The 71,358-nt window shown below is 46.6% G+C and overlaps 1 protein-coding gene and 1 long non-coding RNA gene across 5 annotated transcripts; one reads left to right on the forward strand and one right to left on the reverse strand.

Moving 5' to 3' along the window:
* Nucleotides 1–11,319: 11,319 nt before the first annotated feature.
* On the reverse strand, nucleotides 11,320–35,049 carry BCL6 (BCL6 transcription repressor). 4 transcript variants are annotated; one of them, XM_040481069.1, is made up of 10 exons: nucleotides 34,917–35,043; nucleotides 24,198–24,236; nucleotides 23,181–23,352; nucleotides 20,743–20,964; nucleotides 18,107–19,078; nucleotides 17,389–17,573; nucleotides 15,793–15,960; nucleotides 14,762–14,892; nucleotides 14,507–14,644; nucleotides 11,320–12,540 (listed from the first exon to the last, which is right to left on the reverse strand). In XM_040481069.1, the coding sequence occupies exons 3-10, from the start codon at nucleotides 23,339–23,341 to the stop codon at nucleotides 12,397–12,399; spliced, it is 2,121 nt and encodes a 706-aa protein (XP_040337003.1). In that variant the 5' UTR covers nucleotides 23,342–23,352; nucleotides 24,198–24,236; nucleotides 34,917–35,043; the 3' UTR covers nucleotides 11,320–12,396. The 4 variants fall into 4 exon arrangements, with proteins under 4 accessions (XP_040337003.1, XP_040337005.1, XP_040337004.1 ...); XM_040481071.1 differs by lacking the exon at nucleotides 34,917–35,043 and adding an exon at nucleotides 26,900–27,577; XM_040481070.1 differs by lacking the exon at nucleotides 34,917–35,043 and adding an exon at nucleotides 25,401–26,447.
* LOC121034139 (uncharacterized) lies at nucleotides 27,434–29,586 on the forward strand. The gene is made up of 2 exons (XR_005792311.1): nucleotides 27,434–27,540; nucleotides 28,969–29,586. It is a non-coding gene; the product is annotated as an uncharacterized LOC121034139 (long non-coding RNA).
* Nucleotides 35,050–71,358: the final 36,309 nt, after the last annotated feature.

Consider the following 71,358-nt stretch of genomic DNA (forward strand, 5'->3'; position numbering starts at 1 on the left):
TAATACTCAGAATTTGAATATTAAATGTTTTTTTAATGAGTTTATATTATCAGTAAAGCTTCTATGGACCATTTTCCCCCAATGAAGTTGATATGAACAAGCAATGAATAGTCTGTATTTGTCAAATGGACACGGGACACCCTCAAGATATAACCATCAAATTGTCTTAAATGTCCTACCTAGTCTTAAAAAGATGATACAGAGGGACAGGAAACTCTTCCTGTGAATTTATGCCAGTAGATGGGAGAAAGAGGAAGTTTAAAAAGAACTTAATACATGATATACTAGAGAGTACATTCTATGATACAGTAGAAAATGCAGTTGCAAGAGACATAGCAGTTACTTAATCTGTGTTGCTCTTTGCAAAGGCAATTAAGCAAAATCCAAGAGATTCAGTCCAGAGTGGTTTCAATGTCCAAGAGGACTTACTGATGGAAACTGATCAGAGTCCAACACGAAGCTCACGGGTAGCTGCAGTTTGCACATGGGAGTGCAGGCCATTCTTCCCAGAGGCGATATGATGCAAGAAATAGCAGAAGCTACAACCCACTTCTTGAGGCCGCAGAAACGGGGCAAAGAAACAGCAGATTACTTCCTCATCCTAAAAATTAACTGGGAAGAAAATCGTAGTAAAGCTTTCTTATAATCAAAGTGAAGAGTGATAGAATGCTGCCTTTGCCTCGTAAATATTTCTAAGTACTTTACCTATATTAATGCACACAAGAACTCTATGAGGTCCATACTGTAATTCCTATCCCTTCACAGGAAACTGAGACACAAAAAGGCTAAGTCATTTACGGTGGTCACATAGTTACTAAGTGACAGTGCCTGGATTTGGACCCAAACAATGTGGCTCACTGACTACATGCATTTACCCATGAAGCTTTTCCCTATATCCAGTTTTAAAAGTAATAAAATCCCCAATTTATGGATGAGGAAACTAAGGCACAGAAGGTATATTGTTCAAAGTTACCCACTAGAGGGACTCCTGGGTGACTCAGTCGGTTAAGCATCCGACTTCAGCTCAGGTCATGATCTCAAGGTTTGTGGGTTCGAGCCCCGCATCAGGCTCTGTGCTGACAGCTCAGAGCCTGGAGCCTGCTTCGGATTCTGTGTCTCCCTCTCTTTCTGCCCCTCCCCACTCACAATCTCTCTCTCTCTCTCTCAAAAATAAACATTTTAAAAAATTTAAAGTAATAAACTCATTGTAAAATTCCAAGTGATAAAAAAATATATTAACAAACAAAAGTTCCACATTCTCTTTTCCCCACTTCTCCCTGCCTTTCATTTTTGTGTCAAGTTATTATGGATAAAAAGTTAGAATCGGTTTGATTACAGAACGTATTTCATTAAAAATGGATCATAATGTTTTGGTGTGTATCATTTTGATTTTTTTTTTTAATTTTTAACGTTTATTTGTTATTAAGAGACAGACAGAACATGAGGAGCAGGCGAGGGGCAGAGAGATAGGGAGACGCAGAATCCGAAGCAGCTCCAGGCTTTGAGCTGTTGGGCACAGAGCCTGCCCGATGCAGGGCTTGAACTCACAAACCGCGAGATCCTGACCTGAGCCCAAGTTGGTCGCTTAACCCACTGAGCCACTCAGGCACCCCTGGTGTGCATCATTTTAAGTGCTACCTCGCATCGCTATCTTTTCCAGTTCAGTACATGGTGACGAATGGGCCCCAGAGCCTTACTGCGAGCCTGTGTGAGTACTGGGCACCGAGCTGAGGCCAGCACCACACGTCACCAGCTGCCTCACATCCGGGCTCACCTGCGCTCCTGCAAGACAGTGCCTGATGACACCGCCATGATACGGCCTCTGCAGGAAAGCCATCCTTCATCAGGAGAAGGCGGAAACTGTTAAAAATGGGAAAAGCAGTTAATTTGTGATGCGAGGCCATAGCTCGGCAACCCGTCATGATCTCTCAGTGTGACTCCAGTAAAAACCAGAAAGCCTTTGTAAACATTGGCGAGTTTTTGACTTGGGATCTGGGAAAAGGGACGCAGTATCCACTATGGGGTCTATCTCTTAGTCCATTACTAAACCGTTATTGACTCTGTTAGCACAGAGTGTCAGGTGAGGCTCTGAGGCTAGTGGGATGACAGAAACACGGTGCCTGCCCTTCTGGGCTCAGTCCGGGGCAGCACAGTATCTCCTTTGTTCACAGCCCTGAGACATTTGCCCCTGCATCTCCCAACATCCTGACCGTGAACCCTTGCTCCCTTGCTAGAGTCAACTCCTGTCCTCTTCTTCCCTGACCCGCAAGTTGTTTAGAGGTAAAATCGTGTTTGTAATTTACAGACAAATCACATTTTCCAGCTCCTTTTTATTATTAATTTTTCCCTTAATTGCATTGTCTTGAGAAAATGGGGTGTATATGGTAGGAATCGTGGGACATTTTCTGAAGCTACCGTTGAATGATGGTTTTCTGCGTTTAGTTTTGAAAAAAACATATTGAACTTATTTAGAAGGATAGCATAATATTATAAATAAAGGTTCGTACTTGTGAGCAAGATACGGATTTTAATCTCAGCTCTGCCAGTTACTATCTGAATAAAATTAGGCGATTATCTCAGTCTCCACATCTGTGAAGGGGGGTAATAATAGAGATCATTGTAATGGGTTTTTGAGGGGAACCAATGAGCTCCCAGTCGTACAGAGCTAGAAATAATTCCCAACATATACTGGACACTCAATACATGTTGTTTGTTATTATTATGCCACCATATTATATTGCTATTATCATATGCCATGTATACAACTTTCTTTGAAAAAACTTTTTTAATCTTTATTTTTGAGAAAGAGAGAGACAGAGTGTGAGCAGGGGAGGAAGAGAGAGTGAGAAAGAGAGAAAGAGAGAGAGAGTCACATAATCTGAAACAGGCTCCAGGCTCCAAGCTGTCGGCACAGAGCCTGACGCGGGGCTCAAACTCACAAACCACGAGATCATGACCTGAGCTGAAGTCGGACGCTTAACTGACTGAGCCATTCAGGTGCCCCAGAACATTCTTAAATGACAAAATTATACAGATGAAGCACAGTGGTTGCCAAGGGGTAGGGGGTGCGTGGAGGGGAAGAGAACGGAGGTGAAAGGGTAGCACGGATCCATGAATGCACACACGAGATAAAATCACATAGAACTACACATATACACACGAGTCCATGTAAAACCGGTGAAATCTGATTAAGATCTGTAGATTGTACCCACTACATCACCTTGTCGGCTTTGATACTGTGTTGTGGTTATGTAAGGTGTTACCACTGGGGGAGACTGGTAGAAGGGTCCATAAGACTTCTCTGTACTACTTTTGTAACTTCTTGTGAATTTATAATGTAAAAATAAAAAAATATATTGTTTAAACATCCTGGAACATCGTGATGTTCAAGAAATGCTATTTCGTGTTATTAATTCTGTCATAGCAGTTTTTCAAGTTTTTATGCATTTAACGTACATTGATTTTGAAATTAAACGCGATTTTTACAAAGAAAACATTTTTGCCTTGGCAAAGGGATAAATTGTTAAGTCAGAGGAACTTTGAGCCCCTTGTGAAGTGTTAAGTAGGTTGGCCTTTATGACAACCCCAACCTTCAAAAGCCCCTTTTGAACTGTGAAAATGCCAGAAGGCACGTATAGGGAAGCCCCAAATCCAGGATCTGTGAATTTGGGTCTAGTGAATGCAGAAACACTGGGAACAATGGATGAGAAAGGGCTGGCCTCCGGCAACTAGAACTCTATGATCTCCATGCGTGATTTCTATTCCCAGGCCACCCCCAGCAAGAGCAATGTCTATCTCCCCGTGTACCTTAGGCTGGACAAGTCAGGGTCAGGGTTTCCAGAAGGAGCCTTGGAGATTATCCTGTGCAGTGTTTTCATTTACCGTCAGGAACCAAGGGCCAGGGAGAAGGGGCTGACTGACCAAGCAAGTGACCTTGAATCAAGGCCAGAGCTGCTTGCCTCAGATCTCACTGCTGGGGGCCCAGGCCAGCAGGGATTGGACGATGCCCTTCCCCTCTTATGTACGGAAGGTCACTGAGTATGATGGGGAGAGGAAAGCTGAAGAGGTAAGCCCCAGCCCCTCGGCACTAAAGGGCAGTGACCAGGTGCTCAGGGTATGGCCAATCCGTATCAGTATCAGGCATCCAGAGCCCAGGACACTGTCACAACACTGTGACACAGATATTGAGCTACATGACATGCCCTGGTGGCCTCCTCTCTAACATTCAGAGTTTCCAGTTCTAAGCATCTACACCCTCTCCTTAGACTATGTTGTGCAGTTGGAAAAGCCACACACTAGGGTGCATGAAGAAAGGGGCACCTTTTCATTAATTCAACAGCCGACACACTAGTTCCATCGGCGCTAGTCAGAAGGCGAATGTTCCATCCCCTGCCTTGCCACTTACTCGCCATCCTCCCTGAACCTCAGTTTCTTCATCCGCCAGATGGGGCTTTTTTTCTTCCTTAAGTGACAAGATTGTGGTAAGGGTTCAGTGAGCTCTTGGAAATGAAAGCCCCCGGGGACCTGCCAATTCAATTATATGTGTTGTTAGTGTCATCTCATGAGCCCCTGCCTCCCTCCAGGGTTCTGTAAGGGATGGCCTGCTTTTGCCTGAGGACTGAGACATGACCTCTTTCCGTCCAAGGAGAGCTGCAAACCCGAAACAAAGGAATGGCTCTCAGAGTGGAAATTCACACCCCCAAATAGGTCTCTGAAAGAGAAGTCTGGGGGCCAGAGGACCTCAAATCACATCCCCCGGGCCACGAGCCAATTCCATTGGATGGCTTTGCAGAGATGAAGAAGAGGGTTATAGGAAGGGAGCAGGTACAAAGCACAGGAAGCCAAGTAGAAAAAATAGCACTAACCCCGTTTACACGCTCCCACCTCCCTGGGAGCCAGAGAAAGTGGCACCTGTGGCCGTCACTGCTTGGCGTACTCTGCCACCTGGTGGCTGTCCGCTAGACTGCTTCAGAAATGCAGGCCCTGGAAGAGCTATAAAGCCAACGGGAACCCTTAATCACACCTCACTCTCCCACTCCATCATTTAACAAACCCGGACAGGTGCACGTGACTTTTTTTTAGGCTGAGGAAATTCATGGGTGGCTGGTCCTGAAGGAATTCCCTGGGTGGGGGGTGGGGGTGGCGAGAATAGAAGTTAGGAAAAAGACATGCTCAATGAAGGGCATGGTGCATACAAAAACCGAAGCCTGGTATGCCTGGGAAATGACACGTTTCTCCATGTGACTGAAAGAGAGGGCGGAATAGTGACAGATGAGGCACAGTTCCACTCTCAGGAAATGATGTGTGTGACACCCCAAGCCAGGGTGTGCCGAAGCCCCCCCTGGAATGTGGCTCAGTTCAGGGCTACACGAGCTGTCCCACCTACATGCACAAAGTGGTCCCAGACTTGTGTAATTATGCCCTTCTTTCTTGAGAGTCATAGCAGACCCATACTTCCAATATCTTCCCATGGTCAGAATCAGTTTAGTTTTTTAATTTAATCTAATTTTCGTAATGCTTTATTTATTTTTGAGAGACAGAGTGCAAGCTGGGGAGGGACAGAGAGAGAGAGGGGGACAGAAGATCTGCAGCGGGCTATGCACTGAGAGCAGCAAGCCTGATGTGGGTCTTGAACTCATGAGCTGCAAGAACATGACCTGAGCCAACGTTGGGTGCTCCACCAACTGAACCACCCAGGCACCCCCAAACCAGTTTCTAAACGGGATAGGACCTGAGAGAATCTCAAGCTTGAAAGGGGAGCCCTTTCCCCACATTAACATCATTGTTAACTTGCCCTGCATTTTTTTTTTTATTTCTGTGACACTCAATATTTTAGTTTTTTATTTTTATTTATTTTACTTTATTTATTTTTAAATTTTTTTTTCAACGTTTATTTATTTTTGGGACAGAGAGAGACAGAGCATGAACAGGGGAGAGGCAGATAGAGAGGGAGACACAGAATCGGAAACAGGCTCCAGGCTCTGAGCCATCAGCCCAGAGCCCGACGCGGGGCTCGAACTCCCGGACCGCGAGATCGTGACCTGGCTGAAGTCGGACGCTTAACCGACTGCGCCACCCAGGCGCCCCTATTTTTTTAATTTATAGCCAAGTTAGTTAGCATACAGTGCAACAATGATTTCAAGAGTAGATTCCTTAGTGCCCCTTACCCATTTAGTCCATCCCCCTTCCCACAATCCCTCCAGTGGCCCTCTGTTTGTTCTCCATATTTAAGAGTGTCTTATGTTTTTGTCCCTCCCTGTTTTTATATTATTTTTGCTCCCCTTCCCTTGTGCTCATCGGTTTTGTGTCTTAAAATCCTCATATGAGTGAAGTCATATGATATTTGTCTTTCTCTGACTCATTTCGCTTAGCATAATACCTTCCAGTTCCATCCACGTAGTTGCAAATAGCAAGATTTCATTCTTTTTGATTGCCGAGTAATGCTCCATTGTATATATATACCACATCTTCTTTATCCATTCATCCATCGATGGACATTTGGGCTCTTTCCGTATTTTGGCTATTCTTGATAGTGCTGCTATAAGCATGGGGGTACATGTGTCCCTTCGAAACAGCACACCTGTATCCTGCGGATAAATGCCTAGTAGTGCCATTGCTGGGTCACAGGACAGTTCTGTTTTTAGTTTTTTGAGGAACCTCCATACTGGAGGATTGGACTGGATAGGATTCGAGGTTCCCACCCCTGGCTGCATGCGAGTGTCACCTGGGGAGCAGTCAGCAGCCATTTAAATGCCCTCCATGGCGAGAGCTGCTGGGTTAGACTACCTCCGGGGTAAGCTCCAAAACTCCACGAGTTTTGAAGATACCGTTAACTAGAATAGTCTCCAGTTCTTGTTAAGAGGCTTCTATCAAACCTGTAACGGCCTGGTATCCACATTCTTGGTGATCTCTATTCCATAGGGACCTGCGTGGACCTAGATTCTTCTCCCTTCTGTTTAGCCAAAATGTGGTTGCTTTGTCCCCTCATGCTCCCCTAAGGTGAGACACGTCAATGATATGAAGGACACAGTTGGGTGGCACAGAAAGAGGAGAAGCATGGCCTGACCTCAGCCAAGTGACCTTTTCCTGCCATGGGTTCAGTGGTGTGCCCTCAAGAGAAGGGAAGGGGGAAAAAAGTTACAAACAGAGAAGGAGGGAGGCCAACCATGAGACACCCTTAAATACAGAGAGCAAACTGGGGGGTGGATGTGGGGAGTGGAGAGAGAAGGAAAATGAGCGATGGGCATTGAGGAGGGTCCTGGTTGGGATGAGCCCTGGGTGTTGTATATAAGCCAATTTGACAATAAATCGTATTAAAAGAAAAAGAATCGTGCCCCCTCAGAATTCCTATGTTGAAATTCTAACCCCCAGAGCCTCAGAATGCGACCTCAGTTGGAAATGGGGTCATTGCACATATAATTAGTGAAGATGAGGTCATTAGGGTGGGTCTTACAGCAATTTGATTGACGTCCATATAAAAACGGGAAAGTGGGACACAGGGACATGCACGCAGGGAGAAGGCCATGTGAAGGTGGTGCTTCCCCCAGCAAAGGAGTGCCAAGGAGTGCCAGCAAATGCCAGGAGCTAGGAGGAAACACTGGAGTAAGATTCCCCCACCCAGCCCTCAGAAGAAACCCATCCACACAACATCCTGATCTCAGACTTCCATCCTCCAGATCTGTGAGACAACACCCTTCTGGTGTCTGGGCCACTCGGTTTGTGGCGCTCCTTAAGAAACCAAGCCACCTCCAGAGATGGCTCCTATTGGTGACATCAGGGAGGATAGCTCTTTCCAGACAGAAGGAGGCACTGCAGTCCTACAGAAAGGAGAGAGGAAGCCCAGAAAAGGCTCCTGCTTTGGCCTCCAGCTCAGCAGGCTGCCTGCCTCCTATGACCCTGAAGGAGCAACGTGCCGTTCTGAACGTAACTCCCCTCAAGCCCCTGAGTGACAGGACTGTCACTCATTAGCCATCGTGTTCTATCTCTTTGTGTTTCTTTGTGATCTTACCTGCATATTTGTCCACGTTTTGTTTTCCCAACTCGACCGCCCACTCCTTGAAGGCTGGGATGATGTTATAAACCCAAGTGGGAGTCAGGAGCCATCTTTGATAAAAATTCTTGGTGTGACCTTAGGGGTTGTCCCTTTCCCCCTCTGCGCCTAGCTCCTTCACCTGTCAAATAGGAACGCCATCTCCAAGGCTCCATCTAGCCCCACTATTCTGCGATTCTCACTCTAAGGAAGCATCCTAGTTCTTTAACCAACCTGCTTGCTTGGGATGCAGAAGGAAGGGAGACTCAGGAAACTCATCTTGAGATGTGCTGAGAAGCCAAGCATTTGGGGGTTACATGTGTCAGATTCATTTAATGAGAGGGCTAGACCCCAAGCGCTTAGGGGGCCAATATTATAGTGCAGGGACTCCCGGCCCCACCAGGTTCCCTTCCTAGACCCCAGGGCCTCTTGCTTCGGCACCTGCCTGTCTATAAGGCCTCTTTCTTAGCGATTGCTGATGCTTCCTCCTCTTTGGGGGCTTGGAGGAACAACACTGTCTTTCCAAGCGGTTCCAGTATTTTGACTTCCTTCTGAGGGATCACAGCCTGCCTCAGCCTCCACTTGTGAGAAGCCTGCACCCCATCTACGAGTATTTAAGGATCTTCCTAATGGCAGATGCCCCAGATGCCTGGGAACCTGGGTAAATTGTCCTCTTTTGGTTCTGGGAAACAGGGATGCACACAGACCAGCCCAAGTAATGATGGGTAGTGTAGCAGTAGAAGCAGGGACCTTATTAGAAAGTGGTTATAAGAGGGATGGAGTCTTTTAGAAATCTAAGACGAGAAACGACTACTCAATGACAAGCTTCGTAGAACGAGCTACTAGAAGGTTATTTTGCTTCCAAGCTTCTTCTGGGGACCTCACTCCAAGGCTCCGCCATTAATGCGACCCCGCTACTCTCCCGGATCCGCTTCTTATAGGCATCTCTCTGCTCAGAAGGCATCGTCTCCCTCAAAAATAAATAAACAGTAAAGAGCACATAAACAATCAGGGCATGATGCTATGGCAAAAGTCATGGAGGTGGACCACAAATGACTGAAGTCTGAGAAACACTGGATTGGCTGCCTGTGTCCACATTTCACTGTAAATTCCCAGGACACAGCACTTGAGTGTCTCAACTCGTTAGCAGCCCCAATTTACATAACTAACACTTTGTAATGGGCCATGGGCCCTATGCAAGTGGGCTGCCCTTGGATCCAGTGTCCACCCTTAGACAAATCCGTGGTCAGGGAGGTAGGGTTGCATGATGTGGGATTTGGCTGCCCAAGTTCTGGCTCTTCAGCGGGGGCTGAGGATAAAGCAGTTCCTTTGGGAAAATTCTAGGGGCAGGTGCAGCCTGATGTGTTATTATGGACCTCTGGTTCAGCTGTAGCTCTGGGCGGGCACGGTCACTGTCGGGGAGTTTCCAAGGTGGGCGTGTGGTTTCCGTCTCCCTGTAAACTCTCCTCGGGGCGGTGGTTGCAGGAACTGAATGGGATCTTTGTTACGAAGGTGCCTTGAAAACCACTGTCGGCACAAAAAGAAGTGACAGTAGGCAACTTTGCTCGTCTCTCCTGCCTCTGTCCCTTCAGGAGTCGGTGACAGATTTGAGCTGGGTGATCCTTACCATCTCATCCCTTCCAGATCCTTAGTGGTTCTTGATTCTCAGTTCCCTGCCTCTCCGGATTTATCCCCCAACCACCAACCTGGTCCCCAGAAACATTGCCTCTAAAGTTCCAACAGTAGAGAAAAAGACATCGTGAGCCCCCTGTCTTGCAAGTTACGTGTTTATAAAAATTGGCATTCACGGCATACTTGTTTTTGTAATAAAAATTCTGCATTCCCTTTGTCCTGGCTTATCCGTTTAGAGATGTTTGCTTTTTACTCATTATTGATTGTCAATTGGCTCCGGTTACTCTTTGATCTTCCATGTTGTTTGAACTTGAACGCCACCCACACTGCCTGCCCTCGGCCCATGGTCTCTCTATTAAACAGTAATGACACATAAACAAACTCGGAGGCCCTCGGGGAGCAGAGGGGCCCTGGGCCAGCCTCCCTCGGGCCTGTGAATTCTCATTTCTGAAGCTGTCTGTTTTGTAAGTTCTTTTGCCAAGTTTCTATGGGAGCAGAGGGATCATTTTCTCCCTTTTCAAAGAGCAGGGTGAGCTGAGGCCTCGAGCTGGCAAGTCCTCTAAAGTCATTTTCAAAGGAAACCTGAACCAAAAGGCCATGTGGCTGGCAGAGGGTGGTGGCACTTTGTGAGGCTCTCTCTGGGGCTTTGGGTGGTCAGCCCCCACACGCTTCTCAACACGTGCCCAGGGCCTGCTGTAAGACCCTGCCAGAGGCCGCTTCTGTCCAACCCATGGCCTGAGAACCCGGGGAGGGGCTCCACTCCACAGCCCCACCCCACGGCCACCCAGGACCCGGAAGGGGGCAAGGGCGGCCTTTCTCCTCTGGGCCAGGGGCCAGGACCGCACTTGTCCTCACTGTTCTTAGACCTCATCCATCGAACTTGATCCTTGGGGTTTTTTGAGGTGAAATAAAACTAGGTGCCAAAGCAAGCCAGGGTGAACTTATGTCTGAATCATGGAATCATAAATGATCTAGTTAATCTAATCCTCGCACGGACAGGTTGGGAAAGGGAGCCAGAGGGGAAATGGTTGTCCCAGGTCACGCAGGAGGAAATGGGGGCCTTCCACCACAGTTCTCTGGACAAAGAGCCCTTCTCTAGGGTAGGAGTTTTGCTTGGCCGGAAGCCGTTCACAAACCTTCTGAGTCTGTAGATACCTGTCAATCACCCAGCAGGTACCAGAAAGACTCTAAAGGCACCAAGGCTGAGAAATGTATGATGGGGTGAGACCTGCCTTCATACTTCCCCTGGACCCCAGCAGAGAGAAATTGCTTATGAAGCCGGGAGGCAAGATGAGCCTTCACAGGATGGGCAAATTCTCCAAGACACAGGGAAGACAGGGACGCCCGTACCTTTGCGTCAGCAGGGCTAGAACTGAAGTCATTAGAACTCGGCCTAGAGTTCTCCCCTGCCTGAGCTCCTCACGGCCTGGGTCTGGAGCCTGCGGTCCTCAGTCCATCCTGGTCTGGGGGCCAACAGCGGCTCTGGGCCCAGCTTCCAGGAACCAGCCCCAGCCTTGGCCCCTCTGAGGCCCCCCGTGGCCAGCAGCCACTCCTGTCCTTGAGCATCTCCCACTAGGTTACGAGCTGAGGACACCAGACCCATTCGAGTCCTGAGTCCTGATTCCAACACAAGGAAAGACCTCCGGAACGGAGCCAACTTGACTTTTCAACGTTTTATTCTTGTATTTGTACAGCTATATTTTACAACGCGGTAATGCAGTTTAGACACAGCCAAACCCTGTCTCCGGAGTAGTTCTAACACAAGCATGACGCAGAATGTGATGAGACAAACATTCCCAAAGAGAGCTTAGTTAGCGACGACTTCAAGTCCCTGTGTCTGCCTACACTTCAGAAGGGATGGCGTGCTCGTCCATCACTGAAAACTTCCATGAAAAAAGGCACCGTAGGACACGTTGTACAGGTATATACAAACCGAGAACTAGAACAAAACTACACATTTTTCCTTCGGTAGCTTTTTTTGTTCTTTTTGTTGTTTTTTTTTTTTTTAATACACACTTTGTAAATTGTAAACCTTCACTTGCAAAAAAATACAAATACACTGAGGCATTTTAGACAAAATATTTTCTTACTTATACAGATGCAATACTTAAAATATTCTCTTAAGTGCTCTTTCTCAATAAAGATTCTCAGATCCGTGTCTGCCTGCAGATACAAAATCGAGCCTTTAACACAGTTTTATATTTTTAATATATCTTTTTTAGGTTTATATATATTTATTTTATATATATATATATTTATATATTTACAACTCTGCCATATATTCCTTCACCTTTGGTTAAAAAAATTAAAGCCCTCTCTTTGATAACATACCGAAGTCTCTTCTTTTAAAAGAATGCACATTTACATACAAAAGAAACATCTGTTCCCACAAAACATATACATTCCTCATTTTGCAGACCAAGTCAAGTCAGAACTTTTGCATACGCCCCCCGCTCTGATATATAAAATGATTTTGCCGTTTGCTGACGTGGTTTGCCTTACACATAGGAGAAGAAGCAATATTATTTTCTTAATGTTTTATGGCAGTAGGGGAAGGGGAGCTGCCTTGGCTCCCGGTCCCCCTGCCCCTCCCCCCCCACCCCAGCCCAGCTATGATTTGCACTAGTGGATGAAAGAGGCACTACGTCATGGGATGAACATCGTAAAGTGTTACAGTATCCTTTGGGTAGATTTCTGAGAAGGGACTCGAATGGAAAGCATCAACACTCCATGCTTCAGCAGGCCTTGGGGAGCTCCGGGGGCAGGTCAGTGGCGGACACACGGTACTGCACCTTGGTGTTGGTGATGGCACCATGCTTCTGGCGCAAGTGAAGACGCAGCTGGCTTTTGTGACGGAAATGCAGGTTACACTTCTCGCACTGAAGGAAAACCGGAGGCAGACTGTTAGCTGTCACCAACCCAGGGAACGTGTCATTGCTCAGAGACCCAGAGAAGGAGGGTCTCCCTCTGAGAGATCTGGGTAGCTCATCCCCCTCCAAGGCCGGGTGGAGAATTCTGGCTCCAGCTAAGGGACACACATAAGCTTTGTGCAAATGGCCCTTCCCTGTCTTCTAACGTGTTCCGATGCCGCTCGCGCTTTTCCCCGCCCAAGCACATCGTTTCTTCCGTGTGCCTTGGTTTTCCTTTCTGTAAAGGACTGAGGCAGTGCACTCTGAAGGTCACCGTTACCTCGACATCTGTGCATCTAAACTGCTAGCACATATTTATTGTATTCTTCCTGTGTGCCCAGCACCATCCCGACCCTTGAGTGGATCTGGTAACTGAGCACAACAGCCCCAGGAACACAGCTACGTCCAGGCTCATTTTGCAGATGAGGAACCAGAGGCACCGAGAGGATGAACTAATTTGCCCAAGGACAAAATGCAAGTAAGAAGATTCTCACCCTGGGACTGATAAACAGTGGGTCAAAATAACCACATGTTGCCGGCTCACATTTGCGACACGGGTTAAGCACTCATTGGTTCGTTCTTGTGCCCAGCCCTACCTACAGTGACGCCATAAAGCCACCAAAGTCAGCATCACCTATCAGAGTAGTTTCCACACTTGTAAGCCGTGGGACTCTTTTCAAATTAAATAGAAACTCAAAAGGCAAAAGGGACGGCAGGATTAAAGAACTTCAGTGTTAAAAGAGCATGGTTTGGAAACTGCTCATCTATAGCAGTTCTCAGGAAAGAAAATTGTGGTCCACAGCGAGGGTCTGGGCTTGCCTATGGCCCCAAAAAGGTTGCTGTCAAAGTCAGACTAAGAACCAGACACCCCAGCTGCCCAGCCAGTATCTCCCCCGTCAGTGGCAGAGATTGGCAAATGATTTCTAACTGGTGAAGAGCCAGATGGTAAATACATCGTGATGACAAGACTGCCCCTGTAGTAGGAAAGTACCCAAGGACAGTACGTAAACAAAGGAGCACGGCCGTGTCCCAGTAACACTTTCTTTATGGACGTTGAAAATTAAATTTTATATAATTTGCACGGGCCACAAAATATGATTTCTTAATTTTTTAGCCATTTGAAAATATTAAAACCATTTTTAGCTCACGAAATGTTCAGTAATAAGCCCGCAAGCCATGGTTGGCTGAAACCTTGCTCCGGAACACTATGATTCCAGTGGCCCATTCACGGCATCGTGTTGTGTAGCTGGCCACCTGCTGTTTCTTAAAGTGGACTTTTCTCTTTTTTTCCCTTCTGTCACCACATTTTTGTTGTTGTTGTTGTTGATTTGTTTCTTTTGAGAGAGGGACAGCGCAAACAGAGGAGGGGCAGAGAGAGAGAGAGAGAGAGAGAATCCCCAGCAGGCTCCGCACTGTCAGCACAGAGCCTGAAGCGGGGCTCAAACCCACAAACCGTGAGTGAGATCATGACCGGAGCCGAAATCAAGAGTCGGATGCGTAACCGACTGAGCCACCCAGGGGCCCCATCACCACATTTTTCTGATTCTCTTCCCACTCCTATGGCTGTTGTTTCTCAAACACCTTAGGTCCTCTTAGGTAGACAGGTAGCCAGCCCAACATAGACGCAAATTGTAAGAAGCCAGTTAGTGTGGAATGAATGAATGACTCCAAAATCAATGGATCTATAGTCTGGACCTCTGTCCTAAGGCCCAGATCACCTAGCCCCATACCCTCACTTTGAAGACGAGCAAACTGAGACATAGCCAATGTCAAGCAGGGTGTCTTTGACAGTTAGGCCCAAACCAGGTCTCGTGACCTTTAGTTCAGTGGTCATCCCACCGTGTGCCCGAGATTGACACAAACAGCTCTGCTGGCTGCACCTCTACCCTCAACCCCTCCCAGGCCAGCCCACGGGGGTGACAAGAGGCTCACATACATGGTATGGTTTCTCTCCCGTGTGGATTCGCAAGTGGCTCTTCAGAGTCTGAAGGTGCCGGAAACGGGTGCCACAGATTTCACAGGGATAGGGCTTCTCTCCAGTGTGGATGAGCACGTGGGCACGGAGGTGGGCCACCTGAATGGAAGGGCAAAGCATGAGAGGCTCCGCTGCGGCGGGCCGCGGCCCCCGCCCCCGGGAGCCCCTAGTCAGCACGCGGAGGCTGAGGGGTCCTTTCCCCATGGCCCTGCTCACTTGTACGAATCTGGCTCCACAGGTTTCGCATTTGTAGGGCTTCTCTCCAGAGTGGATTCGAGTATGGGTTTTCAGGTTGGCTGGCCGGTTGAACTGGGCTCCACAGATGTTACAGCGATAGGGTTTCTCACCTATTACCGAAAGGAAGGGGATAAAGAAAGCCATATTTGACAGAGGTCCCTGCAGACCCGCGTCCCTGGATCTCAAAGCAAACTGCCCTTCCGGGGGCCACCCTCAGCGTTATCTCACTTGGAAGATGTCTGAGAGAGGATCCAGGGGCCTGCTTCCTGGCCACCACCCCCAACACGCGCGCACACACACCGGCACAGGCTGCAGGCGGCCAGGGTCAAGAAGCAGGCGGGGACAGAGCAGAAACAACACAGGCGGTGGGAGAGGGAGGGAGGGAGGGGGTTCCTCCCGGGAGGCCTTGAAACCGGCCATGTCATCAGGATTATCTAACTGCCGACTCAGAGAAGTCACTCTCCTCCTCTGGACCTCAGTTTCCCTCTCTGGAACCTGAGGGGTGAATTTAGACGCCGTAGGAAGGCTCTTCTCGCTCTCGCCTTGGCCAAGACCGATACAGGAACCGAACCATTTGCCAGGAAGATACAATCAGACTGTTCAAGTTTCTCTTTTGGAGAAGACACGCTTTTCCACTTAGGGCAGCTACAGCGGGATTCCATGCGCGAGAGGGCCGGGGCCTGAGTCAGAGTAGATGCTCAGGTGGAGGAAGCTAACAGAAGGGCTGAGCATTGGGGATTAACTTTTCTGACTCCAGCGAAGGGAGAGACACAGGACAGAGCTTCTCAGAGAAAAGACAAACAATACAGGGAGTGGAATGAGTCACCAAGCAAAGACGTGACAGGGCTAGGCCCACATTCGGGTCAGGACGGGGCCTGCTCCCTGCCTCAGCCCGCCGGGGGCCAGGGCCCCACTCTGCTTTCTCTATGGTTCTCTCCCCACCCTGGTCCCAGTAACCCTGACCAGCCGAGGTGGGGTTGGGGGGGGGGGGCGGCGGGGCAGGGCCATACCCGTATGCACGGTCTTGTGGCTGGCGAGGTTGCCCTTGTAGCGGAAAGAGGCCTGGCAGCGGTCACACTTGTAGGGTTTGTCGCTGTGGGTCTGCAGCGTGTGTCTCTTGAGCGAGGCCTCCTCAGAGAAGCGGCAGTCACACTCGTTACAGAAGAAGGCCCCGTTCTCTGTTGGAAGGCGGGGACGGGGACACCAAAGTCACAATGAGGAAGGGAGGCAGGGCTCCGAGGCCACTTCTTCCCTCTGCGGCTGCACTCAAATTGATCCCCAACCTCCATTCACCTGACGCTCCCGAGAACCCAGAGCCAGGGGCCTGTGGCGTTTCCTTTTTCTTAGCATTTAGAGTCCCAGTCGTGGAGGACAAAGGAGACAGATTTGAGTATTAAGGTACAGGAGGGAAACAAACCAATGGGTATCTACACGGCCTGTGCCAGCTTCAGGAAAGCTCAGCCGGCTCTTCCTGTCTAGAGAGCTCTGACAACTGACTTTTCCTGTCACGGCATAGTTTTCTTGACATTCATACACGGGAGCCCTCGAGCAAAACCCTCCACCTCTCTGAGCCTGTCTGTGTCTCCATCTCCAAAGTCAGGAGAGCAACCCCCCCACAGCCTATCTCACAGGAGCATACTGTGTCACGCAAAGCATTCTAGGAATGTAAGATATAAAATCCAATGACACTTGGAGGTCATTAAATGAGGAAGTAATGGTGAACAGGGTCACCCTGTATCTCTCTCGGGATTTCATGTCCCCCAAACACTTCTGTGAGATTGGGAGAGCCAACAAGGACGGGAAGTAGAAACAGCGGCCTAGAGAGAAGGGACGGGATGCCGAGAAAAGGCAAGTGGCCAGGGGGACAGATGGGGACAGTCCCTGCTCTCCCAGCTATACACCCATGACCCTGTGCCAAATCCCTCAGTGTGAGGGACTGATTTCTTTTCCTTTTGTGCTAACGTTTTGAAAATGACGTGTCATGGCAGGCGGTTCACCCCCGAGTAGGTATTACTGGGCTATCCTACTCCAGCCAGAGCTTGAGGGAAAAGATGGGCTTTTATCTGATAAAAACTGGGGATGCCAATCACAAAGTATCCAACACTTCAATTTAATAATTCAGTTCCACTAATCTAATTCCGCTAACATTAGCCGAGTTGCCTACTCCATGCTAGAAATTCTCTGGGATCTGTGGGAGACGCAGGAATGATTACAGTCGGCTGCTTGTCCTTACGGAATGCACGGCCCAGCTGGGGGGAACTAACACAGGTCAGGCCGTTGGGTCCCCAGCAGCCGAGAAAGCTCTGGGAGTTATAGCCAGCCCCACAGGTTGCCTTAGCTGGAATGCAGCTGAAAAGGCTGTTTGGTCATTCTCTACTAGCCCAGATGAACTCAAACACCCTATCCATCGCTCCGGTCTGCCTGGTTCAAGAGGCCAAGAGTGGGGTGATGGACTGGTGATTGTCAAGTGCCAGTGACCTTCCAATCAGGGACTTCTCCCAATCGGTAACAACAGCACACGTGAAATGGAAACGCGAACCCCACGGGCAGAGGCAGGGGCCTTCCTTCTCCCCGGCAAGGGAAGGGAAGGAGGGAAGGGGACTCACCACAGCTAGAATCCGAGTACTCAGACTGGGTCTCTCCCATCTCCTCGGGGAATGTGGGGCCGGCGGTGTGGAGGCACATCTCCGCGTGCTGCGGGGACTGAGAGCCGCAGGATGTGCACTTGGGGGGGTGCAGGTAGAGAGGCGAGTGGCTCTCGCTGCTGCTGCGGGGGGAGCCGGTCAGGGACCTGTGAGCAGGAGGAAAGAGAGCCTCAGCAGCTGGGCAGCGTAAAGCACCCCACTTGGCCTGGACGCTGCCCCCTCCCGTCCTGTGCTCAGGTGAGCCCAGAGCTGGGCTGCCTCGCTCTGGATGTGGGGCCACAGAGTTATCCTCAAACCTACCTCTAAACAATGTACGCCCTGAGACCCCTGACAGGGTCACACTGGGCCAACACCCCGACCCAGGCCAGTCCCAGTCTGCAGGCTAGCTCAGTCCAAAGCGGGGGCGAGATCGCCCTGCCCTGCCAAGACCATAGAAGCTGCCCTGGGGATTCATGAAATGCTCTTCTGCTGCCGAGGGGATTTTCCCGCTCTTGCTCTGACAAAATCGATCAAAGCCTAATATGCTTCCTTACTTAGGCGAATTCAATCAGTGGGTGCTCACTGCACACCTCTAACATACTCAGTATTCAGGCAAGAAAAGAACACAGCCCCGCCTCCATCAGAAGAAGTGACCGCGTGGGAAGCCCTGACCCCAGGCCCGGACTGCCTGGGAAAGCACCTGTTGACGATGTTATTGAGCCGGCTGGCCTGTGGGATGGTGGAGTCCTCCCCGCTGGCGCTAAGCTTGGTTGGGGACTGGAGGTCAAGGCTCTCGGGCTCCATGGGCGGCTGGCAGGCCGGCGGGGCGGTGTAGGCTCGAGGGGAAAGGCGGCCCAGCTCCGCCTGCTCGGGCCCCTCTGGTTTGGCATTCTGGTTGAGGCTGTTGAGCACAATGAACTTGTACTTCTTCCAGTTGCAGGCTTTGGGGTCGGTGGGGCTCTTGGCCGGCGGTGAACCCGAGGTCTGGAGGATGCAGGCGTTCTTGCTGCTGCAGGACTCCGTGGGCGAGTTGGGCTGGCAGTCAGACTTCTGCGGGCTCTGCGGACTCACCAGACCCTTCCGGTTCAGGGGTGCACTGGGGGGCTCGAAATGCAGGGCGATCTCATCCTCGGAGGAGGGCCTCTCTTCCTCCTTGCCGGCCTTGTCACAGGGGAAGTATGGGGCATTCCGGGCCGAGGGGGCGGCCGGCTTGGGGCCCTCGGCCACGCCGTAGTGCATGTCACTGCGTGCCTCCTCCGGGGCGGCCTCCTTGGGCGAGTAGATGCTGCTGTGGCAGACACTGGGGGGCATCTCCATGGCCGGCCGGCTGTACTCGCCGGGTACGGGCCTGGCACTATCACAGGGGAGGGCCCGCTCCTTGGGGAAGGGGTTGGCCACGGGCATCCGGGCATCCCGCAGCTCCTCATCGGAGAAGAGGAAGCTGCTGACCGGGAGGTGGCTGTACACGGGGTAAGAGGCTGGCGGGGTGGACAGGCCGCTGTACAGGCTGGGGGCAAACGCCCTGCTCTCACACCCAGGGGCGTTCCTCAGCGGCAGGTTATTCTCCATCACCTCACGACCCCGATAGGCCATGATGTCTTGGGGCATCAGCATCCGGCTATTCAGAAACTCGTCACGGGGAGGCTTGATGGCAGGAACCATCTCGGCTTCACTGCAGGGGAAAACAGAGAGGGGACATGGGCCTCCAAATCAGAGCTGTTGAACAGAGGGCTTTCCCAGTGACCCCGGTGTCCGTAACCACATTTGTGCTTGGGCAGCTTAGATGTAAGGGATGTGGCTCTGGAGGGGGGGAAGGACTTCAGTTACAAGGCCTTTATGCTAGGAACCCAGCAATCTAGCCCGCAGCGGGGGCGACGAGACCCACAGAAGGGCAGCGAGTTAGCCACACAGTCTGTGCCTGCTTAGACGTGACATCTCATGTCTAGTCACACCAGTATACATGCGTGTGCATCTGTAAGTCCTCAGATATCCTAGAAGGGAAAGCAGCTTTGCCAGCCCTTATCTCGTCTCACCCAGGCAAAATCCTGCAAAGGGAGAGAGGTATTATCGTGTCCATTTTACACACACGGAAACCGAGGCTCAGGGAGGGAAGGATTCACGCAATCCTGGTGCCACGTGTTCCGAGGGTCCGGAAAAAACTGGTGCCCTGTTGAAGACAGGCCTCAGCCTCTGTGCTGGCTAGAGTCCTGGGCAAGTTGACTTTGGAGGACGGGTGGCGGACGCCCGTCCTGGAAGCCATGGCTCTGAAGCGGCCAGACCTGCTTTCCAATTCTGCCGTGCCACTCAGCAGCTCCGTGAGCTGGAGCGAGTTACTTAACCACTCGGAGCACGAGGCCTGACCCAGTGAAAGCACTGGCAAAGGACAGCAATGATGCTCCTGCGACCACGATTACCCACAGGAGACAATGAGCTCTCACTGCCCGTACTTGAAGGGACATTATGTGGGCGAAAAATAGGCCAGCTCAACATGCTCATAGTTAACAGAGCTAGAACCAATGAGCAAAGGTTAAGGGAGCCACATTCCGGCTCGCCATAAAGCAGAGCTTTCTAACCGGCCAGGGGAGACCGTGTGGCTCTGAGAACACTGGGTTCCTGGCTCCTGGAGGTGTTCAAACAGAGGCCAGCAACGCTTCTGTGCGATAAGGGGTGCAATCACCCTAGAACAGCTGAATCAAATGCTTCTAAAAAAGTCAAGCCCTGAGTCCCTGCTCCACTTAGCCAAGCCCTTCACTTGATTGGCTCTCAGGTTCCTCACCTTTAAAGGATGGTCATGTCTGACCGGCCCTCAGGTAGGGGATTAGACCCAGTGAACTCAGGGTGATTCAGTAAATGGTCCTCTCCAGTAGGAGCCCGGCAACGGCAAGGTAAAAGGTGAGTAAAGCAGCCCGCGGTCTGGTAGGGGAACCAAGGCGCCTATGTAAATCATTGTGACGGAAGTCTAAAGGAGAACTCAACTACATATGCAAATGGTTAAAACAGAAGGAAGGTCTGAAGGACAGGCCAAAGGCTTAGGGACACAGAGGAAGAGCTGGGGGAGGAAGAGGGGCCATTGCAAAAACATCCGTGGGTGGGGGCTGGCATCCAAGCTAGGCCTGACAGGACGGGCGGGAGGAGAGGACACGTCAAACGAATAGAAGGAGGCAAGAGGGAAAGCACAGAGCTTCTCTGGAGAGCACCACCTGCCTGGAGCCCAAGAATTAAGAAGGCGGAAGTGGGCCAAGAATTGTGGAAACGTAAGTCGTGCATATCACAGAGGATCCTGTATGCAAGCGTTACCAAGGCTCTCTGAAGGCCTTCAACCCCACGCCAGCTCACCTGGCCTTGATAAACTTCCGGCAAGTGTCCACAACGTGCTCCATCTGCAGGTACATAGCCGTAGCCATCACAGCCATGATGTTGCCCTCCCGCAGATTGAGCCGAGACGTGTACATGAAGTCCAGGAGGATGCAGAACCCCTCGGGGTTGATCTCAGGATCCAGGTTGATCACGCTCAGGTTACATTTCAACTGGTCTGTGAAGATGCTATAGAACAGGCCGCTATAAAACAAACAAATGTCTCACTATCACAGACAGAATTTGCCATCAGTTACAGTCAGTGTCAGGGCTCCGCTCTCTCCCCTGGGCCTTGCTCCAGAATTTCTGTGGCAATTAATAATAACTGCCATTTATGGAGAGCTAACTAAATGCCAGACAGTCATTAAGCACTTTACATACATTATCCTGTGTTCCTCACAACCTTGCAAGGTAGATATTATCATTCTCCCCTTTACGAGTGGGGGGACAAAGATCAGAAGTTAAATGATTTTCTCAAAGTCACAGAAGCTATTTTCCTTATGGTCTTAAGTGCATGGATCATCAGAGTGAAATTCGGCACTCATTTGCCGTTACCATTTTTAGTCTCTAGCTTTGAGATAAACATTTCTCTTCCTATGATCCTTATTTTTAAAATGCCATTGTATGTTTTTAGAAACAAGTTGCGTGTCGATGAGAAATAAATAGAATGATGCCTACGTGTACAGTCTACTGATCTGCTAAAAGTCTACAGACTTCCGTAAGGTCAATATTCCTCGAAGACACAGGTGAAACTTCAGGCCATGACTCCGGCTACCATGCTGTCTGGTGGAGGAAAGAGCACTCAATCACAAGTCAGGGTTCTGGGCTGTCGTCTGGATTCTGCTCTTTCTTAATGGGTTGCTGGAAGCGAGCCAGACTTTTACCAGGAAGTAGCTGTGCAACCTTGGGTGAGATACTTAACTTCTCTGCACCCTGCTTTCCTTATCTGCAAACCAGGAGCCACGGCGTCCACCCGACAGGGTTGCGGCAAGGACGGAAACATAAAGGGTACATAGAATCATGCCTGGCACACAGTAAGCACTTGGTGAGTATTTTCTATTACTTTCCTTTCTCTATAAATCTCTGTTTTTGCCACTGTTAAAAAATACGTGCTGGGGACGCCTGCGTGGCTCAGTCGGTTAAGCGTCTGCCTTCGGCTCAGGGCATGGCCTCACGGTTCGTGGGTTCGAGCCCCGCGTCGGGCTCTCTGCTTTCAGCGCGGAGCCCGCTTCAGATCCTCTGTCTCCTTCTCTCTGCCCCTCCCTCTCTCTCAAAAATTAAACATTAAAAATAACAACAACTGGGGTGCCTGGGTGGCGCAGTCGGTTAAGCGTCCGACTTCAGCCAGGTCACGATCTCGCGGTCAGTGAGTTCGAGCCCCGCGTCAGGCTCTGGGCTGATGGCTCAGAGCCTGGACCCTGTTTCCGATTCTGTGTCTCCCTCTCTCTCTCTGCCCCTCCCCCGTTCATGCTCTGTCTCTCTCTGTCCCAAAAATAAATAAACGTTCAAAAAAAAAAAAAATTAAAAAAAAAAAAAAACAACAACAACAAAAACCAAAAACAGGTGCTTGCTGTAGATGTTGAGTGAGCTCTCGGCTAGCGATAGAGATCCCTGACTTTATATCAGCTCACCTATCTGCGTCTTTGTTTCACTGTCTATAAAATGGAGGTGATGCCTCCATACCACAGAAGGCCACTGCAAAGATCCAGGGAGAAGATGTAATATAGAATCGCTCTGGGGGGCCACTGGGTGACTTGGTCAGTTAAGCGTCTGACTCTTGATTTTGGCTCAGGTCATGATTTCACGGTTTGTGAGTTCAAGCCCTGCGTCGGGCTCTGTGCTGACAGTGTGGATGGAACCTGCCTGGGATTCTCTGTCTCCCTCTCTCTCGGGCCCTCCTCTCTCTCTCTCTCTCAAAATAAATAAATAAACTCAAAAAACACAGCTCTGTGTACGTGAAATACTTGGCAAATACGAAGAATCGGCCGGCTCACTCTTCCTAACTTACACATATATACCCTGAAACACCCATGGAAATACAGCCACAGGATTAAACGCACATAGTTACAGAATAAAAGGGCAAAAGATATCAAATTCACTTGCTTACAATATTGTCAACCCCCCTCTGACTTCTTCTAACTGGAGTTATTCTCCATGTTATTGTCCAAACACATCCTTTCTTGGGACAGTATACGATTTCTTCTCCCTCTCTTCCCACAGAACAGAAACTCTTTCTTCCCCAGAAGCGCGTGCATTCATTCGCTCCCTGGGAACCTACTCTGCCAGGCCACGGGCTGAGGTCTGGAGACAAGTGCCATGTAATTCCGAACACAGCAAAAGGCCCACCTGTTCTGCCTCGCTGCCCGCCCACCCTGTCGGCTCGCCTTTATACATCCGTCTTTCCCCTCCAGACCCCTCACCTGCAGGCCATGAGGACTGTCTTATGGGCTCTGAACTGCTCGCGGCTCACCACGATGACAACATCGGTCAAGATGTCACGGCTCCGCAGGCGGTTGAGGTTGAGAAGCACGTCGCTGGCATGGCGAGTAAACTGGATACAGCTGTCAGCCGGCGAGGCCATTTTGTCTTCACCTGGAAAGCAAAGGGTCAGAATCTTGTTGGTTCCCCAGCACCCGACTCCTGTTTGCCAGGAGTGTGAGAACAGGAGCCTCGGCCTGCTAACATGTGGGCTGTAAACCGAGGTCCCTCGGGTTTGGTCTTGGACCAATTTGTGGCCCATCTCTGGGCATCTGTAAGATGGGAAAAATAAGGTTTATCTAACAAGTGGGACTAGAAAAAAGCCTTTCGGGGAAAGCGGACGTGAATGAATATCTGTGGAGCGCTTTTCCCACATACCAAATACTCGGCCGGGCACTGAGAGGCAGTAAGTGTGTTACAGGGGAGAGAAACCACACTTGGAAGGTTAGCAAGCCAGCTTTACCTTTTGCTAGCTGTGTGACATGGGGCAGACTGTTTATTGTTTCTGGGCTTTGGTTTCCCCAAACGGGGGGAAGTAATACCTATGTGTTTGTAAAATTTAGAGATATGTGCCCCGGCTATAGTGGGTTCTCAAAAATCACAGCTATTCTTGTCCGAATCTCATTTCCTTATCCCAGCCACCATCTGTTCTCTCCTCTTTTAGGCTTTAGAATTGTCTGAATGTACTTCAAGCACCCAGCGTGCTGCTGGAGCATAGTAGGTGGCTACATTGGATCCGAACCAAGAAATGAGAGAGGGTGTGAATGATCACACGACGGTGAAGATAGTCTAACACAGGGGCGAGTGGGTGAGGCCTGGGAACGATGCAGAAGGGAACTGGCTATTCTTTATCTCATCTAATGAAAAGTGGCCAAGTTCACAGCAACACATGCATTGGCAAATTTCAAAAGAAACAGTTTGTCCACAAAGTTTTAAGGCATATAATTAGATTTACTTACCCAATGCCTTGATTCACAGTCCAAAATGTTGCTTAAAATCTGCAGGGAAGAGAAAAAAGCAAAGAGAAATTGATTTCATGAATGTTAGATTGTCCACTACAGTCTTATTTTAGGACACACGTATTTGGTTCTACTTTGATAGCTGCAGCCTGCCAGCTGGAGCGGTTTTACCACAAGCCAGCAAACATTTTTCCAGGTCTGCGCTTGCGGAAACAAAGGCACCCAAAGCTACGCAGTAATAACGTTTTTATCCTGACTACCGGGAACGCAATGGCACACATTAAATACACGTACATATACACACACCGTTCCTGTCTCAAAGTAAAAAATGTATACCAACCAAAGCCCGCCCCCGCCCCCCGCCTGAGTTTATGGGAAAGAAAAATACAAGAAAAGTGGTTCTTTCAATATCACTGAGAATGATCCTTCAGGGGGGGCCTTAAAGATGTGGACGGTTTTCAAAACCTACTAAAATATTATCTTTCAAGTCTTACAATGATTTCTCAACGTCTACTGGGTCGATATCGTTTATCCCCATTTCGCTGCTGACAAAACTGAGGCCCAGGAGTTCAAGTGGTTTGCTTAGGACAAAAAAGGTATTAAGAAACACTTAATAACCACAGGATCTGCAGAATACACCCCGAGATGGCTTAGCTATGCTTTCCTTGAGAATCTTTGTCTTTTTCAAAGTTTCTTCTTCTTTCCCTCCCGGGTCTGAGACCATAGTACTACAAACTTCCAAGCTTGTGCTCCCTCTGCTGGGGAAAGATTTAATTGTGTGCTTTGACTGAGAACAGGCCAGGGAGGACTCATGGAATGTGTACCCGCTCCAAATTGGTTTCTCTGAAACAAAATAATTTTAAAGCACAGGTGTAGGACTCTTATTTATGATCACATGTGGGCTGCAACATAAAACAGTATCTGAATCCTTTTCAGCTCCCCCCCCCCCACCCCGTTCAAAATCATAACCCTTTAGAGCTGTTTTCCGGGTAAAGGGGCCTGAGGCCAGGGAGGTCATGTTGGGCCACGTAGATGGTTAGTGGCCCGGCCCTAGGTCTTCTGGCTCAAGTTCTTGTCCCTTTTCCAAATCAGCCTACGTGCTGTAGAACATGCAAGACAGCACCCTAATGTGGGTGAATCTCATTCTTAAGTTCCTTCCCCCACACAAACACTTTGCCCCCATTCCAGGCTGCTGAATCTTACCAAATGAGCACTCTAAAATGAGAGGTTTCCTTGAGTCTGTAACCAAACACTCTGACATTTCTCTGTGGTCCCAAGTGCCAGTCACTCAATCCCATCGGCCTCAAGGTTAGTGTGTGCATGTGAGTGAGTGAGGATAAGGGAAGGGAGTGGGGGAAGGGAGAGGAAAAGAAGGAGAGGAAAGAACCTATTTCCTCCTCTCCCCATCCTAACTCAAGACGGGCAAAGAGAAATACACTGACCTGTCCTAACCAAAGTTCAATGATTGTCTCTGTTGAAAAAGAACACTGGAGACGCGTGAGAGGTTCATTTACAAACCGTCTTCTCTTCCCCGGGTACAAAACATCCCTGAACACTTCTGGAATATCTAAGGCTCTCCTTTAGCCAGCTTCAACCACCAGCTCGCTTGTGGATTTCCACTCACAGATTTTTGGAACCACAGGAAGCCCAGATCTGCCATTTCACCTTGACAAGTGGCAGTGACTCACTCCATATGCAGATCGAAGCAAACAAACAACACTTTCCCACCTCCTGCCCCCTGCGGGTGGGGTGGGGGTGGGGGTGGGTCTGCCAGCCAGGCCCTGGGGCTGGGCACTTTTCATCCTAAACCTCTGCCTGGCTTGGTCAAAAACAAACGCGCATACACTGAGGCTCATCCTTATTAAGCCCACCTCTTCTTCAGCTGGGTCTATCTTAGGGGACCTCACAGCTAGTGAGTGCGTGTTAAGGTGGATGTGGGAAGCCATGCCTCCCTCTACTTGCCGCAAGTGTGGAAGGACCCCTAGCAGCTGCTTTGTTTCCTACAGACCACTCAGGCCTTCCCCATCCATCATCGTCTGTGATCTTTATAACAGCCCTGATTTACTGGGGAGGCCACTGACGCTTCATGGGATAAGCCTTGCCCAAGACTGAAAGCTAATCTCCAGCAAAGTCCTGGACAAACTCTGTCTTACTAAGCTTCAGCCGGAATCCCATGGACGCCACACACAATACTCATTACACAGAAACAACCGCCAAAAGAACAGGGCTGTCAAAGAGAAACTGACAACTGCAAGGGCCCAGACGTGGGCTCCCCCCACCCCTACCCCGCCCCAGCCGCAGTAACCACGAAGTGAGACCTAAATATTGTCTTTCCACCCACACACTTTCTCTCCTCTGCCTTTTCCCTCGGGATTTTCAATTCGGCACCTTGAGGAGAAGGCAGATCTTTCAGAGGAGCTGGAGAAGAAAAACGAGGGACCCTCTCCCTGTACAAAAGGCAGAGAGGGAAGAGAAGGCAGCCGAAGGAGAAGGCGGAGAGACAAGAGAGCAGGGCTGAAAAGAACGAGAGCCAGGTCAAGAGAGAGAGAGTGAGCCAACACGAAAGCCCCCATCCACCCTTTCCCTGTCTCTCCCGCTCGGCGGGCACTGCGCTTCCTCTCACAGGCTCCCACGGGCACAAACCGGAGCCCTGAGCGCCACAGCAAGCCCGGGCAGATGCGCCCACCCCGACCTTACCGTACCTGCCCGCCAGGGACCGCCCACCCCCGGGCGTTCTGCGGGCGCCGCGGCCCATCTGCCTCGAAGCCCCCGCAGGCGCGTCGGAGGCCCCGTGGTGAGATCGTGGCAACCTTTAATTTGGTTACATTCAAATAAAACGCTTCGTACACTTCGGTAGCTAACATTGTGTGTGCCTTTTTTTTTTTTTTTTTTTCCTGTTACGCCGTCAAGGCAGTGGGCAGTGAGGGGAATGGCACAGCCCTCTCATTCCCGGAACGTAGTCGATCTCAGCTCAGCGGATTTCACAGAACACTCTCTGCCTATCGCCGTTTCCAACGAGAAGTAACTTTCCAGGAAGCTGCCGGCCCCCGACGGCCGCCAGGATCGCTGCCTGCGGCGCGAGGGCCGCCGGGGATTCACCCGGGGAGGGGGGGCCGCCCAGGGAGGCTCGCGGGGAATAGGCACACTTTCCCCTAAATCCCTCGCCGGCGCCCGATCCAGGATTCTGAGTTCACGCGGTCCAACCCTTCCCCCACAAAAATTTTATACATGGGGAAAGTCGCGCAAGTGAGTAGCAGAGCCGGTCCAGAACCCAGGAATTCGGGTCCAATCCGAAACTCATTTCAGGACTTAGAATTGCCTAATTCTGGTGTTTGTTTGCCTGGTGCGTCATTTATTTATTTATTTATTTTTCTCTCTTTTTTTTTCCCCTTTCTCTCTCATTGCTTGTGCCCCCCGGGGGCCCCCGGGCCCCCCCCCCCCCCCTTTAGGGGCTGGTTATAGGCCAGGCGTCAAAGTAGAAAGATGGGAGTCCCTAGGACTGAGGGTCTCCAGCCAGTGCGCACCAGCCGACCTGGAGCAAAACCAAACCGAAAGCCCCTTCCGCCTACGTTGGCAAGTAGGGGAACCCTGCTCAGCTCGGTTTCCGCCCAAAGTCTTTAGAATCGGAGCTGCCAGGCCAAACCTGGCTAGGTTTCGGGATTTCGGAATCCGATTTCTCCGAAACAGGTAGAGACGCGGTTAGGATTGCGCAGGGACCGGGGCGCTGACCCTAGCGCGCGCATGGGCGCGCTCCTGGATTGCCTAGCTTTCTCATGGCCTTCCTCGGAATTATAACCCCTGGGCGCCCTCTCCTGAATGGTCCTAGTAGTGGGCTCCAAGAGTAATTTTCCGGGGCGAGGGGCACGAAAGACGTAGCCCCTGAGGCCATAGTCCTCTCCTAAAGCCCGCGGGTGGTCTCTCACTGCGTCGCGCATCCCATCAGCGGCGGAGGCGGGGTCTGGGCGGTAGGTAAAGACTGGGCTTCGTCCGCCTCATAAAATCTTACTTTGAGGCTTTCTCATCCCTTCGCCCGGTGGAATAAAGGTGAAAGCGAAGGTTGAAATTTAATATGGAATGGGGTGAGTATCTAGGAAGGGAAGTTAAAATTAAGTACATGCACTTATTGGAAATTAGGAGTCCCGTGGTTCCGGGAGCTAAAATCTAATCATGTTTTACCGCTGCCTGACACTAGAGAGAGCCCTCCATCAAGGCTAGAAACCGACAATATCCATGTAGCCCCGCCTCTCCTTCCCATTGACCTACTTTAGACACAGGCTCCAGATTTGGAGAATGCCTTTCACATCCCCACCCCCACCTTTCTCTATCCCGGCCGGCCTTTGGATTATTGGTAATCTAATAACACCAATAACTCTCTGAGAAATCCAAAGGAGAATCTGGAAGTGCAACGCACTGTTTGGGGCGGGGGGGTGGGGGGGGACGGGGAATTTTAATTAAAGCTGGAGCGGACGTAGTGAAACCAGCATCAGGGCTCTTGCCCAAGCGCTCCCTTTCCGCGCAGCTTCTCAGCTAACTGGCTGCTCCAGTTTAGCCACAGTGGTCCAGCGATAGGGGGTGGGGTTAAACCGCGCGCTTGTTTTCGTTTTAAGGGAGAAACACTGTTCGCTCTCTTGACTGGGGGGCGGGAGAGTGGAGTAGACAATAAATGAAAGCGAATTTGATAACGCGGTAGCCTCGGCAGGCGCTTTGGATGACCGAGGTGTTCGGGGACATTATGTCCTGACTTTATTTCTATCACGTTTCCTGCCAACAGCGCTCTTTGAAGCCTGCAAGCTTCTAGGAAATGCAATAAAATAGAGGGATGTGTTTTATCATCAAGATCTGAAGAGGAGCTGCAGAAGGGACGCTCCCCATGCGCCCAGCTCGCGACAGCCTTCCAGAAAGAGCCGGCAGACAATGCCAACAAACTACGTCCCTAAGCAGAGATATCTCGGTCATCCAGGCTGGACTGGGCTCTGCCTTTGCAAAAAGGCTGCAGGGGGAGGGGAGCGGCATGATGTCCCCAAGCAAACAATGCCTTTAAAAATCCGATCTGGACAGAAGTCAGCCAAGGTCTTTATTCACCTTAATGAAGATGGAAGGCACTAACTGTCCTTGGAAAGCGATGAGTCAAACTTGACCGCTCTTCAAACACATGCCCAGATTCGTTTCCAACCCGAACAGAGGCGCGTTTCTCCGACGCGGCCTCCGACAGTTCCCGCAGTGGGAGAGGCTGAACTCGATTTCCTAGGACCAGGGAGGTGGAGACGGCAGCACCTCCCGCGGGTGTGCGTCGCCGGCGGCCGTCGCTAGGGGTCGCCGGCACCCGTACGCGCGCTTTGCCATCTTAAGTTTTCAGCTCCAAGAAATTAAAACTTTGCTTAAGAAGAAACTATTGTGGCCAAAATTCTACAGGGATTACCCCCCTGCCATCTTCCTCACCCCCCTCCACAACTGAATTCTGGTCAAGTCACTAAGCAGCGTGGAAGGAAGGGGAAGAGAGTTATTTCAGTATCCAAATGCGAGCCTGGGGCGCAGGGAGGTACATCTCTGCAAGTCTAGGGACAGGGACCTAATCACCCGCTAACACAAGCACCCTCCTCAAGATCTGAGACCGCCGCCCTCATCAGTACATTAGGCTGTCCGTACCTGTCACTGAAAATCTTATGCCATACTTTCTGAAACTCCTCCAAGGCACCTGGGTAACTGTTTCCAGCTACGCTGACCTGAGACATTAAAATCATGGATCTCACTGCTGCTGCTTTCTCTTAGGTACTCCAAAGGAGCAGAGATAAACTCGCCTTTGACTTTATTTAAGTCACTGACCTGGAATTCAGAAAGTAAAAAAATCTGTCCCAGTTAGGGTACTAACTCACCGGTAACAGACCACCCTCATGAGGCCTGTTTCCTCAGTTGTCAAGAGCTTTATGTCCTAGAGCCCCCAAGGCTTCCCGCCACCCCCCACACTTCACCCAGGGAGAAGCCACGGAGACAGAGAGATAGTGTATTCAATACGGGTTATCTTAAGGTTCTCTTAGTGGAGGCTGATGCGCCTCGCTGGGGGACCGTGGACAGGACAAGCATCTGGAGGATTCCTAATCTCCATCCATCTTACCAAAACTTTGGAGGCCGGATGTCACCCTCACTGGATGGTCTCCTCCTCTGTCAGTCCTAGTACCTGATGGGGATACTTGGGAGACCCGAAGGTGACAGGGGCTGCCCACCGCCCCAGACGGGGAACTCGGCTACGATCTACCACTAGGTGGCAGACTCAGTACGTTCGAAAATGACCGCGCCTCCACAGCCTTCCACAACCGACTGCCCCCCCCGGCTTTTCTTTTTCTTTTTTCTTTCTTTCTTTCCTTTTCCTTCTTTCTTTCTTTTTTGATCTGTTAGGGGGAGGAGGTTGCCTCTACAAGCAACTCTGCAAAACGTTTAATTTACTGGATGTAATTCCGTTCTTCCCGATGCGCACTCCTCTAGCAGCCACAACACGGTATCTGGAGCTGCGTTCACAAATTATACGGTGATTTTTTTTTCCAGCCGGAAGGGCTGAATATATTAGAAGGGAGGAAAGGGAGCGCTTGTCTTCAAAAAGCAGAGTGGAACTCGAAGGTATTAGCAGAGTTTCTTGCCAAATACTGGTCGACCCGGGAATCAACTCCTGATCCCCACGGAGAAAAGGGGCCCTGGAGGCCAAGGACAGGGTTCCACCCAGACTTACAGCTCTCGGCCAAAGACGCCACCGAATTATGGTCTTTTGGTGGGGCTGCTGGTCACAGGCTGGGAGGCTGGGAGGACGGGGAAGAGCCATTCCTGGCTTCCAGTGAGTGGGAAGAAGAGAAAAGGGCCAGCTTCACCACAACACAGCACCTCGGCCGGATCACTGCGGCGGCATTCCCACTTGTTGCGCAGTGCAGGAAACCGGCACGCGCCACACTATTTCAACTCCCAGAGAGCTCCAAACCCTGCTCGACTGGCCTACCATTGCCCCCACGCCGTCCACAAACCTGCGTCCCCAGCCCAGCCCCCATAGACACCACCACCATCACCGCCAGCAAAACTGCAGGACTTCCAATCACTGGTTTGTTTTTACACCAACACATTCCTCCTTCTGTCAGTGTCAGACTGGCAACAGAATTCAGGTGCTCTGAGAAGTCAAGTCCAAGGGGGAAGGAGGCTACCTCCGTCTGGAGAACTCACCTAAAAGCCAACTAGGCGACCCTAAAAGCCAACTAGGCGACCCTCCGCGGGCGCGCGTACACACACACACACACACACTCTCTCTCTCTCTCTCTCTCTCTCTCTCTCTCTCTCTCTCGGAACTTCTTTGCCTGTTATGACAGTATCCTAGCTGGAAAGCAACTCTTTTCCTCCCCATTTGACAGATCTACTACAAAGTCCTTTTTGTTTTTAAAGGTAGTTTTATCTCCTTTTTCTAAAGAAAAAAAAATCCTCATAAGGTCATTTCACAATGTTTTTCAAATATTTGACTTTCGCAAATAGAGTTTCACCCACCGAGGGGTGGCGCTGCCGCACCACCACCTGCGAATCTCTAAGTTTTTCACAATAAAGTGGGTTGTGAGTGTGGCTACCGGGCAGGGGAGAGAGGGAAGGAAGGATTTTGACATCTAGTCCTGGCTACCCTTTTACTCAACCAATAACTGGAACTCTTCAGGGCTCAGCAAACGACAGCTTAAGAGTTTTGAGTCCCATTCCTGTCCACCAAACCCAGAATAAATTGGAGAGTCTTTTCAAGAAAGCATTGGGTAAAATCCTTCAGAACAGCACAGACGAAAAGGCCAATTGGAGAATTCCCTCTTCTGGCTTCCTTCTCCTTCAAGCTGCCCCGTTTACCAACAGCTTCTGGCCTTACTGTCACTACCAACAGACCCTTAAAACCAGCCAGCGCTTGGGCCGGCAGTATTGGAGAGTCTTCCAAATAGGATATTGGAAACTTCTATTTATAAGTGGGGGGGGGGGCGCGGGAAATATTTCCCATCTACAGGTTTCTATTTCAGCCTGAGGACTCAACTGCAGCCATTTAGCAAGGGAATGCCCATCTTGTGGCACACTCTTTCCATTTCCTCCTCCCCTCTGAGACAATATCCTTTCTCCTTAAAAAGAAAAAAAAGGTATACATTTTAAAGCAAGAATGTGATTTCACCTCATTCCTTTGAGCTCATGTTTGCTACCTCCAGGAATAGCGTGTGGACTAGGGCCAGATGAACTTCAACTTGGGCTGCAGATTTACGAGGTTCTGTTCCAGTGCCAAAGGCTCTTGGTAGTAAATAGTGAGCAAAATAGATACCTGTCTCCTGACAGATCTTGCCGGCCCCCCTCTTATTTTTTAAAGTTATTTATTAAAACCACACACACCTTGCAAAGAAAAAGGGAAACTGACAGTCTCTGTAGAGGAAGCCGGTGGCATCGCTCAGAGCCACAAACTGTATTTCTGAACAGCCCTTTCCCTGGTTCCCTCTGTCCTGCCCCACTTTTTTTTTTTTTTTTGACAGAAAAAAAAAATGCATGTATTGACACTTAGAAAAAGTAAAGAGTGACAAGATTTTCCTCCTGGAAACTATAACCTGAATGGAAAAAAAAATCCATTAAAAAATTAAATTAGTTTCCTGTAGCTGGTGGTGGTGGTGATGGGGATGTCCAGCTTTCTGTGATCATCAGTGAGGGACCCAGTAACAGCTCTGGACTTTCGGTATCCTGTTTGGGGTTCTTCTCCCTATTCAGCAGTCTGGACCCTCACCACCAAGTCTTAACCATTGCAAAAAAGGGCACCTTATAGAAAGGTCTTTTCTTCTCTTTCTTTCTTTCTTTCTTTCTTTCTTTCTTTCTTTCTTTCTCCCTTTCTTTTTAAAATCTATTGGGTTGTGTTTTTGTTTTCCATGGGAGAGTTTTAAAACTCATTATTGTAACACTAGTTCATTTTTCACCAGAGTTCCAATAACACAGCATCATAAAGGCAACGCAATCCACAGTTCTCAAGACACTGACCACGGTCACTACATCCCGCAGCGGGGTGGCCCCTAGCTCCCGCTGCCCAAGAGCCCAGACGATTTCCGAGGCTCCAACTCCCCACCCGCTCCCGCCCCGGGCCGCCGCCGCCGCCGCCGCCTTCCCCCATTCCTACTCCCTCCAGGAGAGCCACAGGTTGCAAATCCAACCAACCTCGCAATCGGTTTTTGCAAAATCACTCACAAAGATCTCCCTTTCGCGCCCGCGCCCCCTTCTCCCGCGCCAGGCCCCCCACCCAGGGCCACAGAGTGCCCTTCTCTCCTCCCGGGTCTTGCACGTAGGAACGCGGGCTGGGACTGTTTGTTTTTCCCCTCGCCCAGTGCAAGGACCTCGAGAATCTGAAGCCTGATGTCGGCTACTCTCCGGCTGGCAGTTGTCTTTTTACAAAGCTCGCACGATGGGAAAAAAATAAGACAAAATTTAGGAGAGGCGGGGAACAGCCATTGGGAGCTAACACCGAGTCACGCAGCGCCCAAAACACAAACACCGCGACCGCCAGAAATCCCGCCACCTTCCCGCTCGTCTGGGCCGTCCGGTGAAGGTTCCCGCAGTCCCCGCACGCTAAACGGCACCGCAGGTGCAAACGCGCACCCCTTTGCCACCCACCCCCCAAATCCCTGTCCCGCCACCAGCCGCTCTCCTCGGGATGGGGAGAGGGAGTGAGCGGGGTTCCTGACTCCCTCGACTGCAACATGAAAGAATAATTTTCAAAGTATTCAACATCCCCGCCCCCAGGCAAGCTAAACCTCCCCCAAAACACAGGGTAAGGGGACACCAAAACACTCGGATCTCGTTAGGAAGATCGCGGCTCTAAAAGGAAATAGTAGAAACGATACTTCAACTGGGTTTATGGGGAGGTGGGGGGAGAGAAAAACAAAACCCGAGGAGTTCGCTTGCATTTTTCCTCCCAAATCTCGGCTCGGAGGCAGGGAATCTAGAGGAGCGAGGCCGATGGAAGGGAGCCAGCGGGGCGAGCGAGCGGGCAGCCTCCCTCCCCGTCTCCCGGAGTCACCCAGAAGGACGGGAGCGGAGAAGGAAGGAGAGGCGAGGGAGAGGAGGAGGGAGGGAGGGAAGGGGAGGCAGGAGCGAGGGAGCGAGGAAGGCAGTTTGCAAGCGAGAAAAGAGGGAAAAAACACAGCCGCCCGAATCCAGCGAGATCACAAGCCGTACGCAAGCAGCAGCAGAAAGAGCGAGAGCGCGAGCGCGCGTCCTCTCCGTCGTCTGGGGCCAGACAGCCCCCAGACTTGCCCGGAGCACCCCCCCAAAACACTGTCTCGTCCTCTCGGCTCCGGCCGCCCCCTAATTCCCCTCCTTCCTCTCCTCCACCTCCTTTTCCAAAACCAAAACAACACCAGGGAGGGTGGCAAAAGCCTCCCCAAACCGGCCGATTCACTCAAAGACAACAAGAATAAAATAATAAATATATAAAAATCTATATCCTAGAGTGGGAGAGACGTGGGACTAATCTTCGGCATTTATTTTAACACCTGACAGCTAGAATAAATAAATATATACATTTATATCAATAGATACACATAGGAAACTTGGAGCCAAAGCATTTGGCAAGAGCGGAAAAAAAAAGAATTAAAAGGTAAAATAATGATCATGAGCAGCGGCGGCGGCAGCGGCACCAGCGGCACCAGCGGCGGCGGCGGCAGCAGCAGCAGCGGCAGCAGCAACAGCAATAATCACCTGGTGTCCGGCCTTTCCTAGAAACTTCTTGCATCACCACTTCTAAGAACCCCAGTTCTAAGAATCAACAGAGCTCAATTCTCGGAATTTGAGCTGCGGACTTTACCACTGCTACGTGGCAGGGGAGGACTCGGTGTCAGCTCTCCGAGACTTTTGCCTCTCCTGGCCCATGGAAAGCCCTCAAAGCCACAGTATTTTTCCAGTTCCAGGAAGATTTCGAATTCTTCAGCGTCTGGACGTCTCAGATTTGGGGGTTCCTGTTGGAGGCTGGAGGGGCCAGACGGCGTCCCTCCCTCCCCGGACCCTGCGCGTTGGTACAGCCTGCTCCGCCAGCGTCACGTGGGCGCCCCCTCTGTGACGTCGGCGTCTTCGCTGTAGCAAAGCTCGGCCTCTGGAATTCTGAGAACTAATTTGCTATTCGGTGACATAAGAGGGGGAGTGCGCTTTGCTTTCCCGGGGTCTGGGGCTAATTCCTCGTCTCTTACCCTTAAACTCGGCTCCTCGAGCTAAATACACAAAAGGGAGCGAGAGGTTCGACCCGTTGGAAAAAGTCTGTTCTGTATAGTAGCTTTAGAGGCGAGTAAGAGAAAAAACAATAAACACCACAGCTCTTTCCAGCTAGAATATTAGGCACCACGAGAAAAATATTTGCCAAGCAGTTTTCGGTGGGTTCATTTGCTTTATTTTATTTGGGTCGGATTTTTTTTGGTTTTGTCTTGTTTTGTTTCCTTGTTGATGTGGTGGCTTGGGATTTTTTGGTTGTTGTATTTTGACGATTTTCGGATTTTTTTGCTTCTGATTTTTGCCTTTTTCAAGTTTGTGGTGTTACGTAAATAGTAGGATCCCGCATCGGTTGGATTTTGGTGTGTGTGTGTGTGTGTGTGTGTGTGTGTGTGTGTGTGATTTTTTTTCCCCATCTAATCTCTCCTGCGTTTTAAAGAAGATGTGTTATTTTAATATTGATACTATTGAAAGCAGCTTAAATATTTGATCGCATGTAACAACCCAACCCCCACTTTTTGGGGGGCGGGCGCGGGGCGGGGGTGGGGGGGGGAGGCTGCAATTTTCTTCTTTCCCGTGGACTTTTACTGAGAGGAGGCACTCCAGCGCTTGAGGGACATGTTCAAAGGATTTGTTTTGGTTTGGTTTGTTTCTTTCCAGGACAGCAAGTGGTGGGTTTACTCTTTCTGTTATTGTTGACTGTTAGGAAATGTCTTGTTGAAAGGAACGTGTGTGTATTTGGGTATGTGTATGCATGTGTCCTACAAAATTATGTGAACCAAATACAGGTTTGTGTTTTCCTTTTTCTTAAGGTCTTGATCCCCCGCAACCCCCCCCCCCCCCGCCCCGGCTCGTTTCAAGGTCGTTGTAAAAAATCTCTTCTGTCTGTGTTTAAGAGATCAGCCGGAGGGAATTCTAAAGGCCTGCGGTGCCAGTATCACAGATACTGCGTGTATTTAGAACAGACTGTGCTACAACTACAGCGCTCTGCACGCAGCACAGTCTTAGCTTTCGAGCCTAGTTGGGAGGAGGAGGAGAAGGGGGAAATCTTTCTTTCTTTCTTTCTTTTTTCCTTTCTTTTTAAAGGCAAATGCAGTGCAGAATCATTTCACTGTGGGCCTTGGTTTGTTTATTCAGAACTGCCAGTTTCCCTATTTAAATGTTGGTTGGGGTTTTTTCCCCTCCTACTCATCCCCGAATGAGGGAGACTCTTGTTTCTTTTATGTCTCTCTCTTAAAAGAAGGGTGTGAGGGGAAAATAATATTTCAGATTCCTCAAGAATTAACCCAAAATGTTTGGACCAGAAGCAGCTTTCAAAGGTCAGGCTGTTCTGAGCCTTGGCTAGGAGAGTCCTTCAGGCGACTCATTAAATTACAGATGAGTTCTTAAAGGTTCCACAAAATTTCTGCACATGTTAATTTCCAAAAAAGATATGTCCCAAAATAATCTACCTCTCCCAACCTCAAATGTGAGTTTATAATGGAGCAGTGAGCAGAGCTCTGAAAGATTGCGGGCTGTTTCCTGGGATATTTGGGTTCCTTTTCCCGGGAAAAGTCCACGGGAAGTTCAGATCTATTGCTGAAAATGCTGTTGTCAATGCACCCCCGCCCCACCACCACCTTTAAAAGGCTGTGTTGGGAATTTTAGAACCAGGAGAGGTCCAAAGGGGTTGATTATTTTCCACAAGGTCTGAGGCTTAGGACCTATGCGTATCTGTTTCTATGAAATCTGAATATTCTAATACTTATTGACAGATGGATTACTGCAGCCTCTGCAGAAGAGCCTGTCTTGGAAAGGATTTTTGAAAAATATACATAGGCCTAATCCTGTCACTGTTGTTGAAATGAACATTTTACCCCCAAAGACTGTCAAGTGCAGATTCATTCTGCCAGAAGGCGGACTATCTGCTTTTTTATTGTCTCCTTCCCCTTCCTTTTCAGAGTTTTCAATGAATTCCACTGGATTCAAAATGATACCCCGATTTTGCTGAAGTGATTTTCTCTGTGCATTTATATGTGTTAGAGTTTCAGGGTTTCTCGGGTGTATCTGTATGGTTTGGAATGTGAGATGTACGCCTCTGCCCTATTACTGATCCTATGGTGGACATTACTTGTATGATTTTTCATGGCTTTTCTAATCAAAGTGGCCATCCTGTGTCACTGGTCCCCTGCCAGCGCCCCTGACCAACCTTAAACCTTAAACACCGTTTGTCCCTCCTGCGTTCTCTTTGCCACTCCAATCTTAGCCCCATGGGGGCGCTGCAGAGCAGAGGGAAATCTGCTCCCACTGGCTATAGAACCAGCCAAAATGGGGGCTGGGAAGGAATTCACCCTTCTTGTACCTCAGCCCTTTTTAATTCTTTGCAGGGAGCCCTTACAGGGAAAACTTACCAGGCCTGGTTTATAGATAGTTAACCCCACCACAAGGGACCTTGAACCTTTTCAGCACATTATTTCTGGGACCAAGCGCCAGAGTCCCACATTTCTACGACTGTTTTGTTTTTCTGTTTGTTTGTTTTGGTTTGTTTCTGGCTTTTTTTTTTTTTTTTTTTTTTTTGCCAAATCAGTGTTTACACTGAAAGAAATTGATCGGAAGGACACCATTAAAAGAAAAAAAATATTGAAAATATTCTAAAGATAGAGACTATGTTCGGATAGCTCCCTTTCTCTCTACTGAGTGAACAATGAGGAAAATTGTGCACCCACTCCTCAATCTCTTTTCAGTTCCTGGGAGCGTAACTGTCAGATTTTATACCAGTTGAATTTCTTGCAGAATGGCCTTCTTTCCCGCATTCTTGATCTCTCCCCATCAGTAGCCAGTTGGCATCACTGTGTGGGCTCCCTCACTCCAGCAGTGCTATGTTATATAGGATTAAAGAAAGAATGTATGCAAATTCTTTTAAATCATCTTTAAGAAGCTCTAAGGAGAGATTCCATGTCTGGGGTCTTATGAGTGATTCCTGTCGCCTTGGAGGGACTAGGTATCCATCAGTCTTACCATTTAATTGTTCCTGGCTATTAATCCTCAGAAGACCAGGTCAGGCCCTTTGCCCAGGGGATGGGCATAGTAATAGGTTCCTAAACACAACTGCTGCGTAAATATAAGGTTTGTTACAAATCAAATAGCCTGGTCCTAATATTACATTTAACTAAGGAACAGATTTTGCATCCAGTTCCCCACAATCCAGTCATAGCTGAAAAGAAAGCTATCCTTGGAATAAACACCTTCTTGTCCTCTTTTTAAGGAGGCTCCAAACAGGAAGTTGATTTCACCTGTCAGGAACTTCTGACACCTTGGTAGGTCTCTAAGGTTTCACGTCTCAGAATTAGAGATTTTAGAACTGGAGGGAACGTTGCAGATCAATCACTCACCTCCCCCCAGGTTTCACTCTTTGAAGAGGGGAGGTGGCCCTCACCAGAGGCATGCGTGACGCCAGGACAGAACTGAAAATGGGTATTCCTTTGAGGGGCCTGCATCATTTCAGGAGAATGAGGGTGGTCTGCCTACATGGCTTTGGAGGAGAGTATCCTGTTTTCTGGCAGAATTGAGGAAAGCAAGACTGCTTTGGGCTCCTTATAATCTGTAAATTGTTTCTCAGAACGAAATCCAAGTCCTGACGATACTGCATTTTGATGGGCATTGGGTTTGGTTACGTTTGTCTCTGGCGCTGTGCTATTCTACGTGACTTCTGGTGGGTGTGGGAGACACTGTCCAGCTGATGCATAAAATTTTACCTATTCCTTTTCTTTCACATTCTTTATTTAGACCTATTGTAAACGAGCTCCGCGTATTCTTGGAGAAAGAAAGGAGTTTTCTTGGTATATTTTAGAGAAATTGAGCAGAAAGTTTTGAGACATTAAAAAAAAAAAAACAAACCCAGAAGATGATTTCCAGCTACTACCTTCTGAAAAAGAAGTGTCAACGTTTAATTTTGATCCATATGCTGCCTGCTTTCAGCCTGTTTTATTCTGAGATTTTTTTTTCTTTAGAAACCTTTTCAGCCTAGCTCAGAGTCCCCCCCCCCCCAACAACACTGATTTTCCACACTTTTCTCACTTATTTAAAATGGAAATAAATATCGGGCGCTTAAAATAGAGAAGTGATGGGGGGGCGGGGCACCTAATCATTTGTTTATTGCACTGGATTGCACTGGATCACTGTTTTGAATAGCAGGGTTTTCACTTCCTATGAAACTTTAGCATGAAGGAAAGCAGCAGCTGGACCAGGAAGGGATGAAGAGAGGAAAGCACTTGAGTGTTTGTAAACTCTGGGTAGCTGGCCCACCCTGCCTGCGGCCGGCCGAGCTGTCTTTACTACCTAAGGCCAGAAGTGGAAAAACTTGATTTGCGTGTTGTGCCTGCATTTTTTTTTTTTTTTCTCCTTCTTCTCCACACCACCCTCTGTACACCTGGCTATGCAGAAGCCTATCTGAAGCCCGGCTTGATGGCAGGCAGAGCTGGAGAGCGGAAGAATGTGCGGAGGGAGGGAGTGCTTTCGGTACTTTTCCATTCACATCTCCACAGTGGCTTTTCTTGTTTATTTCAACCTCCACCCGCAGAAACCTTTCAGCTGCCTGAAATTCGAGTCATTAAACTGTTCCCTGAGGTCAGACTACAGATGCTTGGTGCATGTTTTCTACATGTCCATGACTGTGTAACATATGTACATACAGACACACACACAAAAACACGTTACTTCCTCAGGGGCATGGTGCGAGGTAGGAAGAAAAAAACAACAACAACCTGGATTCGTTGCCAAAAAACCCTGGGTTTCTAATTACAGTGCTGCCCGGAACTCTGTTCTGGAACCTGGAGCAAAACCACTTGTCAGGACTCAGTTTCCTCAACCGTGTGAAGAAATAACCCGGGTGATTTGCATGGTATCTATCTGTTCTAAATTCTATACCTTTATATCCAGATACATATTTGCATGACTTTAAGATGGGGGGACGGAAAAGGAGCTATATCTATGTGTGTACCTGGCGTGGGGGAAGGGGTTAAAATTTAAACTTCTAAGTAAAGAAGGCAGTCCTAGAATCCTCCCCTCTATCAATTTTTAACCAATTGTAGACCAAAGTCTGGGGTTATGCTGAGTGGGTTCAAAAACCAATTGAAGATTTTTAAAGTTGAGTTGGAGGAGACAGGTTCTGAGACCTTGTACCTTTGATCTCCAGCATTCATAATCAGCTGTGACACTTCTCAAGTGTATTTTCAGTACTGTAGTTCTTTTTTTTTTTCCTTCTGTTTGTTTTTGGAAACTGTCCCAGTCAATGATAGGAAGGAGATGACACTTGTATACTGGGCAGTCTTTAAGCCACTGGGCCCCATGTGGATGTGAAAAATATGTCATAACATTCACACACACACACACACACACACACACACACACCCCACACAAGAAGGAAGGAAAAAAAAAAAAAACCTAGAGAGAGATTCCTGGTAAGAAACTTAGAGGTAGCTCAGCTATCACTGCCTTAAAGGTAATTATTTGAAGTGAGAGGAAATAACAGATGAGGAGTTTGCCCTTACAAAAAAAAAAAAAGCCTTGATCTTCCAGAACAAACTTGAAGGCAATAAAAGACATACTTTCACTCAGTATTTCCTATACTTTTTTGATCTCCATTCTTTAAAAAGAAAGGTCTAAAGTTTCTCAGGCCTGATTGTCTAGACGAAATAGGGTCTTTAACAGACTTCAGCATCCTCAGGAAGTGATAAAGCAGCTCCTACTTATTAGCAGTGAGCTCCCCATTACCACCATTTCTCCTTTGGCTTAGACTTTCTGCAATATTATTGCCCATGGATGAGCAGACATGGAGCCCATTAGAGTCTCTCAATGTCAAACTACTGGGTTACAATATGCTAGAACTGAAAGGGTCCTTAGCAACAAATTAATCCAATGCTACCGGTGTTACATAAATGGAAACTGAGGCCCAGACAGAAGGCGTTTTCCACATTCACTGAATGGCTGACAGAGCCAGATCTTGAACCTTGATGCCCTGGTTCTAAATCCACTGTTGTTGTTGTTGTTGTTTTTTCCATAGCTTATCATGGAAAGCGAATATAGGGTGGGCAGCCCTGCAAAAGAGCCATTTGCTGTGGCCTTACTTTGAGAGAACGCTGAAGATTTGGACATTTGATGTGCTCTCCACGGAGGTTCTGTTCAGTCTTGGGGGCACACTGACAGGATGGAAAGAAGACTGTCCTGCGCAAGTTTTGTGTGCGGGTCTCACTGCAGGACGCAGGATAGGAGCCTCATAATCTCCCACGGTGCCGTGACTTCATATTGTTACTAAGTCTAGAATTGTCTTAAGGATAGTGCAGTTGTATCGTGATTGTATGCGTGTTGGTATTTACAGTATCAAATGTTAAATATATTTGGCCTAGAAGCAATGATGCCACAGTAGCCATGATCACCCCTAGTGCTCAGACTGTACCATAAAATAAAGATTCACTAAGAGAAGAAGAAGAAGGGGAAGGAGAAGGAGGGAAATCAAGATAAACAAAAAGCCTCTACATTGATGGGGGATAGTTCAGAGCCACTGGAGCTACTGAAGTGCTCCCAGTGGCCAAAGCTGGAAAATTTGAGCAGCAAGGTCGAGTCATATTAGATTATAACCCGAAGTACAAAATAAGTACCCAAAGTTCACACAGATAGAAATACATTATGGGGAAAATTAATAAATGGAAGGAGAAGAGCCCAACTTCCCAGGCAGAATTCCAAATAATTTATGCAGATACTCTATCCTCAAGGAGGGAGAATAGAATTCCTTTCTCCTTAAGTATAAGCTGGGCATAGTGACTTCCTTCCAAAGAATGTCGTATGGGAAGGGGGTGGGGGAGGTGATTTTACATGGAGAAACCAGACAAACACTACATCAGCCAGCACGTCAAGGTCAGCATCAACAATGATAAACCATGTTGACTGTATGAACCTTTGACAGAAGGTGAGAAAATGGTTCTTGGCCTCTGTGGTCTCGCTCCCACTTCCCAGTCTATTTATGAGGAAAACATCAGACACATTCCAGTCGAAGGGCATCCTACAGAACGCTTGACCACTACTCCTCAAAACCGTCAAGGTTATCAAAAACAAAGTCTGACAAGTTGCCACAGTCAGGAGAAGCCCAAGGAGACATGATAACTTCATGTCAACACGTATTCTACAGAAGAGGAGAGAAGGTAAATCTAAACAAATCTGAGCACATGATGGATGTTAGTTGATAATCTTGTGTGACTATTGTTTCCTCCATTGTTACAAGTGTACCAGACTAAGATGAAATGTTAATAATGGGTGAAATTGGGTACAAGGCTGTTCTCCATATTGTATTCTCAATTTTTCTGTTAAAAAACACAAATTATACACACACACACACACACACACACACACATATATATATATATATATATATGTATATATACACCATCTCTCTATCTCATTTTCCCATACTAGGATCCTCCAAAAGGTGACCCAGGCTTCTCTTGAAATCTGAAGAGATCCTGCCTTTCACTCAACAATGCCCCCAAAATAGAGTCCAGAAAATGAGAGAACCTGCATTTATTCTTTTAGTTTCCTAAATTGAAAGCAATTTAGCTAATTTCTATATGCCGTCATTTAGATAGAGAATGGTTAGGAGAACACTAAGGAGGCACCAAAGGGCCTAATGTCATTATAGCAGTAGATGATTCAAGCCACCTCATCAAGCTGCTGATTCAACATTTCTCTGAGGAGATTCTCTGTGGAAACAAGGCCCAGAAAAATCTTTGCCATCAGTCCATATGGGACATACAGATCTTGAGGCTTCATAATTGAGGTTGGGGGAGTCCCGAGAGCTTCCTAGAATGTCTGCTATTTCATTGTACAACTCTGATGGAACCGTGGGTCTCATCAGAGTTGTAACTCTGGGTGTCTAGAGACAAATAGTTTCCTGGACCCCATGACTCTGTGAATTTGTCTTCATCGTCTGGATTTGACACTATAATCTAAACTCTCCTCAGCCTTCAACCTATTAGTTCTACAGTTGAGAAAGATCCAGAGAGGGGAATGGTTTGCAAAGACCACCCCCCAAAATTAGCGGTAGAGTTGCTTCCCATCAACCCAGGCCACCCTGAATCACTTACTTTGCTGCAGTATCCACTTTGGTAAACCAAAAGCCGCTATTACTTTGATGTGTATTCAGGAAGGCCTCATTAATTTCTAACCAATTGTCAGTTACCAACGATGTCTAGTTCCCATGCTGTACTTGAATCTTAAGGGTCTCTTCCTTTTTTCTGTCTTTTCCCACATCTATCAACGTCTCTGTCAAGTGCTTGTAAAACCTTTGAACCAATACTTATGTTCACTATGGAGGCTGACATTTAAATAATTGACTCCTGTCATACTACATTTTGGTGAGCATGACTCTTTCAGTGATCTATTTGGTCACATGTCTCAAGAATCACAAACACAGTCATGCCCTTTGAGTCAGTACTTCTACTTCTAGGAACCTATCTTTGAGGCGCATACAATGTACAGGGAAAAAACTCAAACATATAGGGCAAAAAAATCTTTGAACGAATATGTGTGTCTAAGTTTTATAGCTAACAACAAAAAAAGTGAGGTTCCATCATCACTGGGTTGAGGGAAAAGGTGTTGGATGGAGAATGCTCAAGTGTAATATGACTAATTTAAAAAAAAAATAGAATTGAAAAACACCTATGGTAACAGGTAAAGTGAAAAGAAGTTTTATATACATATATGGTAGATTAACGACTATGTTTAAAAATACTCTTCATAAAAAATAGACTAGATATAGGGGCGCCTGGGTGGCTCAGTCGGTTGGGCGTCCAACTTCGGCTCAGGTCATGATCTCGCGGTCCGTGAGTTCCAGCCCCGCATCGGGCTCTGGGCTGACGGCTCAGAGCCTGGAGCCTGTTTTGGATTCTCTGTCTCCCACTCTCTCTGACCCTCACCTGCTCATGCTCTGTCTCTATCTGTCTCAAAAATAAATAAATGTTAAAAAAAATTAAAAAAAAATAGACTAGATATAAACAAGAGTATACAATACGCAGAAAACATTTTGGCTGCTTTGGGTAATAGGATTACAAATGCTTTTTTCCTCCCTTGATTTTTTTTCTTTATCTTCCAAATTATATAAACGTGTATATATTAGTTTGATATCTGTTTATCTATCTATGTACCTATCTATCTGTCTATATCTGTCTTACAAGCACAGCTGAAGACACTGAAAAGCCCTAGGTGAAGTCTTTTAAGTGCAGCCAGTCCCCTAATTCACAATTCTGAATGTTTGGCCTAAAATTTATGCTGCCCTCATCTTTAGGACTTTCTAGCAAAAGTGAGAGTGGCCCACTCGCTCTTGGAGAAGACTTTTCATTCTGGGAGACACTCGTTTTCACAATAACAAAACATCACCGTTTCTGAGCACATTGACCCAAATTAGGTAGATCTGTAAATCTTTAATCTACCTCTGCCCCCTTGGTCTTAGTGTGCTTATCTTGTTTGTTGGTGTTTTCTAGCATTTGCAAACGTCAAGGGTTTCCTTGTTACTTTGCTGTCTCTGTGAGGCCACCCAGGAGCTTTCCTGGTAGATGGACTGCCTCTGGGATTCTTCTGGAACTAGAAGACATTAATGTTTTGTTTCTTTTTTTTTTTTTTTAACATTCATTTATTTTTGAGACAGAGAGAGAGAGAGCATGAACAGGGGAGGGTCAGAGAAAGAGGGACACACAGAATCTGAAACAGGCTCCAGGCTCTGAGCTGTCAGCACAGAGCCCGAGGCGGGGCTCGAACCCACGGACCACGAGATCACGACCTGAGCCGAAGTCGGACGCTTAACCGACTGAGTCACCCAGGCGCCCCAATTTTTTGTTTCTTATAACATGTTTGGCTAGTGAATGCTAAGGAAAAAAAAAAATAAACCTCAAATTTTTTTTTTCTTCTGAGAATCACAGGCTGTTAGGAACTTTGGGGAGTATACTATTATTTGAACCACTGGATTTTGAAAAATGGCCTGGGGGTAGACATCAGAATCTAGGCAGCCGGGGTGAGGACCATGGTTCTGATAGGCCCCTTTTCCCTGAAACCACTAATGTAATTCTTCACACTCAGCTCACTCTATTCACTCATTCACACAGCACACAGCTCAATGAAAGTCTTTTATGAAAGAGATGCCATCATGCTAGATGACGGGAAACAAATATGAATACAATAGGGGACCCTGATCCCAGGTAGCACACAAACTACTGAGGAAACAAAGGCCCAGAAAGGTGCTAAAACTAGCTTTAGGTCAGGCAGAAGAGAGTCCCTGAGTCAGGACTGGGCCCCAAATGTCCTGATTCCCAGCCAAGCAAAACTACATGGCTTCTTCTCAGATGCTGTGTCCTACCTCCCACTCTGACGTCACTCTGAGGCATTGGCACCCTCCTTGGGCAGGTTCAGTCTCCGAATTTTTCATCCAGTCTCGATTAGAACAAGATATAACCCAGCCGTCTCGAGGTACCATCCAGTAATACCCAACATCCAGTGCAGGAAGGTCCCCACGAGTCTCGGCTCTCTTCCCAGCCACGATCACCAGGCTAGCTCAGTCTGCAGGCTGGGGCTTTGCCTGGACCTGGGTTTTGTACCTTCTTGTACCTGACAGGTTCTACCGGGAACAATCAGGTCACCCAGCCTCATGCTCTCCGAGAGCACACAGCCTCCAGTAACATCTGCAGTCTGGATGTCAGAACCTAAGACCATCCCTGGCAGGAACTGCACACCTAATAGAGCTTGATGCCTACTTAACTAAGCCCAAGTTCACCTCAACCCTCTGGGCATCCCGGACCTTTGGGTAATAAACTGGCAGATGATATCTCCAGGTGCCAGCCCTGTATCCAGACCAGTTTCCATAGCACCGTAGTCAGCAAGGCCCAGCCTACCTAGCGTTGGGCTTATCTGCCAGCAGTTATAACCATTTCCTCTCTGCGGCCAAGAGGGTGGACTGGAGATAACGATGCGTGCTCAATACCACCAGACAAGATTTCCGAAATCTTAACAATTACTTAGTCCGGCAGCTTTCAATGTGTAAACATTAAGTTGCCAAGAACAGCCTCATTCTTTGGAGGCCCTGACGCTAAAATGCCAGCAAAATGCTCAGAAGAAAATGAGACGGAGAAAGATGAATTCTGACATTAATGAAAGCCATCCTTTGGGAAGGCATATTAAGACTTGGTGGCAGCGAGAATGGAGAAACAAGTGGCGAACCGAGTGGCGATCGGAGAAACAAGGCCCTCCCGCTCTTTTCAGTCTTGACTCTCGACAACAGTTTTCTACACCAGACTCCGAGGACCCATGCACTTACCTCCGCCCCACAGCCCTGCCTCAAGTTCTGTCTTTCTTCCATAGGCTAGATGTTTCTCAAGGAGAAGAGTGCTTCATTTTTGTCTTCTTAGACTTGTGCCCAACACATTACTCACTTAGGAAATGTTGGTGAAATTAAAGTTAGGTAGAACTGAAAGAGAGTTTGATGTGAAATCTGATGATCTGGGTTCCAGTTAAAGTTCCACAACTGACTAACTTCTGTGGGTCTCAGTTTCTTGTTCTCTAAAATGGTAATTTCTGTTAAAAGACTACCTCTCAGTGTTCTCAGGAGAATCAAGGACAGTGCAAGAGAAAGCACTTTGGGTATTATAATATGCAGCTCAAAGTAGTTGTTGAATGCCAGAGGAACACACAAACTAATGAGTGAACTATCATAGTTAAGGAAAGCTTCCAGGTTATTCCCTGGCAGATTCTGTGACTCAGGTTGTATCTGGGGAACGGTGATGTAGAGTGCCCTGTCTTGACTTTGTAACCATCCTTAAATATATTAATTTCACTTCCTGAAATATTTTAACCTTTTAAATACAGGAAGACATAAATTAACTGCTAAGGATTCATACTGATCCAAAGAGAATAAAAAAGATCATCAGAAAGTCTTTTTGTTCTTGAAATGCAGAATTGGAAATGAACCTTTTCCCAGTAGTGGGAACTGAAATCCAGTGTTAGATCCTCCTTTTTGGTACCTTCTTCCTCTTTCTTCCTCCTCTTTCTACCTTAGCCCCTCCCTAGCCCTCCCCTGCACCCAAAAGGAAAAAAAAAAATCATTTGTTTTGAATTAACTTCAGTCTTAGCAAATGGTATAAACAAAGTCCAAATTTATCAGGGCTGTTTTCTAGGATCAGCAAGGTGGATTTCTACAAATTTTTCCAGGAACTGAGTTGCTGGGTGAGTTACTAAAATGAGGTTGGATAACTTTCTACCAAAGGCTTGACCTGAGTGACAGGAAAAGCCATGGGCCAGTGCTGTCCTCCTAAGAGAATTCCTGCATTTATCCCTTCTGTCTCTGCAACCAGAGCCGAGTGGACCCCATGAATATTGAGGTAAATATAAAAGGAATTTAGGGCAAGTCGTTCTCGACAGGGAGGAAGAGAGAAAATAGGAGTACGGGTGCTAGAGGGAAGATCTCTAATAACAGGACAAAGCGATAATTCAGCGGATGAAGCAACAGAGCTTTGTTGACATTAAAAACAACCCAAGAGTCCGTATCCTACTTCCTGCAATCTATCACAGTAGGGACCTAAATGGGACAAAGTACCCAGCAAACTTAGTAGATGGGTGCATAACAGTCTCAACAGGGGCCAGGGACAGCAGGCGGTAGTGGCAAGAGGCAATGCTTCTAGAATTGGGAGCCTGTCTGCCCATACTTGCCAGGTTTGCCATCACCAAGCCCTTGATCAACAGCTCACTTATTTTTAGATTCCTAGAGGTGGGAAGGAGAGAATACTGGATGTATACGGCAGTAAAAAAAAACTCCGACGTGGGTGAGCTGGGACGATGTCCAAGCTGTGCAAGGGCAGCCACCTCCCCCATATGGTTCCTTTTTTTTTTTTTTCCCTCTCCACCCCTCCTGTTCCCAACACCTCTCACCCAACCACACCTGTGGAAGCCACATTCCTGCACAAAGCTAAATGTGTCCAAGGGGAGCAGAGCGAAGGAACATAACACCAAGATACGTCCCTTCTCAACTCTGAAAACTGGGAAGTGTCAGTAAGAAAATGGAGGAGTGCTGGAAGATTCTAGAGGTCAGGAACGAAAAAGTTTGGAGAAACGGCACAGTCGACTGTATTTCGTTATTTTATCGCCCACTGGGTTAGACTTTTTTAGTATGGGATACACATATGTTGATATCTTCAGGTCTGACTACTTTGCAGCCACAAAAATTATCTATTAAGCACCTACTATATGCCAAGCACTGGGCTAGACTTTGCATATACAAAGAACAATTACAGACTTGTCCCTGGAGGAGCCCATTGTCTAGTTGAGGACACAAACATTACACAAGTACACCCACAGAGGAGTATTTATTATAAATTATGTTAACGGAGCTGCAGAAAATAAGTAAGGTACTGTGAAATGGGGGAAGGATGTAACTTACTTAGGATACAGGCCCCTCCATGAAAGTAAGCTTTAAGCTGAGATGTGAAAATGGAGAATGGATTCCAGGCCAAGGGTGAGGGGTGAAGTGTGCGGGGCAGAGGGACCAGACGCCAGACAACCCTGTAAACCCATGGCATGGTCAGAGACCTGAAAGAGGTCGGTATGGCACAAGCAGAGACTGGTGGTAGATGAATTTGGGGGGAGAATCAGGAGCCAGACGATGGAGGCCTTTGCAGCCTATGGGCAGGAATTTAGAGTTTGTTCTAAGTTTACTGAGAAATCATTTAGGATATTTTAGGCTGGGTGATGACATGATCTGATTTTTGCTTTAAGAAAAGCACCCCAGCTATCACGTGGAAGATAATTAGAAATGGGCAAGAGTAAATTCTTTAAGAGGCTCTGGTAGGAGTCCTGGTGAGAGAAGAAGGGAGCTGGCAGTGCAGGTGGGGAGGTGTGCAAAGATTTGAGGCATACTTTGATGGTAGAATTGACAAGATTGAAAGCAAGATTGGATTGATCGGGAGTGGATGGTGAAAGAGAGAAGGATATTAAGAATGAATCCCAAGTTTCTGATTTGGGCATTTGGGTAGATGTATTTCCGTTTACTGAGTTAGAAACACTTCAAAGTAGAAGTTTGTAGGAGGGGCAGATGCCGGCAGTCAAGAACTTGGCTTTGCGCACGATGTGTCTGAGATGTCTCCGATGTCAAAGTAGACAGTTGACTCTGCAAGACCTGAACCCGAAAGATAGGTCTGGTTTGGAGATATAAATTGGGCTTCAGCAAAATAGACATAGTATTTGAAGCTAGGAGAAAGGATTGGTTTTCCATCAAGCCAGGCATTGAAAAATAGAATTAAAAAAAAAAAAAATAGTAAAGGCAGAATAATCCTTGGAACTAGTCCAGTCCAAACTCATTTCTCAACTGATAGCAAAACTGGGACCTCATGAAGTGAAGCTATTGGTGGAAGGAGAGTTGGTGAGAGATCAGGTCTTCAGGTTGGTTGGTTGTTTTATATACTGTTTTGTCAACATTTGACATAAAAATGGTTGAGGCTAAGAAATCTAGGTCACTCTATAGACGTGGCTCATGGCGCCACCTCCCTTAGCTTAGGGTCTCACCTGCTGCATATAATCGGCCACACCCCGGTTAGTGATTTGCTCCCCTCCTCCTTTATTCGATGTAGGACCTTCTCTCCTCATGCCCTACTTCTTGAGATAAGGTGTAGCCATCCCAAATGAACATATCTGTGCATTTTAATATCGAGGCAGTGCAAGCCTCAGAGCAGTGACGGAGGGGCTGAAGGCACGTTCCTGTAACACTCCATCCTCAGCTTACCACCTATGGCCCCTGTAATTATTTGGCAACTGTACTGCCTGTATCTCCTCTGGAATATGAGTACCTAAAGTCAGGAGCTACTTTTCTTCTCCTCGCTCTCTTGAGCCGGCCCTGGCACCTAGGACAAGCGGCTTACCCGTCTGATACATGTTTTCAGTAAGAGGGACTCAATAAATTGAAGCCTTTCATTGGACTCAACATACCTTTAGTTACATTTCCATCCTTCCAAGTAAAGATATTTACTGAGCACATACTCTGTATCAGGTATGGTGCTAAAGGTTGTCGTTGTGTTCAGTCTTTAAAATGCAGTTACGCAGCGGTTGATATTAGCTATTGTCCAGTCTATGTAGGTTCATTCATGTGTATGTATTTGCATTCCTTCCACCCGATTCAGTGAATATTTAATGGGCATGGACCATGCGTACAGAGGTACAAGAGGAAACCTCTGTCACTCAGGGCTCTAGGGCTAGTGCAGGCGAGAGATATCAACGAACACGTAAGCAAAGACAATGGCTATCACCGAGCTACAACTGGTATATTTTGGGTGAATATGGGAATATTTCGGGTGATTGCTTCAAGCCAAGAGATCTAGGAAAGTTTCTTGGAGGGGTTGACTTTGAACACAGTAACAGAAGAATGTAAAAGAATGAACGTATTCTTGAAATGAACATCAAATTAATAAGCATAGCTTTGAAATAATTAACAGCTAACATATATATGGTACTTAGTACGTGCTCTTTTAAGTACTTTACACTTGTGAATGTATTTAATCCTTACAACAACCATATGAAATGAGTGGTATTTTCATCCCCACTTTACGGACAGGATGCTGAAGCACAGAAAGGTTAGGTAACTTACTGCAGCTCGAACAGCTCACAAACAACAGAGTTGGGATTTCAACCCCAGCGATTTAAGTCTTTGACCTTAGCTGTATGCTCTGTCTAGAAAGCTGTTTAGTTTGCAAAGAACTTTTTCCGCCATTCCTTAATGTGCTTTTAGTCATGACCCTGTGAAGCCACGATTATTATTCTAATTAGAAAGACGAGTCAATTGGAACCCAGAGTGGGAAGACACCAGCTGGGCTAGTTAGCTGGAGCTTAAGGTTCAAAACCTGGTCATTTAACCTCAGACAAGTGCCTTTTCCCGGGTTGAATTATTAGCAAGTAAATATGTTCATTGCTCCTACTCTGAGCAAGGCCCTGTGCTAGCCTGTTCATATATGTGCTAATTTCATTCCCACAACAGCCCTGAGAGGTAGGTGTTGTTACATTTCAAAAGAGGAAACAGTTCAATGCAGCCTCTACTTGACTTTTTTTTTTTTCTTTTTGAGAACACTAGTGATTTCCTATGAGGCATGTTGGTTTTCAGTTTCATGCTTTGCCTACTCTTTGGTCCCTGGGAACCCCTGAGGACAGAGTATTACCTGTGCATTAACACATGCAGCTTCGCTGAGAATGGAAAATCCCAATTAATCTCTTTGCCAAAACCTTCCAGTCACTCCTGCATTTGGCCAACCTTTCTTGCGTGCTGAAAGTCAACATTTAAATATGAAACTCAGCTTTGGTTTCCAAAAATTTAATTGCATTATTAAGAATTGGTTGACACTGGGCTTTGTGCGTCTAGGAGGGAAAGGCTGGGAACAAGGCTGACCAGACACTCCAGGCTGGTCAGCAATTCGGTGCAATTCCTGACAGGCTCGATGTAATCTGGGACTGGACTGGCCGTTTCCAGCTCGCTGCGTGCGCACTGTATAGGGCATAATCTAGCCCCTCTGGGGGGAATATAAATCAGTGGCTAGAGAAAGAGACCGGCTTTACCAGGGATCCATTGACAAGTATGTCAAATGCCAAAGAAAGACACTTAGTTGAAAGCCAGTAAGAATTCATAGCCAGCGCCACAGCCTGAGGCAGCAGAGGCTGGATTCCTCGGCATCAGCTTTGTTTGTGCATGTGCTGTCCGAGCACCAGGTATGGAAGTCTCTGTGTTCAGCCCTGTTGCCTCCCGGGGTTTGATGAAGGCTCTTAGGAGGGTCACGATCTCAGCCTAGAATGGCAGTATTTAAAAGGGACAGCAAAGAAGAGAGGGAAGATGACTGACGCTTTCAGTGCAAGAAGAAGGAGAATGGATGGAGTGAAAATTGGGAACTTTCCACTTTCAAGGCTGGGGTTATAATAAAGGGCTTTGTTGTCTTGCTGTTGTCAAACCTTTCCAAAGAGTCTTCTCTGCAAGTGGCTACCGGAGTCCTAGTACGATTTCTCTCCATGCCTCTTGCCTTGGTTTGCTCACTTGTAAAAAGGGAGAGCAACCGTCCCCTCCAGGTATTCTCTTGAGGATTCCATGTAATAAAGCTCAGTGAGTGGCTCATTAATATAAAATGTGTAGAATGTAGGCTGTGTATCATGCACTCTCCTGCTATCCCAGCTGTACGGTAAAAAAATAGAACTAAACAGTTAATATCGTTTAACAGAACCTTAGAGATCATCTGACCCAACACCTAAGTGGGGTAGAGGCCGGGAAGGGAGAAGGCAGTAAGTGTCTTTGCCCAAGGGTGTCAGGTTCGAGGCTGATGGAGAGTTTGCCGGTGCGGGAAGGAGGGAGTCACTGACAACCGCTGTGAGCTAGCTACTCTGCTGAGCCCCCTAAATGTAATTTTATTTCCTACTGACAGGAGACATGGGCAGGTGCCTTCATCTCCTAAATCAAGAGCCAGAGGTCCCGAATGGAAATAGCCTCCCTGAGATCATAGAGCTAATAAACAGATGAGGGGGATTCAAGTCCTGGTTGAGTTAAATCCAAAGCCCATGCTCTTGACCTGACACCATCTCACCAAGTTTTCTGCTTCTTTGCAAAGACCCGCTTTTCAGGGTTTCCATAGCACCTACCAAGAACAGTGGTGGCTAGAGAAGGAGTTGTTTTTGGTTTTGTTTTTGTTGTTTAAGTAGGTCTATGAATCACAGTGTAAGCCTCCTTTATGCAGCTCGATCTTGCAGTCTACAATGGCTAAGTGCACTGGATGACAGTCTGACGTAAAGCTCGAACTCAAGAACCATGAGACCATGACCTGAGTCAAGACCAAGAGTGGACGCTTAACCAACTGAACCACCCAGGCGCCCCTCTGGTACACAAATTTTTAAAGAAAGTATTCTGTCAGCATCCTATACACCGTTATAGGTGGGTTTTTTTTCTTTTTCTTTTTTCTTTTTTTTGCATTACTCCGACGTATCGGCCCAGTATCCATCCACCTGTATACCACCATTGATCCCAATAAATTTACATACATAATTACCAAAAACCATACCCGTTACCACACACGTTATACATACGTATATAGAGAGATACCTGCATATCTTCAGTGAATGTTGATTAAACCCCACTATGTGACAGGCAACAAGTGAGTTGCTGCAAAATGTCACCAGTTAGAATCTAGTCTGGGAGAAATCAACCCACGCTTGTATGGTCAATTAATCTACAATAAAGGAGGCAAGAATACACAATGGAGAAGAGTCTCTTCAATAAATGGTGTTGGGAAAACTGAAGAGCTACATGCAAAAGAATGAAAATGGACCACTTTCTTACACCATAACCAAAATAAACTCAAAAGGAATTAAAGACCTATGTGAGAAGGAGACCATAAAACTCCTAGAAAAAAAACATAGGCCGTAATCACTTTGACATCCGTTTTTGGCAACATTTTTCAGACGTCTCCTTAAGCAGGGGAACAAAAGCAGAAATAAACTATTGGGATTACAGGAAAACTAAAAAAGCTTTTGAACAGCGAAGGGATTCATCAACAAAATGGAAATACAACCTACTGAATGAGAGAAGGTATTTGCAAATGATATATCTGATATGGGATTAATATCCAAAATATATGAAGAACCTATACAATTCAACAACCCCAGACCCAAAGAATCCAATTAAAAAATGGGCAGAGGATTTGTATAGACATCTTTCCAAAGAAGACATACAGATGGCCACAGGCGCATGAAAAGATGCTCAACACCATTCATATTCAGGGAAATGTAATTCAAAACTACAATGAAATCGCATCTGTCAGGACGGCTAGAGTCAAAAAGACAAAACATAATAGGTGTTGGCAAGGATGTGGAGAAAAAAGAACACTCATGCACTATTGGTGGGAATGAAAAGTGGTGCAGCCATGATGGAAGAAAACAGTACAGAGGTTCCTCAAAACTTAATTCTAAAGATTTATAGATAGGTAGATAGATAGATAGATAGATAGATAGATAGATAATGGGATATTACTCAGCCATAAAAAGAATGAAATCTTGCCATTTGCAATAACATGGATGGAACTAGAAGACATAATGCTAAGTGAAATAAGTCAGCGAGAGAAAGACAAATACCATATGATCTCACTCATATTTGGAATTTCAGAAACAAAACAAATAAACAAAGAAAAAAAGAGACAAACAGAAAAAAACCAGACTCTTACCTCTAGAGAACAAACTGATGGTTACCAGAGAGGAGGCGGGTGGGGGTGGGGGGTAAAATAGGAGAAGGGGATTAAGAATACACTTATCATGATGAGCACTGTGTACTGTACAGAATTGTTGAATCATTCTTTTGTACACCTGAAACTAATATATGACACTGTTTGTTAATTACATTGCATGTTTAAAAATGAAACAAACAAACAAACATGTCATGCAGTAATTCTACCACTGGGTATTTACCCAAAGAAAATGAAAACTCCAATTTGAAAAGATACGGGCACCCCTATGTTTATTGCAGCATTATTTACAATAATCAAGATATGGAAGCAGCCCAAGTATCCACTGATAGATGACTAGATAAAGGAGATGTGACATATGTGTGTGTGTGTGTGTGTGTGCGCGTGTGTGTGTGTATGTATATGTATATGTACACACACACACACAATGGAATAACTCTCAGCCATAAAAGGCTGAGATCTTGCCATTTGCAACATGGGTACAGACCTAGAGGGCATTATGCTAAGTCAGACAGAGAAAATCCAATACCCTATGACTTCACTTATACGTGAAACCTAAAATCAAAGCACACGAAGAAGCAAACAAAACACAGGAACAGACCCATAAATACAGAGAAGAAACTGATGGTTGCCAGACGGGAGGGGGTAGGGGGATGGGCAAAATGGGTGAAGGGGAATGGCGATACAGACTTCCAGTTACGCAATAAGTCATGGGGATGAAAAATGCAGCATAGGGAATACAGCCAGTGGTACTATAAGAACCCTGTCTGGTGACAGATGGTAGCCACACGTGTAGTGAGCATAGCACACTTGTAGTGTAGACTTGTCCGATCGCTGTGTCCTACACCTGAAACGAATGTAACATTAGTTATGCAATACTATACTCTACGTGTCCCCTATACTCTAACGAACAAACAAGCAAACAACTAAATAAAACCTAGACTAGGATGCTAATCATCCCCAAAGTCATGCCATTGCTTATGCCACTGTTTTTTTTTTATGTTTTTAATTTACTTTTATGTTTGTACATTTTTATTTAGTTATTTATTCATTCATTCATTCTTGAGAGAGAGAGAGAGACAGACAGACAGACAGAACACAAGTGGGTGAGGAGCGGAGAGAGACGGAGACAGAATCAGAAGCAGGTTCCAGGCTCTGAGCTGTCAGCACAGAACCCGATGTGGGGCTTGAATTCATGAGCCTAGAGCTCACGACCGAAGCCGAAATCGGATTCTTAAGGGATTGAGCCACCCAGGCGCCCCACCCCATTAAAAAAAAAATCTGATGTTTAGGAAGACCAGTAGGCATTGTTCCCCAGCTATATTATTCTTACTCTCTTACTGGAAGTTTAGCTCAAAATCCAGGTTTCTTCTAAATTGTTACCATGTGCTGCCGTGACAAAACCACTCACAGCACAAGGCAGTGCCCTAAAAAAAGGGTTTGGATTCACACTTGCTTGGCACATGGGCCTTCCTTTTCACCTTTTTTATGTTTAATAGCTTAGAGCCTGTTAATCTGTGTGGGCTCCCGAATGTTTTATTTATTTACTTGCCCAAATTCGGGCCACTCAGGCAGCACTGTCAGCTGCTCAATTCATTGCAACAAGGTCTCTGAAAAGGCAGTTTATGGAAAGGACACAAAGACTCTTAAAACAAAGCTGGTTTCTTTGGACCCTAACACAAATACCTGTGTGACCCTGGGCAAGTTACTTAACCTCTCGGAACCTCGGCTTTCTTATGTCTAAAGAAGGCGGTAATAACACCCGACTCACAAATGTACGTAAGGATGAAAGGAGAAGTAATCTCCAGAACCTGGTGCACGGGGAACAAATAACACTTCATTTGGATACTAGCCATGCCCTCAGGAAGGCACATCTTCCAATCCCTCCTCCCATGCCCCTCCTGCATTCAAAAGCCCAGATGAAGTGTATCTTGAATTAGTCACCAGTTTGGAACTCCCTCCCCTCCTTTCCTTGCCACTGAGTTAGATAATCTATATGAGAGTCAGAGTGACTATTTCAGTGACACACACTTGCATTTCACTAATCCCCACTACACGGTCCAGCTTTCGAAGTGTGAAGCACTTTCTCACCCGTTACCACATTTGATCTTTACAACAGCCCCATGAGAACCCAAGTCCGTGTTGTTTTCCTTCTTTGACAGATGAACAGGCAGAGGGTTAGAGAGGTCAAGCACCTAGTCCCGGGTCACACTTCTAGACTTAGGGCTATGGCTCTGAATTCCATCCATGAGCTTTCTATTATATCAAGCAGCCATGGGATTTTTGCTACATACTTAAAGAGAGACGCTAGGTGCTCTGGAAGAAATAAAACCAGGTAAGTAAAGGCTGATGAAGAGTAAGTCAGACCGACCCTATCCATCCCATGAAGACCCCACTTGGCCTCTGCCCAGTGTCCCTCTATCCTGAGCACTCCTTTCTCAGCCTCTGGTCACTCAGATCCTCCTGTGATTCAGAGGGTCACTCAAACTTGGGCTTCTCCATAAAGCCTTTGGCCAACCACCCCACCCATTTCTTCAACCAATATTTACTGAACGCCCATCAGTGTGCTCCACTGTCCTTTGGAGTTTCCTTCTAGCAGGGAGAAACAGACAATACCCTGGATAGTCAGTACGAAATGGCTTTGGCGATAATAAATACTACAAAGGGGGGAAAGCAGGGCAGAGAGGCAGCAGGGTGCAGTGTGAGATGGGGTGCTGGGGAAGGTGCCACCAGATAGCTTACACCAAAGACTGACGAGAGGTGAAGGAGAGAACTATTTGGCTATCTGGGGTAAGAGGTACCCGGCAGTGGGAACTGTAGGCACCAAGGCCATGAGCGAGTGCATGCCCGTTGTGTGAGGAACAGCAAGGAGGCTGCCCCTGAAGATGCCACTAGAACGGAGTGAAGGAGGGCAGGGCACTGACAGAGGACAGAGAGGAAAGGGGAGTATGTCATATACACCCCATGGGGCACTGGAAGCTCTTTCTATTCCTCTGGAGGAGATGGAAAACCATTGACGGCTTGGGCAGGATCCCGAGTTTATTGTCACAGAATCCCTCTAGCCTCTCTGTGCCGACGGGCAAGGTAGGAACATAGAGACCATTTAGGGAGCTATTATAATAATCTTGGAGGGAGGTGATGACGGCTTGGACTAGGAAATGGTGAGGGATATTCTGTATGTAATATTCTGTATATAATTTTCTGGTAGTTTGTGGGTTGTGGAGAAAAAGGAAGCAAGCCCGGCTTCATTTTTTTTTTTTTTTTTTTGGTCTGAACAACTGTAACAGATGGAATTGTTATTTACCGAAAAGGGAAAGACCACAGGTGGAGCAGATTTGAAGGAGTTCGGGGCACATGAGGAACTCGAATTTGGATGGTTCAGTTAGAGCAGCCAAAGAGTCAGAAGATGGGGTCTGGTCAGGAGCTGGATTCCTGAGTCTGGAGTCCCAGAGCGAAATCTAAGCCAGAGATAGGAATCCACGAGTTGTCAGCGGTAAGATTTTATTAAAACTGTGGAACTGAATAAGAACCCCAGGGAAGTGAGTGCAGAACAAGAGCTGAGCCTTGGGACCCTCCTCAGTTAGAGATCTGGGAGAGGAGGGGAGATGAATGAGGCATGGTCAGGGAAATGGGGGAAAAAACCCTCAGTTATCCTTTCTGTGGGATCCTAACAAGACTTGTCTACCGCTCTTCAACTCTTGGTTTATGTTTCCTTGATGGAGGCCGACCAGAGGCATCTTTAGCGTGAGACTGTCAGTTCTCTACTCCCCACAGGGCTTAGGTTCTAGGAGCCCGCCAGTGAAAGCCCAAGTGGTTGTCTTACACTGAATCGTTGTATGATTCAGTGTAAGAAACTCAAGGAATCGTCCGGCATTGTGATTTCCCAGCTGTATACCTTGGAGCAAGTCAAGAAGTTATTTTCTCTCGTCATTCAGAACATTATAAAGCTGTGGCCCTCCTTCCCTAGAAGGGCTAGTAAAAGCAGTCGCCACCCCACCCCTTCTTTCTAAGAAATATTTGTGACTTTCGTCAGGTCTCAGACACGTCAGAAAGCTCCAAGTGCCTGGCTCTGGTCGAGAACAGGGCAGAGGGGCCGAGAAGCCCATTGTACTCAGAGAACCTCGGCCTCATTTCCGACAGATACGAGAAAGGAAGACACTGTGTGCCACATTCCTTCCTCTAAAGACCAGTGAAGGCCCAGCTCCTAGACAGGGTCATAGAGATCATCTAGTCCAGCCACCTCTTAGATGAGGAACTTGGGCCTAGAAAGGCCCCAGGATCTTTGCTCAAAATCACACGGCAAGAGTGTTTGCTCCGAGACTAAGAACCAGGTCTCAACTTGAAACTTTCTGCTCACATTCAGACTCTCTTAAATTCTACTAGCGTTTGCTATTTGCCTGGAAACGCACCAGGCGCTTTTACGTGTTGCCATTCTTAATCCTCGACACAACCTTTAAGACTAATACTATTATCTCCCTTTTGTAGAGGAGAAAGAACACTGATGCTCAGACAGGACAGTGACGTGTCCAGGGTCACATAGCTGGCATGTTGGAAGAGTAGGATTGGAGCCCATGTCTGTTTGACTCCGAGTCCAGTGCTCACTCCAGCACATCTGCTGCCTTCCTCAGCGGAGCTCATCTCGCCAGGTTATGTTTACGCACAGTGTAAGTGGCTGCCCCAAGACCCTGCCCCCCTGCCAATAGGTGAGTCCTCTCCAGCTTGGTGTGTTAGTGAGTAATTTAACCTTGAGCCCAGAGTATGGACTCTGGAACCAACTGCCTGGGTTTGAAGCATGACTCTACCATTTATTAGCTCTGCAACTTTGAGTGATGTACCTTCCCTAAGCCCCACGTTCCTCATCTGTAATATGGAAACAATAATCTACTTATCCCCGGAGAGTTAGGATTAAGTAACATAATATCTGTAAATCACTTCGCACAATGCGTGACATGCATAACTGATGTTTAATCAATGTTAAATGTGATAGTCAATGGGTGACTTTTAAAAAACCCTGGAGCTGTTTTGGAACATACTGTCAAATGCCTCAAAATTCCTTTTTGGAGTATGTCCAGGTGGGGAAGCCAGTTCCAAAATTCAGGCCTGACATGTGTTAGGAGTTTCAACAACATACTCTATCAATCAGGCTTCAACTAGGAAGGATAACCACCACAATGATATGGAATTATAGGAATGAGATTGTATACAACTGATAGAAGACCAAAGGTGTAAAGTGGTAAGTCCTAAAACCCCTTTGAAATACCAATGAAAAAATATTGATAGTGAATATACTCGCATATGTATACAAAAAAGGACTGGAAGGAAACTCACCAAAATGTTCACAGTGGATATTGCTGAACGAGGGGATCACGAGAGGTTTTATTTTTACCTTCACTTATTTGCTTTCTGATTTTGTACACTGCACTGATATTCAAATCAGAAATTATTTGTTAATGTCTATTGCTCATTTCTTTCTTACTTTACCTGACAGCTTTCCCTGCCCCCCCCTCCTCCCCCCCCGCCCACTAAAAAACCAGGTGGAAGGAGTTAGAATAGACATAGAATAAGAACACAAGGTAGATAATCACCGGATTTGAGTTAGTAAACTCAGTCCTCTGGACTCTGGACTCTGAGAGTCATGAACAAAAGGTATTACCAAGTGAGAGCTTGAATATCTATCTATCTATCTATCTATCTATCTATCTATCTACCTATCATCTCCATCTCCAGCATGGTTGTGCTATGGAACAGGCACTCAACTGGGCTGGAGTCCTGGCCCATCTCAGGGACTGACTGGGTCTTATACCCCTCGTCTCGCTTTTCTCCTTTCTAAAATAAGAGCCCTCCATATCAAGGGTTCCCTGTTGTGTCTGCGTGTTTCATTTGCCATTGCTCAAGGTCATTGGCAGAGGGAAGGATTGGGTTGGATGCTAGGTGATCACAGTGAGACCCCTAAATACCATGGGGAAGAGGGGCAACTCCCCTGCTTGCACCATCCTGCCGAGAGAGAGGCAAATTAAAGACGAGAAGCTTGGGCATCCTTTGACATTCTTGGTTAAGCAGGTTTAGACCAGAATCTGATAGTCTAGAGAGAATCCTAGAACGTCAGGCCTGGAAGTGTCACAGACCATGCAGTTCAACTCCCCTTTTGAGAGATGGAGGTGCTGACACTCACAAAGTCAAATCACTCATCTGAGACCACACAGAGCCTGCAGAGAAGCAGAGACTTCACAATCCCAGACAAGTATGCCTTCCACCATATCTTGATCTCTCTGAGGTCTCATCCATGGTTGATATTATGATGCTAATAATGAGTGAGAGAGGAGGAGAGAGGGGAAGAGGGGGTCCTCAAATCTCAGTCTTTTGGGTAGGAACTAGAAAACAACAAATTGGTTGGTTTTCTTTAAGATCCTGGACTTTCAACAGTAGTAGACCTAGCTTCTGATCAGCGGTCACTATTTCTTCTCCCAGGATTCCAGAGGCGATCCAGGTGGTCATCAGTCTAGACTCTGCTGGACAAAGCTTATGGGCAGAGCCAACAGGCTTATTGTGTGTTCCATATCTCACCTTCTCATTGATAACAGATATGCACTCGTCTAAAGTTACTACCTGGATCTCAACAGAAACCTCCTAGCCAGTCATTGCTCACAGAAAACCTTCCTACCAGTCAACTCACACATAGCTGGCCATTCAGCTAAGACAAGTAATGAGCCAAGAAAAAACAAAAAGAGAGTGTGGTTTTGATATACAGGATTTTACTACTGGCATTAGTCAAGTAATCGTGGGCCAGCGATTTTTCAAAGCAGCCTTAACAAATAATCCTTTTCCTTGATATTCAGACACTGTGCAGAGAAAGACAGATGAGAGTATAATCTTCTCAAAGTTTCATTTTCTTAGTCCTTTGATTAAGACCATAAACCCAACTCTCGAGTCTAAAGACTTAATCTCAAAAGATTCTTGTGTGGGAAGAGGCAGCAAGGTGTACAAAAAAAAAAAAAAAAAAAAAAAAAAAAAAAGGAAAAAAACCATGATGAGCCTGAAGTCAGAAAAATGATTCTGTTTGGGTGCTTCTGTCTATCAGGTGTATGACCCTGGGCAAGGAAGGAATTTCCATTTCTGACCTTGATTTTCTCCATGAAAAACCGGGATATTGTCCATACTTGTCCTCTTAAATCCTACCGTGTTGTTCATAGGATCAACACAGTGGATATGACAATGTTTGGATATTGGGGCACCCAGGGGCTCAGTCAGTTAAGCATCCGACTCTTGACTTCAGCTCAGGTCATGATCTCATGGTTTCGTGGGATTGAGCCCCAGGTTGGGCTCTGCACTGATAGCAAGGAGTCTGCTTGAGACTTTTTCCTTCCGTCTCTGCTTGTCCCCACATCCCTTGTGTACATGCTCACTCCAAACAAACAAGCAGACAAACAAACATTAAAAAAAATATTTGGATATTGCTATTTTCATTAAGCGTGGTTTTCGTGTTAGCTTTCAATAATAGCATTAGACCTCTCTACGTAATGAAATTGGTCTCTGGGTATCAAACGCTTATATTTCTGAATGGATTTGGAAAAGAAGGGAGAAGAAGCAAAAAACGAAACATCACTCTTTTCCTGGAAAGCTCTCTTGTTGAATCCTCTTCTTGGAGTGAAAAATCCCAGCCACACTGTAAGGAACAGCACAGGCTTCTCTTTGATGTCACCACCCACCCAATGGCCAGAATCACTTCCCCTTCTTTCATGAGCAGACTCAAAACCCTTATGTGTGGGCTTCTCTGGTGACCACGTTAAACATTCAAATCTCCTGCTTGAACATGTACCATTACCTAAACAACCGCAAGGAAGACAGAGGCGAAGGAAGAGGAGAGAGGGCAGAAAGAGAAAGTTAGGACTGTACTCTTTGGAAGGAGCATGGTTAACGAGACTTATATTTTAGTGTAGAGCCAAATAGTTTTCTTCAAACAAAGAAGGTCACAGCAATCTCAGACAGGAGCAGACAGGAGGAGAAACATGAGCCTTGCTTTCCAACTAATGGCGTAACCACCCATTTGTGGTTCTTTAGAGAGAATGCTGGGATGAGCCAGGCCTTAACACCCTGCTCTGCGATAACAAAAGCACGGACCCGGCCTTTCAGGTACAATCCTTCTAGGGATGGGCCTACCTCCCCCGGAGCCTTGGGTTCTTCTCTCTGAAGCCAGGGTGAGCCCTGAAAACATTCTTAACCCTTCGGATCCACACACACCAAGCTGCTATGCCTACCAGCGTTGGATAGCACTATTCCTTAACACAAACCCCCGGTGAGTGGTGGGAATCAGAGAAGTGAGGGGGTGCGGGTGCCCAGCAAGAGAGTTAAGGTGGGAAACCTCCTCACTAGCTCCTTTACTATGCCATTCTTTAAATCTTGAGTCACTATGCATACCCCGCAGTTCAAAATTCCTCCAACTTACCAGATCTGGCCAGACGCTGCCAAGGTTGCCCCTTGAACGACTATGACAGCTTGACACGGTGTTCTCCCAGTTGCATTTCAGATCTTCCCATGTGCCTCCTTTCAAGTGGTCAGTTCCCAGCTGGATCAAGAGAGACCATCCTGGTGTAAGACAAAGCTAGCGATCATTAGCTGGTGTTTAGTCTTGAGCAGTACATGTATAATTATACTAATCGGTTGATTGATGCAGGGTCAGTTGGGAAATACTAAATTTTAAGGAAGTGCAACCTTTTAACTTCTGAGCTGGAGCAGGCGGTATGCCAAAATGAGAAGGACCGGATTAAATTATAGAACAATGCTTCGAGCGATGGGCACTGAGCTAGGTACAAACTGGGTCTCTGAATTCTCAGAGGATCCAGTGAGAAGTAAGCAGGCAGGTAATTGTCAGGTACCATAACAAATACTGGCAAGGTGATCTTGCCCCCTCCTGTTTGCCAGGTCCAGGTTTGGGCATGTCAGTCACCTCAGCTGAACTTTTTTTTCACAATGCTGTCATCCATATTTAGTTGACCTTTATTACCCAGAAGCCCATGGCTCAGAATCCTGGAATACTGGTGCCTTTAGCATTAAAAGACTCAACTAGCTCATGTGCGGAGTTGGTTTTTTCCTCTTCCTCAACAGGTCTGAACAACTCATTTCTCTCTCTTTTTTGATATAAAGGTAAAACCCAGAATCAGCTCAGAATCAGCCTGGTAAGAGGGAACAGCACCAGAAGAGTCATAAAGTCTGGAGTTCAGGTTCTTTAGAGATCACTCCATACTTGAGTCTCCAACATAACACACCTAACAAAGTGTCCATTGAACTCCTTCTTTGTTGAACTCCTTCTTTGATAGCTCTAGGCTGGGATCTCTCTGACTCCCAAGGTAGACAATTCCATGGTTGGTTAGCTTGAAAAGAGGAATAGTTTAAACTTGGATTTATTTTCTGGTCCAGTTATAGGAAAGGATCCACCACAGCAAGAATGCACTTACCAAAGATATTTGGGGCTGTGTGTGATTGGTGACCTCTGTGGATCCATGACCACAGACTATACCCCAAATCCCAACCCGTATGTAAGGCCTTGGTTAAGACTGTGAACAGACAAAATTGTACACTGCATGTAGTATACCTCTATTGCTAAGACTAGAGAAACGTTTTCAACATTTCCCTGTCATTCTTGGTCACAAGGAAAGGAACTTGACCTGATCTACTTTAACTTTAGCTGTTAAGAGAGCATGTAAAAATCAGGTCACTATCACACCTTTTCAGACACAAGATGAAGGGTCAATCTCTCCCAGCACCTTAGTCACGTCTACAGGTTTTCTTCCCTTTGAACCTCTGCCTGAGTCAGAAAATCAGAGATCTGAATACCTAATACAGTTTTAGAACTAAAAGATTTCCAGATGACTTCCTCATCTTAAAACTAGGAAACTGAGGTCCTGAGAGAGGAGGCAACTGAGCCAAGGTCATAGAGCCCTTCCAAGATGGAGTCAGGACTAAATCACAGGTCTCCCTACATCTAAGTCGAGTGCTCTACTCTTCATTAGCAATGATAATCTGTTGAGTATGCCCAGAGAGTGATGGTCTCTCCAGTGTGATTTGGAGTAGGTACCACAGAAAGTTTTATGGAACAGGAGAATGTGTCAGCCTTCCCTCAACCCATGTAGCAACCTTGTGAAGGATTGCTAACATGCCTTTTAAATATCCGTACACTACAAGCACTGTCTAATTATATCTATGTGCAAATATACCAAACTTATCCCCATCATAAGACCGCTAGTTACGGAACATCTACTATATATTAGAATGCTCCCCGGGACTCTGTGACATTGGGGTTAAGATGATGGTTTTCCAGGTGAGTAAACTGAGGCTCAGAAGGCAGATGGCCAGTGAGGTAGAGTCAAGATTTGGAGCCCAGTCTTCCTGGCTCCATATCCTGTACCATTTTCACCACAGCCACCACCTTCTGTAGCTTATCTCAAACCCACTCCTGTGCCCCACGCACTGACAAGCCCCATTTGATGTGGCTGCCTCAGGTGTGGAACAAAGTTGAGATGGGTTTTTGTTTGTTTGTTTGTTTGTTTTGAGTTCCTTGATTATTCAACCTAGTTATCTCATCAGGCAATTTGGGAAGTATCTCCTGCATTTACTACTGTGTTCTTCCTATGTAACGCATCTTATCAAAAACATGGCAAAGGAGGACACCAGCATTTGGCAGTAAGTTGTGATGTTTGATATGTAAACATAAGTAAATAAATAGAAATAAATAACATTCTGAACGTATTTATTCATTAGTCATAATTTTTAAAACTGTTGTCCTAAAACATGTTTCTATTAAGAGAAAGTCTGGAAATCTTTTAAGTGATAACCTCTGACTTGTCTAGTATATGATTCTTATTCTTTACAACAGAAGTATTGAATTAACAAAAAAGGAAACACCTTATTATCAATGAAGGAAAAAAAATGTATAGGATGAAAATCTTATACTTTCTTTGGCAACACTTCGAAGAAGTCAAAAGAGTTGTCTTGCTACTTTTGAATTTATGTCTTTGTAATTAATCTTGGCTATTTAAGAGTTGCCAGTGGGAGGGCCATTGCTCCCCTGATCAAAGCCCATGTAAAATGAGAGATCCATTTTTGGGGTACGATAGAACCAATGGTTGGAAAAAAAAACCCAAAAAGACCAGCTGCGAGATTTAACATCAGAACTTTTTTTTGCAGTAAAGCTCGATCTGTTTATAATTCTTTGCATAAATAAACAATTGTAACACATATATTTTTAAACGTATTTTTGGATTTTTTAATAGGAAAGAAATACATGTATTAAGCTAACGTTTGCTTTAATAAAGAAATGCCTACTTTGTAGGGTAGAGTAACATTTATATACCAAAAATAAGACATGAATTCTGATAGGAGCAAAAGTCTGGTAAAGTAAAAGAAAATGTAACTGTGTGGCTGTAGCAGAATCACTCGATGCTCCTCTTAACGTCTTGTGATGAAGTACACAAATCTGAAAAATCATGATCCATTTGGACTTCTGTTGCAGGAGACAACGATATGGCAGTTTAGAGAAGCCAGGCCCTGGGTTGATGAGGGAACTATTATCTTACAAACAAAGTTTTCACGAGATGCAAGATGTATGGTTTATACTCTTACTTCATACCCAAGTAAAATGGAAGCATCTTCTCTCCCTTCTAGAATTCACTGGGTATTTTTCGCTTTGAAAGTACCAGCATTTAGAGCCAATGATGGAAGCACAGTAAAAATAGCTAACCTTTCGTGAGGGCTTTCTATGAGCCTGGCATTGTTCTATGCACTTTACAACTCGGTGAAAGAGGAATTGTCAGTTTCCCCGCTCTTACATGTGCCCAAATGTGCAGAGTTTCTTTCGAATGTGCATTCGTTCGGAGTGAGCCAGTGACCCTGAGATCCTGGGCTCTCCTGCCACAAGGCTGCACTGCCTCCCTCCAGCCCTGGCCAGTGAACAGGTCCTCCACTCCACACACAGTAGCCCAAGTAGCAAGGGTGAAGTCTACTGTGGTAAGTGTTGGAGCAGGATCTTCGTGGTTTCTGCCACCTCGATGCGACCATCTTCCTTACCAGACAGACACAGCTTCCTATTTTGATGGGTGAGTCATCCAGTTATCTTCATGATCTTCAGCTGAATTTCCTCTTTAAAAGAAGACTTCTTCATATTCAGCATCAGACTTATCCTCACCAGTCACCTCTGAACGTTATGTTGGTCATTCCCTTCAGTTGTCTTTACTCTGCCAATGCCTGTTTTTAGACTTGGAAAGCACCAGTCGATTCTCATCTTATCAAAATGTAAACACCCAAAGACCGGGACTCATGGCTGACTTATTGTTCATTCCTATACCATCGGCTCAGTACATAGCAGCCTTTTAATAAATGTTGAAAGAATGAATGAATGATGAGTCAGTGCTGAAGGAATGGGTGAGTGACTCCCCTTTGAGATCTTTCTGGACTCAGCAGCCCCCCAGACATCTGTTCTAGAACCGCTTCCTCCAGTCATTAATTCAGCAAATGTTCACTGAGTGGCCACTACCTGAAAGAGAAGGTGAAGTTCTGTGCGTGGAATGGGAATGTGTATGCTTGAAGATTCGTACTTTCTTTGTTTGTTCATTTACTTCATGAATAGGCATCTATTGAGTCTTTCCTATGCTAAGAACAGGCAGTCATTGAAGGCATGGATATGAAAAATAGATTTAGACTGGAAATCCCCATTTTCTAACTTGACTTTACCACTTAATGCTGTGTGCTTGGGCAGCTTTCTTAACCTCTCTGATCTCCCATTTTCTCATTTGCAGGCCGAGGGTAGATACAAGTATCAACATCCTCAGTTAGCTGTGAGGGTTAAGGGAGGTCACACACGTTAAGTGCTTGACCAATCTCAGCCACTAGCTAGTATTATTTTCTTGGTAAGTGAAACAAAGAAGAATTAGACATAATCCTTCTTCTCAAGGAAATTGACAAATCACAAGCATATAAATCATTAGAATATGAGGTGCAAATTAAAATGCCGGGGGTGTTTGGATTAAGTAGGCATGACTTACAACAGAGAATATCAGAGATAACTTCTTTCCTGGAGGAGGTTGCATTCAAGCAGGTTTGGATGTATAGCCATTTAGGAGAAAGGTGTTCCAGGAGGTGGAAGCAACACAACAAATAAATGAACACAACACAACAAATAAATGAACACAACAAATAAAGAACTGGGCTCTTGAATCATTGGGTGGTTACTATGATAGGACTGTGAGAGACATAAAGGGTACATAGAGAGACAATTATAGAGAAAAGGGTTGGGGATATCTTGGGGAGGACTTTGAAAACCAGTCAAGGAGTTCAGGTTCCATTCTAAGTAGACCAGGTGTCTGTCTGTGAGTTCGTAGGCCTTATTCACTAGCTTCATTTTTGTTTTCAACTGTGGATGGGCATGGACATCTGTATTCAAATCCTTTATATTTTAAGCTATTTATTCCTTCACGTTTGGACATTTGGTCACGCCCCAATGTGTTTGGCATTTTGTCGTGTCACCTGAGTGACCAAGGAGCCCTGTGAAGCAGGCCACTTGGCAAGATGAGGAAATTCACAGGTGAGTTAACCTGCCTGTGGCAAGAGCTGCTACTTGGATAGACAGGGATGTGAATGTCAAGGCGTCTAATTCCCAGACTTTCTGCTTCCTGAGGAGGGGGAGTGCAAAGATACTACAAGAGGGAAGCCAACGCCATGTTGCCTGAGTGGTGGAGAAGAGACATTTCGACGACAGGGTCCACCAGCCAGGGGACACTTCTGCCACCATTGGCTGCTTTGTCTTGCTGTGATCTGCAGCAGTAAACGCTATGCAAAGTGAAATCAGCTCTAGATATTTCCCTGTTCTCCTGGATTGGCCTAGTGGGTACCTCTCTGCTGGCTTCATCCCAGGTTTCTTAAAAGGCTTCAAAAGAAATTGCTATTGACTGAACTCTGGGGCTATTTATAATGGAAACTTGGTCTCTCATTCCTCCTGTCCTCCACGGAAGAGTTGGGCTCTTAATCTGAACCTTGGGGAATCAGAGGCCCAGTTTGCCTTATTTAGCTTTCGGGACATTGGATTTTTTTTTTTTTTTTTTTTTTTTTTGCAAAGAGCTCCAAGTTCTACTGAAAATAAAAGTATCTATGTCCCAACGTCTTCACCAATTTAAGTAACTCACCTTCTTCTTCTAATCCTATTTTTTTATTTCCACATGTTGGACATTCTCCTTTATCCCTTTCCTTAAGCAATTGTATAAAAGAGCACTTCAGATAAGGACCAACTTTTGAGCACACCCCAGAGGCAATTTACTTAAGTGTTACACACAATGATTTAAGTGCATTTATCTGGCAATTTATCTAGGAGTTTATGAGGTCCGAGGAGGAGGTTCTCTGAGTTCATGTTCTTAACCTGTAGACTTGAACACTTGTCCTTGTACATAGTAAGTGCTCAATCATTTGGGGGTCAATGGATCAGTAGTGTGCGATATCTCTCTATGTGAAAGAGTGCAGACCTAGACTTTCATTTCACAGTGGTTTTCTTTTTTTTTAATGTTTGTTTGTTTGTTTGTTTATTTTTTTTTAATTTTTTTTCAACATTTATTTATTTTTGTGACAGAGAGAGACAGAGCATGAACGGGGGAGGGGCAGAGAGAGAGGGAGACACAGAATCGGAAACAGGCTCCAGGCTCTGAGCCATCAGCCCAGAGCCTGACGCGGGGCTCGAACTCACAGACCGCGAGATCGTGACCTGGCTGAAGTCGGACGCTTAACCAACTGCGCCACCCAGGCGCCCCATTGTTTGTTTATTTTTGAGATATAGAAGTCAGGGGGAGAGAACAGAGAGAGAGGGGGGGAGAGAGAGAGAGAGAGAGAGAGTCCTAAGCAGGCTCCACACTGTCAGCGAAGAGCCTGATGTGGGCTCGAACTCATGAACCGTGAGATTACAAACTGAGCCGAAATCAAGAGCTCGATGCTTAACCAAGTGAGCAACCCAGGCGCCCCCACAGCAGTCTTCTTTAGCTTAAGTTTTTGTATGCTTTTTCCCCCTGTTTCCCATGTCTCTGCCTCTCTCTCTCTCACACACACACACATGAATTACTAGTCAGTTTTTAACATTTTCCTTATGATCCATTTTTCTAGATACCATAACGGCAAGCCACTGAAGTTTTTGACAAGTTTTGTTTTGACAGATGTGGTATAAGTAACGTCAAATATATTGCGTAGCCTCTAAAAACTTGTCATTTTCACTTAACAGTCGTGTGACCTTAGTTAAGGCACTTAGATGCTTTGAGCTTCAGTTTCCTCATCTATAAAATACAGAGCATAATGGTACCTCTCTATAATTAAATGAGGTAAAGAAGAATAGAGTATTTGGTCCAATCTTGGGGCACAAAGCATGTGTTCAGTCAATGTTTGTTAAGGTGACAACAGTGATCGTTTTGTTTTTGTTTTTGTTTTTTTAATTCTAAGAAAATGGAATGGCACCATGGTATGTATGCATTTACAAGTTATAAACCAACTTCTTTTTTGGCAAGAGGTGAGACGAAAAAAATCCGATAAAATACTTTAATTATTCATACACTTATTATCTTAGACTACCCACTTAATCAAACTATTTGAGAAGGCTTATGATAAACTAGTGTAAACAATATCATCATTAACATTTGGATTAAGAAAATCATGAGTCATTTATTGAAACCAAATAGTTATATAGTCCTTTACAAACTACCCGGTGCTTTCTCAAACATTATCCATTCTAATCCTCAGTTTTCACAACTCTTGTTAAGGAAGCATTATTACTTACCCTCTTTGAGGGGGAGTAAAGTGACTCACTCTACTTCTCTTTGCTTAGTGTATAGTTAAAAGATTCAGAAATGTTCAGGAGTCCAGGAGACTTGTGCCATTTTCCCACACCAGAAGAGCTGGAAGCCAAGTACCCCTTGGTATTTCTTTCCCAAGGTCAGGGCTGTGCTAAAGGGGCAATAAGGCAATAACCAATTTTGGTGCTAGATCTGATGTAAATCCTGGTCCTACTCCTTTCTAGCTGTGTGACCTGGGGTAAGTAAGACAGTTCTCTGAGCTCCAGTTGGCTAGTCTATAAGATCAGAATAACGACACTACACCAATTTTTTGTGAAGATTAAATGAGACCGTGCTTACTGTGGGGATGGAAATGTGGAGCACAGGGTACATGAAGCCCGGCTATACACGAGCCCAACTTTGAGACTTGAGAGTCTTAGCTGTCAGAAGCATGACTCAAGAAGAAGGGGTGTGTGTGTGTGTGTGTGTGTGTGGTGGAGGTGGTTAGGGCAGGGGAAGTGGGAGGAATGTCCCAAACCTAGGGAAAGAGAAAGAGGGGGAGCGTATAGAAAGAATAAGAACCTGCATCTCCACATGTCATGGGACCTAGAGATGAGAATCAGAAGATCTGAGTTCTAGGCTTTTTGTTGCTAATTCAACTGTATGACCTTGGTCAGGTAGATCTCCTTTCTGGGCCTCAGTTTACCATTTGAAAAACAAACAGACATTCGAGTAATCTGATCTCTAAGATTTATTTCCAAGTTGATATTCTGCCATAAATTCTAAGGAACTGAAGTTTTTGCTGGGTAAAGGAAAGGGTTGAACCCAGAAGTTGTGGGTGTGCCTGTTTTGTTCCTACATGCTAACTGATTTGAAATATTGGGCACTTTA

The sequence above is a fragment of the Herpailurus yagouaroundi genome, unplaced genomic scaffold (genome assembly GCF_014898765.1).
Source record: "Herpailurus yagouaroundi ecotype Mexico unplaced genomic scaffold, PumYag 159, whole genome shotgun sequence".
Taxonomy (NCBI): Eukaryota; Metazoa; Chordata; class Mammalia; order Carnivora; family Felidae; genus Herpailurus; species Herpailurus yagouaroundi.

What these genes read in the sequence shown, in the direction of transcription:
- BCL6 (XM_040481069.1), bottom strand. Translation starts at nt 23,341, where the DNA reads ATGGCCTCGCCGGCTGACAGCTGTATCCAGTTTACTCGCCATGCCAGC. An exon ending in GTACTCGGATTCTAGCTGTG is followed by an intron (nt 15,961 to 17,388) that starts GTGAGTCCCCTT and finishes GCCTTCCAACAG; the next exon opens with AGAACGGGGCCTTCTTCTGT. An exon ending in GTGGAGCCAGATTCGTACAA is followed by an intron (nt 14,645 to 14,761) that starts GTGAGCAGGGCC and finishes CCTTCCATTCAG; the next exon opens with GTGGCCCACCTCCGTGCCCA.